At 38.5% G+C, this 72,089-nt stretch overlaps 1 protein-coding gene and 1 non-coding gene across 3 annotated transcripts; one reads left to right on the top strand and one right to left on the bottom strand.

Annotated features, from left to right (window-relative positions):
* Positions 1-18,581: 18,581 nt before the first annotated feature.
* Positions 18,582-18,688, top strand: LOC148804286 (small nucleolar RNA R71). The gene has a single exon (XR_016081523.1). It is a non-coding gene; the product is annotated as a small nucleolar RNA R71 (small nucleolar RNA).
* Positions 18,689-36,655: 17,967 nt separating this feature from the next.
* LOC104590840 (very-long-chain aldehyde decarbonylase GL1-4-like) lies at positions 36,656-44,884 on the bottom strand. Of its 2 annotated transcripts, none has more exons than XM_088895699.1 (10): positions 44,751-44,884; positions 44,398-44,621; positions 44,049-44,281; positions 39,839-40,058; positions 39,105-39,486; positions 38,861-38,972; positions 38,177-38,373; positions 37,809-37,907; positions 37,555-37,731; positions 36,656-37,465 (listed from the first exon to the last, which is right to left on the bottom strand). In XM_088895699.1, exons 1-10 carry the CDS (start codon positions 44,808-44,810, stop codon positions 37,298-37,300), a joined length of 1,872 nt encoding a protein of 623 aa, XP_088751825.1. In that variant the 5' UTR covers positions 44,811-44,884; the 3' UTR covers positions 36,656-37,297. The 2 variants fall into 2 exon arrangements, with proteins under 2 accessions (XP_088751825.1, XP_010247895.1); XM_010249593.2 differs by having other exon boundaries at positions 38,177-38,377; positions 38,865-38,972; positions 44,751-44,883.
* Positions 44,885-72,089: the final 27,205 nt, after the last annotated feature.

Below are 72,089 nucleotides of genomic sequence, written 5' to 3' on the forward strand. Positions count from 1 at the left end.
ACCTTCTTATCCTTATAAGATTACATTCAAAGTTTAGATCTAATAAGACTCTCTCTCCCTCTTGGGAGATTATATTCAAATTAGGACTCTAGACTCTTGCATCCGAGTTGGGCTTCTCTGCTACTTGGACTGCTTCCAGGTTCTTCTGCGAATTGGGCTTCAGTTGTTAAATGGGCCTGGCTACGAACATGCTCCGACTTTGGGCCCAGTTTCCTACTCGATACGGACTGAATCAGTCAAAACCCAAAACATAAAAGTTGTGGGCATTTCTTTCTTCTTTCTAATGCTTCTTGAAATGCCCAATTCGGAGTCCAGAATTGTGATTTAGGCCTAAATCACTGACTGTCGCCGAAACTGTGAAAAATCACCCGAATTGACCTGTTTCCTTCCAATTGCCTTTTTTATTGCCCTGAATCGAAGTACAAGAGTAATGAGTGCATTTAAGTGCTAAATTAGTGTAAAAGGATGAAATTAAGGGGACAAAATAAGGTTCTTCTAAGTCTCATCAACTTGCGTCGCACATTATCTCGAAAGGAACGTTCCAATCAGGAGGTTGGATAACTGGGGTAGAAGTCAACAGTTCCTTCAGCCTATCGAACGCCTTTTTACATGCCTCATCGAACTCAAAAGTCACTTCCTTTTGTAGCAACCTGCATAGGGGTAATGCTGTTTTGGAGAAGTCCTTGATGAATCTTCGATAAAAACCTGCATGGCCAAGAAAAGAACGAACTTCCCGCACGCTAGTGGGATAAGGTAAAGATCGAATAATATCAACTTTAGCTTTATCTACCTCAATTCCCTTAGATGAAACAACATGACCCAAAACTATACCTAGTTCAACCATAAAATGACATTTCTCAAAATTCAGCACAACGTTAGTTTCTATGCATCTTTGAAGGACAAGTGTAAGGTTATGCAAACAATTACCAAAGGAGTCTCCATAAACTGTGAAATCATCCATAAAGACTTCTATGATATTCTCAAATTAATATGAAAATATTCTAATCATACACCTTTGGAAAGTGGCTGGGGCGTTGCAAAGGCCAAAGGGCATTCGACGATATGCAAAAGTCCTGAATGGGCATGTGAAAGTCGTCTTTTCCTGATCCTCTGGAACAATTGCAATCTGAAAATAACCTGTATAGCCATCAAGAAAACAATAGTAAAAATGACCAGCTAACCTTTCAAGCATTTGATCAATAAAAGGCAAACGGAAATGGTCCTTGCGGGTTACAGCATTTAATTTTCTATAATCTATACAAACCCGCCACCCATTCTGAACACGGGTGGGAACTAATTCATCATTCTGATTATTCACAACAATTATTCCAGTCTTTTTAGGAACCACTTGAACTGGGCTAACCCAATTGCTGTCCGAAATGGGGTAAATCACTCATACTTCATGAAGTTTGAGGATCTCCTTCTTCACTACATCCATCATGGGTGGGTTCAACATTCTTTGTGGTTGACGGGAAGATTTTGCTCCCTCTTCAAGTAAGATACGATGCATGCATGTAGATGGGTTGATTCCTTGATATTCGCGATCGTCCATCCAATAGTCGTCTTATGCTCCTTAAGGACCAGCATAGGCCTTTCTTCTTGTGGTGCGCTAAGGCTACTGGAGATGATCACTATCAACGTCTCTCTGTCTCCAAGAAACACATACTTGAGGTGACTGGGGAGAGGCTTCAAATCTGGAATAGAGGCTTGCAAAACAGAGGGTAAAGGTCTCCTGTCAGAAATTAGTAACATAATACAAGGAACGTTACCTGAATGTTGTAACTCTAGAGAATCATTCAATGTTGCAACAGTTTCCTGCAAATCAGAACTCAAGGTTAACTCTGGGAAGAGGCTTCAAATCTGGAATAGGGGCCTGCAAAATAGAGGGTAAAGGTCTCCTGTCAGAAATTGGTAACGTAATACAAGGAATGTTACCTGAATGTTATAACTCCAGAGAATCATTCAATGCTGCAACAGTTTCCTGCAAATCAGAACTCAAGGTTAACTCCTCTTTCTCCAGATGCTTACTAATGAAAATTTCCAATCCATCTTTCCCATCAAGTTCAAAAACCTCTTGTGCTAGAGAATCAATCACATCAACAGAATAAATGGGATTATCATCACTAGGATATTTCATGGCATCATAAATATTAAACTTAACAATTTCACCATCAAATCCCATGGTAAGTGTGCCACTATGAACATCTATCTTAGTCTTGGATGTCTTTAAGAATGGTCTTCCTAGCAAAATAGGAGTGGTTTGATCACCATTATCCATATCAAGCACGTAGAAATCAGCAAGGAAAACCAAATTATTAACTTGCACAAGAAGATCCTCAACTACACCCTTAGGATAGGCATTAGATCTATTAGCCAATTGAATCACAACACCAGTTTTATTCAAAGGTCTAAGTTTCAAAGAAGCATATATAGAATATGGCATGACATTAATAGAAGCTCCTAAATCTAACATGGCCTTCTCAAATCTAGTGTTACCTATCATACAAGGGATAGTGAACATACCTGGATTTTTGCACTTTGCAAGGAGTTTTCTTTGAATAAATGCAGAAGCATTCTCCCCTACTCTCACCTTCTCACATCCTTTCAGTTTCTGTTTCCTCTTATTTGTACACAGTTCTTTCAGGAATTTAGCATAATGAGGTACTTGTTTAACAACATCTAAAAGTGGAATATTTACCTCACATCTATGAAAAGTCTCATATAAATCTTTAGTTTGCTCATATTTTCTAGATTTTGCTAAAGCCTGAGGAAAAGGAGGTACTGGTTTATAATCAGAAAGATGTGGAAACTTACGCTTAAGTACGTCATCATCATTGGCAATGATGTTTGTCTCATTTTCTTGCTTCGACGATGCAGGGGCTGCCCTTGCTGGAATCTCAACCTCTTTACCACTTCTCAAAATGATTGCACTTGCATTTTCTCTTAGATTCACTACCGTTTGAGAGGGTAATTTCCCCAAACTTTGCGCCTCTAACCGACTAATTGTGGTGGCCATCTAGCCCATCTAATTATCCAAACATTGGATACTGGCCCTCGCCTCTTGTTGAAATTGTTTCGTCTCCTGTTGAAATTGCAAAGTATTAGTGGCAAGAGATTTAACAATATCTTCTAAAGACATACCAGAATTAGAAGTTTGGCCCGATTGTTGTCTAGGGGGGTATGGCTGTTGATATTGCGGGAAACTTGGGCGGTTTTGTGGATTCCCATAGCTGAGATTGGGGTGATCCCTCCATCTTGGATTATATGTGCTCGAATAGGGATCATACTTCCTTTGCGGTTGCCCCGGGAAACCACCTGTTGCATTCACCTACTCAATGGGCTCCTCTTGAAGAGTTGGGCACATATCAGTTGGATGCCCTACTACCGAACAAATCCTACAAGCCTTCGTCGTTTGCATATTACCTACAGCCATTTGACGAACAAGAGAAGTTAGACTCGTAATTTGTTGTTTAAGGGAGAAAATATTTACCTCATTAACATGCTTTGATCGAGGGTCAAGCCTAGTGCCAAATTGTTGAGAATTGGCCACCATATTTGCAATCAAGTTTCTTGCGGCCTCGGGAGTTTTATACACCAAAGCTCCTCCACTAGCAGCATCAATCATGCTTCTATCAATGGGTTGAAGACCCTCATAGAAATATTGGATAAGTAGCTCCTCACTGATTTGATGATGGGGGTAGCTTGCACATAATTTCTTGAAACATTCCTAGTATTCATGTAGGGACTCTCCGTTATACTGCCTTACACCACAAATTTCTTTCTAATGTTGGCCACCCTTGAAGCTAGGAAGTACTCCAAAAATAACCTCTTCATCTCGTTCCATGTGGTAATACTCCCATAGGGTAGATAATAGAGCCAATCCTTAGCCGAATTCTTCAAAGAAAATGGAAAGGCTCTTAATTTAATTTGCTCCTCAATCACCCCCGTTGGTTTCATACTCGTGCATACCACATGAAGCTCCTTTAGATGCTTGTGAGGATCTTCACCTGCAAGACCATGAAAAGTGGGCAAGAGATGTATCAGTCCCGGTTTTAATTCAAAAGTAGCAGCAACATCTAAAGCAGGAAACGTTATGCATAAGGGTTGTTGATTCAAATCAGGGGCCACAAGCTCTTTTAAAGTTCGATTTCCAGCCATGACTTCCTCCTCTCTTAAATCAGAACCACTAATAGATAGGGAATCAAGAACTGGATCGTTCTCTTTAGAATTACTCCGAGCTTCCCTCCTTAACCTGCGCAAAGTTCCCTCTATTTCCGGATCGTACTGCAAATCACCTTGCTTAGAAAATCGAGTTACAGGCATAAATCAAGGAAACCCTAATAAACCATGAATGATAGATCATAAAAAAAATTCTAGAGTGATGAAAATGAATAAATAAAACAGAAAAATTCTACGCTAAAACGCAAACAATCAAAGGGATCTCTCTTTTTTTTAAAAAATTCAAGAACAAAATAAGGATCACAAGAAGCACAAAAATCCGCTAGAAAAACTCCCCGGCAATGGCGCCAAAATTTGGCGTGCTATCGTAAGCACCCAAAAATAAAACCTATACTCCTAAAAACACATGTAGTAGTGTGAGTAGGGATCGTTCCCACAAAGAGTATCTAGCCTAGTTTCGTGTTACGTGAACAATGATGGGGGGTTTTTGAGTATAACAAAAACCAGATTTAAAAAGAAAGAAAATCAAATGAGGAGCAATTCAAATTAAAGTGTCAAAATTAATCAAAAGAACAAATCTTGTTCTAAGTCAACATCCACCATCAGAATTTCACTACTGATCATCGATGCAAAAATATATCAGTTCACACATTGAATATTCACTGTAGGAATTATTTTCCTATCTCTCCTTAAATGCAGTTAATTAGAAAACAAGCGATCTACTTAACCCTTACTACTAAATAAGCTGAAACAAGCATTCAAGATTTAATCCAGTAGCAGCATTAAGAATTGGAGATCGATGAAGCTAAACAACACAAGAACAAGCGGTTGCATTTAATTTAATTGAGTGTTCTTCCTAAGATCAAACAATTTCTGACACAGCAAATCATTAAACCGTAGTTTCTTTTTAGATTAGCGGGATCAAACAATTACGGATCTAATATCTAACCCAGCAGTAGATTGCAACGAATAATAAACTAATAGGCCTCCTAGAGATTAGACGAAACAATCATGAACATAAGTATAGAAGAACATTTGATATTCAAAGCATAAATCAAATAGTAAAAATTAAATTAGATCTCACAGTTTTGCTGATTCTGAGGCTTTTGTTTCCTTTGGACCAAGTATCAGAATTTAGCCATGCATAATCATGATGAAAAGTCAAGGAAGAATTGGAAAAGAAGAGAGGAGGTGCAGCAGCCCATGTTTGATTGTTTTTTTTCTCTTCTTGTTTTCTTTTCTCTCTACTTCCCATTCCCCAAGAGAAGCCTCCAAAGTATCCGAAAATTTCTCTTTAGATAACAATCTCCAATTCTGACTTATCAAGAAAAATAATAAAAATAAGATAAAATAGAGTTCTAATGTAATTAGGAGGGTGGTAATTCCCGCATATGAAAACTTGTGGGCTAGACGAAACAATCATGAACATAAGTATAGAAGAACATTTGATATTCAAATCATAAACCAAATAGTAAAAATTAAATTAGATCTCACAGTTTTGCTGATTCTAAGGCTTTTGTTTCCTTTGGACCAAGTATTAGAATTTAGCCACGCATGATCATGATGAAAACTCAAGGAAGAATTGGAAAAGAAGAGAGGAGGTGCAGCAGCTCAAGTTTGATTGTTTTTTTTCTCTTCTTGTTTTCTTTTCTCTCTACTTCCCATTCCCCAAGAGAAGCCTCCAAAGTATCCTAAAATTTCTCTTTAGATAACAATCTCCAATTCTGACTTATCAAGAAAAATAATAAAAATAAGATAAAATAGAGTTTTAATGTAATTAGGAGGGTGGTAATTCCCGCATATGAAAACTTGTGGGCTAAGAAACGTTTCCAGCACGTCAACAATGCAGATGCAGTTACTTCGATCCCAATTTTGACCTCGATGCAGTCAGTATCGCTCAAAACTCAAAACACAAAAGTTGTAGATCTTTTCCTTGACGTTCCAAAGAATCTTGAATCATCTCAATGGGAGCTTGGATGAGAGAATTATGCCCAGATTACGAAGTGATTCCGAAACTGTCCAGAATTGCCCAATTAGCTCCGTTTTTCACTTAACGCCTCCATTTGTGCCCTAAATCAAAATATAAGAATAATGAGTCCATTTAGGCACTAAATAAGTATAAAAGACTAAACATTAAGGGGAGAAAATATGATATTTTGCATTCTCATCAATGGCGTAGCTTGGAATGAAACCGGTTCAACAATGTAGTTTTCAATAAAACTACGACCCAACAGATTGGATCGTACAAGGGAGGTGAGCACGAAATAATTCTGATATTTTATTGTAAAAAACAGAAATCAGAACTAATCAAGATCAGTCACAAAGGTGGAGAACAAATTAGGGTTTATAGGGCAGCAAGAGCAAAGAGAGAGAACTGAGAGCAGATGTGTAACTGGAGCAATTCGATCTCTCCTTAGTTATACCTTAAGGAGCATCACTCCTAATCGAATTAGGAGGTCCCTAATCCAAATATTTATTTGGATTTGGACTCTTTAAGTGGATAAGACATATCCTCTTATCCTAATGGATGCTTTATACCCTTATCTAAACCCATATTTGCCTAGGTCACATGATATTAATCATGGGCTTTAAGCCCATTAAGCAAGTGGCTCACGTCCTTAGGTACATGCTGGCCATTTAGGTTCAGTTTGTTAGACAATGTATGCCCTTAGCTCCAATCAGAATGATGTACATTATGACATTTAATGTAAATGAATAAAGTACAGATTTGATTCATGTTATTATGGTGTGTTTCTGTGTAATACCCTAAAACTGGACACATATGAGACTCGTGTTAGTTTAGAATCATCGCAGTCGTTGGATAGATTTGGGGAGATTTATCCTGCGAAGGCTGACACTGATCTGTCGCCAAGTTGGTTGGGGTTACTTGTCTCAGCTGCCACGGTGAGACCTGAGGTACATGCAGTATGGGTTTTCTTGAAACCCTAAACTGGACCAGAATTCCAGTATTGCCCTGGACCTTGGAGATAGATGGGTAAAACTGGAATGTTACACCTGACCCCTAGACTCGATTATGATACTACACTAGGTGTCGGATTGGGCTATCTTTGATATACCAATCAGTGATATCCTTTGAGGGGGTCAAAACCTGGATATGTTGGGACAGTCCGAGAATTCATCTGAGCGGGTGATCATAGTGACAGGATCAACCCCTTTGTTGGACAAAGTGAATGATCAGGGATGCACTCTCTTTGATGGTAACTAAAGCTACGGGCATCCGATTTCAACCGTTGAAATTTGTTTTGTAAAATATATTTATATAGAGATATACATATATATATATATATATATATATTATGGTTTCAAAATGTTTGCAAAAGGTTTTAATTCCCGAGATCCATGTGAGTAGAGAGTGCAGCATTGTACCTTGTAGTCGAGGGAGAGGTCCTCTCTTATCAGGCAGTGTTTGATCATTATGGACTGAGAGGTTAAGTGTAAGACCATTGAGGCTAATACCTGATGGGCTAATCTTGCATCTGCCCAGGGACCATTTAGTGTAAATGTTGGGCCCACTAAGAGCCCATGGTGATGGACTCAGGGGTTCACTATCTCGTACAGTGAATTCGGCCAGGCCTTGTAACAAAGGTTGGGCTGAACCCATGTGGCTGATGTGTAGATCAATGTTTGGGTCCCACGCCATACAAGGATATCCAACTGGGCAGCAGTTTGGAGGTTAAGTGAGCACATAGACTTAATAGGCCTAAAGCCCAATTCGAACTGGTTTAATGAGATTAATTAAAAAGGGGCGGTTCTGGGATTTAGATCAGCAAATAGGATAAGGGATTGTCCGTATCCACTCAAAGAGTCCAGATCCAAATAAAGATTTGGATCAGGAAACTCCTAATTATATTAAGAGGGATGATCTCTATCTGCAGATATGATAAGAGATTATCCTTATCTCTTTAAAGAGAGTCTAGATCCAAATACAATATTTGGATTAGAAACTCCTAATGGGATTAGGAGATGCTCTCTTTAAGGCTATAAATAGAGGAGTAGGGCGAACCTCCAGTTGATCCTTCAATCTACTGACTCAAGAGAGAAGATAGTATACAGTTGGACTGCCTCTATCTTCTGCTCTTGCTCTCTCCTGCTATTGCCGCCATAACCAGTTTGATCTCCACTCTAGGAGTGATCAAGAAAGGGTTCTTGATATCATCTTTTGGCAGGAAAGGTGATCTGAAGTCGTGCTCACTCGCCCTCCATTAGATTCTTGTTGAAGAATCAAGTTCTTGTTGAAAAGCCATCCTATTGATTCTGCTTCATCCTGCACCATGTCATCTTCGGTGGAAGCAGTCTTTGGATTCATCCTTGGGCATGAACACCTTCATTGGAGGTTACTATAACTTCGTATCAGGTTTAACCCTCCACTCCTTTTTGGTTTCAGATCTAGTCTGGATTAGGTTCAAGATTGATCCTTGAAAATGCAGTTTTCTAAAATAGGGAATGTGATTCCCACATGGGAGAGAGAAATTTTTTGAAATTTCACCCAACCTACCTGTAGGGTTCGTCCATCCATATGATGGATCTCTCATCCCTTCACAGTTTGTATGTCATGGGACCCTAACAATGACCTTACATAATTCCACTTGGGTTCGACCCAATCTCTGTGAAAAGGTCTGAACGAATTCACTATTAACTACAGTGAACCCCTAAGTCCATTAGTATGGGCTCTTAATGGGCCCATCATTTACAGTTAAATTATCCTTGAGTCTAGCCATCCTATGAAGGCCCAAAGATAATGGACTTAAGTAACATATAGCCCATTAGGTATACAACCCACCCTTAATGGTCTCTTACACTTAACCTCTTATCCCATAATAATCAAACACTACCCGATAAGGAAGGACCTCTCCCCTAGCTGCAAAGTGCAATGTTGCACTCTCTGCTCGGATGGGTCCCAGGAATTATAACATTTTACAAACCTTTTTCTTAAAATATAATATATATATTATCATATAAATATATTTTACAAAACAAATTTCAAACCCGGTTGAAATTGACTGCCGGCAGTTTTGGTTTCCATCAGAGAGAGTACAGTCCTGATCATTCACTTTGTTCGACAAAGGGGTTGATCTTGTTGAGGGATGAGAGATCCATCATATGGATGGCCAAATCCTGTAGGATGGTTGGGCAAAATTTCAAAAATTTCTCTCTCTCCCATCTGGGAATCGCATTCCCTATTTTAGAAAACTGCATTTTCAAGGATCAATCTTGAAACAAACCGGACCAGATCTGAAACCAAAAGGGAGGAGAGAGATATACCTGATATGGAGTAACAGTAACTCCCAATGAAGGAGTTCACGCTGAAGGAGAAATCCAAAAATTGCTTCCATTGAAGATGACACAGTGTGAGGTGAAGTAGGATTAGCAGGACGGCTCTTCAGCAAAAAACGAAGATGACACAATGTGTGTATTGCATCTTTCCCATGCTCTCTTATTTATAGCCTTAAAGAGACAACCTCCTAAACTAATTATGAGTTTCCTAATCCAAATCTTTATTTGGATTTGTGCTCTTTAAGTGATAAGGATAATCCCTTATCTTATCTGCAGTTAAATATCAACTTGATCCTAATAAATATCCCCCTATTTAATTAATCTAATTAACCCAGTTCGAATTGGGCTTTAGGCCCATTAAGTTTAAATGCTCACTTAACCACTTAACCTGCTGCCAGTTGGCTCTCCTTGTATGGCATGGGACCCAAACATTGATCTACACATCAGCCACATGGGTTCAACCCAGCCTTTGTTACAAGGCCTGGCCAAATTCATTGTAGGAAACAGTAAACCCCTGAGTCCATCACCAAGGGCTCTTAATGAGCCCATCATTTATACTAAATGGTCCTTGGGTCCAGCCACCTTATGAAAACCCAAGAACTATGGGCAGATGCAAGATTAGCCCATTAGGCATTACCCTCAATGGTCGTACACTTAACCTCTCAGCCCATAATGATCAAACACTGCCCGACAATAGAGAACCTCTCCCTCAGCTGCAAAGAACAGTGTTGCACTCTCTACTTACATGGATCCCAGGAATTAAAACCTTTGACAAACATTTTGAAACCATAATATATATGTATCTCTTTATATAAATATATTTTGCAAAACAAATTTCAACGGTTGAAATCAATTACTGGCAGTTTAGGTTTCCATCAGAGAGAGTGCACCCCCAATCATTCACTTTGTCTGACAAAGAAGCAGATCCTATCACTATGATCTCTCACTCAGGTGAATTCTCAGACTATCCCAACATACCTAGGTTTTGACCCCCTCTAAGGTTCTCATTGATTGGCATATCAATGACAACCTCATCCGTTACCTACTGCAGTATCATAATCGAGTCTAGGGGTCAGGTGTAATTTTCTAGTTTTGCCCACTCTTCCTTTTATAGCCTCAAAGAGAGCTCCTAATCTCATTAGGAGTTTCCTAATCCAAATCTGTAATTAGATAAGGAGTTCTCTTTAAGAGATAAGGATATGTTCTTATCTTATCTGTAGATTAGATCATCTCTCTCCTAATCTCATTAGAAGGTTTCTAGATCTAAATCTCATTCAGATCTAGACTCTCTGAGTGGATAGGGATAAGACCCTATCCTATCTGTTGATTTAATCCCAGATCCACCCCTTTATTTAACTAATCAAATTAGGCCAGTTTGAAATGGGCTTTAGGCCCAATAAGTCTAAGTGCTCAGTAGGCCTCCAAACTGCTACCCAGTTGGGCTTCTTTGTATGGCGTGGGACCCAAACATTGATCTACACATCAGCCACATGGGTTCGGCCCAGCCTCTGTTACAAGGCCTGGCCGAATTCACTAAAAATACAGTGAACCCTATGATGCCCATCACATGGGCTTCTAATGGGCCCAACACTTACACTAAGTGCTCCTTGGGCCAAGCTACCTTATAAAAACCCAGGGACTGTGGGCAGATGCAAGATTAACCCATCAGGCATTACCCTCAATGGTCTTACACTTAACCTCTCAGCCCATAATGATCAAACACTGCCCGACAAGAGAGGACCTCTCCTTCGGCTGCAAGGAACAGTGTTGCACTCTCTGCTCACATGGATCCCGAGAATTAAAACCTTCTGCAAACATTTTGAAACCATAATATATATATATTATTCGTTTATAAATATATTTTGCAAAAACAAATTTCAACTGTTGAAATCAGCTGCCGGCAGTCTTGGTTTCCATCAGAGAGAGTGCATCCCCAATCATTACCTTTGTCCGACAAAGGGGCTGATCCTGTCACTATGATCACCCACTTAGATGAATTCTCAGACTGTCCCAACATACCTAGGTTTTGACCCTCTCTAAGGATCTCACTGATTGGCATATCAATGATAGCCCAATCCGTCACCTAGTGCAGTATCATAATCGAGTCTAGGAGTCAGGTGTAATTTTCCAGTTTTGCCCACTAATCTCCAAGGTACAGGGCAATACTGGAAATCTGGTCTGGTTCAGGGTTTCAAGTAAACCTACACTGCATGTACCACGGGTCTCACCCTGGCAACTGAGACAGGCCACCCCAACACTTGGTGGCACATCAGTGTCAGCCTTAGCAGGATAAATCTCCCCAGACTTACCCAACGGCTGTGAACGTTCTAAACTAACCCGAGTCTCATATGTGTCTAGTTTAAGGGTATTACACAGAAACACACCACAAGAACATGATTCAAATATGTACTTTATTCATTTACAATAAATGTCATAATGTACATCATTTTGATTGGAGCTAAGGGCATACAACTGTCTAACAGCTCCCACTTGCACTTAGGTCCAATTTGGTATAAGCCGGATTCCCATACTTTCCATGTGTTTCTCAAACACTTTCTGTGTGAGTGGCTTAGTCAATGGGTCTGCTACATTTTCCACTGACGCTACCTTCTGGATCATGACGTCCCCTCTACCAACAATCTCACGCAGTACATGGTACTTCCTCTCGATGTGCTTCGACTTCGAGTGGGTTCGTGGTTCCTTAGCCTGAGCAATCGCTCCATTGTTGTCACACAATAACGGGATGAGTGATGTGCTGGATGGAACTACACCCAATTCGTGAATGAATTTTTTCATCCAAACAAATTCTTTGGCAGCTTCACTTGCGACAATGTATTCGGCTTCGGTAGTGGAATTTGTCGTAGACCCCTTTTTGCTGCTTTTCCAGCAAACAACACACGATCCTATTGTGAAAACACACCCAGATGTAGACTTTCTATCATTTGGATCTGACTGGAAGTCGGCATCAGTATACTCTTGGATCTGTAGTGAGCTACCATCGAATACCAGACAAAACTCTTTTGTCCTTCGAGGTACTTAAGTATATTTTTCACAGCAGTTAAGTGCTCCTACCCTAGGTTGGCCTAAAATCTGCTTACCACACTCACAACCTGAGCAATGTCAGGACAAGTGCATAGCATGGCATAAATGATGCTCCCTATGGCTGAGGCATAGGGAACGTCCTTCATGCCCTCAATATCCTCAGAAGTCTTGGGAGACATCTTCTTGGAGAGAGTGACTCCGTGCCTGAAAGGAACATTTCCTTTCTTGGAGTTCTCCATTCTGTATCTTTTGACTATCTTGTCAATGTAAGCAGATTGGGATAATCCTATTATCCTCTTTGGTCTATCTCTATAGAGTCGAAGACCCAGTATATAGGAGGCTTCTCCAAGATCTTTCATGGAGAATTGTTGTGAAAGCCATACTTTCACCATAGTGAACATTCCTACATCATTTCCAATGAATAGAATGTCATCTACATACAGAACCAAGAACGTAACCTTATCCCCACTGGGCTTCTTGTAAACATAGAGCTCATCCGGATTCTGCTCAAAGTCAAACTCTTTGACAGTAGAGTTAAACTGGATGTTCCAACTCCTAGAAGCTTGCTTAAGTCCATATATGGATCTATTTAATTTACATACCATGTGTTCCTAACCCGTAGCTATGAAACCATGCGGTTTCTACATATAGATATCTTCAGTAACATCTCCATTCAGGAATGCAGTTTTGACATCCATTTGCCAAATCTCGTAGTCATGGTATGCTGCTACAGCTAGCAGGATCCTTATGGATTTAAGCATGGCCACATGCGTAAAGGTTTTCACATATAGATATCTTCAGTAAGATCTCCATTCAGGAACACAATTTTGACATCAATTTGCCAAATCTTGTTGTCATGGTATGCTACTACAGCTAACAGGATTCTTATGGATTTAAGAATGGCCACATGCGAAAAGGTTTCCTCATAATCAATGCCCTCTTTTTGAGTATAACCTTTTGCCACCAGACGAGCCTTGTAGGTCTCAACCTTACCATTATGGCCCTTCTTCCTCTTATACATCCATTTGCAACCAATTGCTTTTACCCCGGAGGGCGGATCTACCAGAGTCCAGACTCCATTGGTCTCCATTGAGTCCATCTCAGCTCTCATGGCTTCTACCCACTTCAAGGAATCTATATCCAATATAGTTTCCGCATAAGTCACGGGATCCTCCTCATAAGTCATAGCTTCCACCAGGTAACTATCCTGGTCATAGCCAAAATGGACTAGAGGCCTGGATACCCGGGTAGATCTTCTAGGTTGGTCACTACTTGGAACTTGTGGAACACCTCCCACTACTCCTGAGATCTCCTCATCAAGAACAACTTCCTGACGATGATTGTTCAGGATGTAATCATCCTCCAATGTGCATTTCGACTGCAGAACACCTACTCACTTGGGTCATGATAGCTATAAATATAACCCTAGCAAGTGCACTAGTTATCAAGTAGTATAAAAATATCATTCCCATGGGGATTTAACAAAATAAGTATTAGAACCACAGTCTTCCCTAATTATGTGGACAATCAAAATTCAAATTTGAGCAAGAACTACTGAAAATAAAATCTAGAAAAAGAAAATAGAAGCAAGGGTGATCACTAACCGAATATGCAATGGATGAAATCGCTAGGGCTTTTGGTCCACCTAACCAATGTAATGAATATTAATGGATTCGATTAACCAAGATTACTTGTCATTCCCATAAACTAAAGTCTTTCCAATTTTATTTAATATTCTCTCTTGATATATACTAAAATTACGCCCATCAGGTAACCCTTCGATCTCTCGAGTAGAGCTCTCAAGATGGAAGTGCATTAAATCCAAGAAAAACCATTACATTCAGATGAATCATGTATATATATCTCTATATACCATTCAATTCACACTATGAACTATTCAGTCGATTATGTGAATTCCTCTCTCGATTCATTCACATAACCCAAATCAATTAAGAGGTGGCCAAGCTCTTAATTGCATTAAGCACAATAATTCATAGACTATATGGAAATCACAATCTTGGATAAATAATAAAGAAAAAAATATATTCATTAACCAGGTTAGGCTTTCCACAGCCCTAGCAAGAAACAAATCAGTTCATGATAAAAGAATTAAAGCAAACAAAGGGAAAGAAAGAACTCTTGAATTCGCCCATGGTCCTGAGATCTCCTCTTCTTGCCACCACCTTCTTCTTGAGGTTTCTTGAATTCTTGATCACCTTCCCCAAGTTTCTTGATTTGTTTTCTCCTTTCTTGATTGATTGCTCCTTTGCTTCTTGATTCAATCCAGAGATTGAGTGATGCCTAAAGCTGGTCCCCCCCCCCCCCTTTATATAGCTTAAAGGGGAGGGGGTGGTCTCCTACTTCCTCTTGAAGTTTATCTCGCAAGAATAGAAAGTCCTAATCTAATCCTACTCTTATCTCTTTATCTAGTGAAATCAATCCCTTTATCTTTCTAAGATTACATCAATAATTTAGATTTTAAAGGACTCTTCTCAGTTTCTTGTTCTTGGATTCGTATTAGACCTCCTCTGCGAATTGGGTTGCTGCCAGGCTTTTCTGCAAGTTGGGCTTCAGTTGCGGATTGGGCCTTCCTACGAAATTTTCCTGACTTCGGGCCCAGATTTGACTTCGATGCAGGCCGAATCTGCAAAAGCCCAAAACATAAAAGTTGTGGCTTTTTCACTTATCTTCTAAGCGGGTCTTGAATCAGCCCAATCGGAGTTTGGGTACGCATGTTATGCCCAAATTACTGAATGATGCCGAAACTGTGAAAAATCATCCGATTTGCCTTTCTTTGCTTCTGATGCATTCTTTCATGCCCTGAACTGAAATACAACAAATATGAGTCCAATTAAGTACTAATTCAGTATGAAATACAAAATATTTGGGGATAAAAATATGATAAATTCTACTCTCATCAAATACCCCCACACTTAAACTTTGCCCGTCCTCGGGCAAGACAAAACTCAAAACAAAATTAAAACAGGAGCCAACTAACTAAAAGATTGTTTTGGAGTTTTCTTAACAGGGTATTTATTCTCCCATATGCCTTGATCCAGTATCAATGGTCCTTCCATTCGTCCACTTCTTTTCCTCTTTAACTTGTCAAAGAATAATCTTAAATCGCCAATCCACATGTCCCCAAGGGAAATTGACAATCAAGAGAAACAAGCATCTCTTCGCATGAATAATTTAGGACTAGAGTAAGCCCTCTTTGTTTTCACAATCACATGCAGCAAGATTCAAAAATACCCTCTCACAAGTTTTTAGGACGAAATCAGGAATGTTATTACCATAAGCTTGCTTATGTATCACATCTCCACCACTTATCATGAGTTCAATGCATCAAAAGGTGAATTAGGGTTTGGGATCTAGGAATGAGTGCATTTTATTCTCCATCTCACCCTTTTTTTTATTGCTTTTAGTGTGAGTGCATTTTATGCTCCATCTCACACTTATTCAAGAAATAAAAGAATTCATTTTTTTTTTTGGATAAATCATGTTCCAATCCATGAACTCATTATCGTGGTTTCAACATGCCTAATAAGACAAGTTCTAAAATAATCAAACCATGTTTGTCTGTCAAAAACCAAATGCTCACAAGGGTCAACTCTGCATTGCATCTTGCCCGTTGATCATTCCCACTATTGAGGTACCTTCCATAGCCAAAAATTTCAGCTAGATTTGCTTGCATCCTTTCTTGTCTATCCCACCTAAGCACATGATTCAAGGTGGTTTACAATCATTCAAAAACAAGTCTCTAAGGAGCAGAAATTTCAAAAGGAAAGGTTAGCGAGTGACAATCGAAGCATGCTAGAGTCCAGAAAAAATTTATCAACCCCTTAATCCTCCTCCACACTTAAGATATACATTGTCCTCCATGTATGAAATATGCATAACAAGAACAAGGAGAGAAAGATTTAAGAGGACTTCCCTGAATGCCTCATTGAGATCCTGCAGATGTGAGATACGAAAAAAAAACACTCATAAGAGAGAGAAAAAAAAACTGAACAAAACAAATAACTAAACTTAATGGGTTGCCTCCCACAAGTGCTTTTTTTAAGTCATGAGCTTGACTTTCAACTTTCTTTCATGGCGGTTTCAAGGAGAGAATGGACCCATGGTGGATGGGTTGCTCTCCTTCAATATAATGCTTCAACCGCTGTCCATTTACCTTGAATGTACTCCCATCATCATTATGCAGTTCAATTGCTCCATGAGGGAATACCCTAGCCACTTCAAAGGGTCCCCTCCACCTGGTTTTTAATTTCCGATGTTTACCCCTCTCATCCTTCATGGGTGGGTTTAAACCTAGAATAGGGGCCTGCACAATAGATGGGAGGAGTTTTGTGTGAGATGGAGGTAAACTAATAAAAGATGCATTATGAGTTGCAATTTCAAATGAGTCTAGCTCAGAAGTCAAATTTCGCAGTTCTGATTTCAGTACAAACTTCTGCTCTGCTTGTTGCAATTAATTAGGACTATTGTTAAGTGCAACTTTCAGCATGTCTTCTGATTTAGATGTATCTACTTCAGCTGCCCAAACATCAATGCAATCAATTGCATATATTTCATGCTCAATTGTGTTGGGACATTTCATGGTTTTAAATACATTAAACACCACTTCTTCACCATTGATTCTAAGAGTAAGTAGACCTTCTTTCACATCAATTAAAGCATTACCCATAGCAAGATAGGGTCTCCCTAGAATTAACGGAATTGTCTTATCTTCCTCCATATCCAACACAATGAAATCAGCAGGAATGATGAAATTACCCACTTTGACTAAAACATCTTTTACTATTCCCCTAGGATATTTAATGCTTCAATCAACTAATTGCAGGATAATAGTTGTAGATGTTAGTTCATGCAATCCAAGTTTTTCAAAGATAGAATAAGGCATTAAATTTATACTAGCACCTAAATCACATAAAGCTTTTTCAAATTCAGTATTCCCTATGGTGCAAGGTATAGAAAAACTCCCTGGATCCTTAAGCTTTTGGGACAATTTCTTTTGAAGAATGGCTGAGCACTCTTCGTTTAACTTCACCATCTCACCATCCTCCCATTTCCTTTTTTTCAACATCACCTCCTTCAGGAATTTGGCATATTTCGACATCTGTGACAATACATCAAGAAGGGGGAGGTTAATATGTATTTTTTTAAAAACTTCTAAAAATTTCTTAAAACGTCTATCTAAGTTAGCCTTCAAAATTCTTCCAGGGTAGGGAATAGAGAGTTTAATTGCATCTAAATTCAGTTTAGGTGTACTTCCCTCATCCTCCTTTTGCAAATCGGCCACATCAGCTTTCTTATCATCTTTCTGGATTTCGCCAACTGTCTTCCCACTTCTTAAGGTTATGGCATTTACTTGGTCTCTGGGATTCTTCTCCATGTTGCTGGGTAGCCGTCCCTCTTTTCTTTCCGACAACAGATTTACAATCTGCCCCACTTGAACTTCCAAGTTTCTAATCGATGCTTCATGGATTTGGAATTTTGCTTCAGCAGTATTGATGAACTTAGAAATCATCTTCTCCAAATTATTCTTTTCTTCTTGTGGGGGTGGCTGTTTTTGGAATCCCATGGGTGCCTTTTGCTGATTATTGCTCCATGAAAAGTTTGGATGATTCCTCCACCCTAGGTTGTATGTATTTGAGTAGGGATTGAAATTCGGCATGCTAGCATGAGAGATAAAATTATCATTCTCATGGGAAATAAAAGGACTGCTTAATTGACAATCAGAATTTATATGTCCTATTTGACCACATAAATCGCATGAGATGCTAGATGATGTATTAATGGCTGCAATATTAAAAGTATCAAGTTTCTTATTCAGATTAGCAATTTGCGCAGATAAGGCTGCAAAGGAATCGATGTGGTGTACTCCCCTCTGATTGGTTCGGTCATTGCTCCATTGGTAGCTGTTCGACACCATCTCCTCTACTAGGTCATAAGCTTCCTCCGGTGTTTTTCTCATGATTGTGCCACCTGCAGCTACATCAATAATAGATCGATTAGAGGGAGTAATACCATTATAGAAAGTCTGAATTTGACGCCAAGTTGGTATCCCATGGTGAGGACACTTCTTAAGCATCTCCTTGAATCGTTCCCATGCTTCATACAAGGATTCCCTCTCAAATTGAGAAAAAGTAGTAATATCATTAATTAGCTTTGTTGTTTTAGAGGGTGGGAAATATTTAGCCAAAAATTTTTGGGTTAGATCATTCCAAGTGGTGATACTTCCTGCAGGGAGTGAGTTAAGCCAATCTTTAGCTCTATCACGCAATGAAAAAGGAAATAATCTAAGCCTAATAACATCATCACTAACTCCATTATGTTTAAATGTATCACATATTTCTAAGAAGTTAACAATGTGTGCATTAGGGTCATCACTTGGTAACCCACTAAATTGAATATTTGTCTGAATCATTTGAATTATTGCAGGCTTGATTTCAAAATTGTTGGCCTGAATTGTGGGCTTGCAAATGCTGGAAGTCGCCCCATCAATGGTTGGACAAGCATAGTCCAAGAGGGTGCGATTTCCTTCTGCCATCTCTCCTTCAATCTCTATTGCTGGTTCACCAATAACAACCTCTTCTCTCGTTTTACCTTTGTTGGCCCATTGCAACAAGCGAAGGGTCCTCTCAATTTCTGGATCGAATTCAGCTAGTCCCTCTTTCCTAGTGTGTGTCATGCACTAGTAAATCTGAACCAGCAAGAATTCGAACAAGTAAAATAAAATAATAACAAGAGAATAATAAAAAATAAAAATAAAAACATCAAGGTTAACAAGTTCTAATATTATTTTAGGATTAAATCCCCGGCAATGGTGCCAAAAACTTGATAGCTATAAATATAACCCTAGAAAGTGCACTAGTTATCAAGTAGTATAAAAATATCGTTGCCATGGGGATTTAACAAAATAATTATTAGAACCACAGTCTTCCCTAATTATGTGGACAATCAAAATTCAGATTTGAGTAAGAACTACTGAAAATAAAAACTAGAAAAAGAAAATAGAAGCAAGGGTGATCACTAACCAAATATGCAATGGATGAAATCGCTAGGGCTTTTGAACCACATAACCAATGTAATGAATATTAATGGATTCGATTAACCAAGATTACTTGTCATTCCCATAAAATGAGGTCTTTCCAAATTTATTTAATATTCTCTCTCGAGATATACTAAAACTACGCCCATCAGGTAACCCTTCAATCTCTCGAGTAGAGCTCTCAAAATGGAAGTGCCTTAAATCCAAGAAAAACCATTAAATTCAAATGAATCATGTATATATATCTCTATATACCATTCAATTCATACTATGAACTATTCAGTCGATTATGTGAATTCCTCTCTCGATTCATTCACATAACCCAAATCAATTAAGAGGTGGCCAAGCTCTTAATTGCATTAAGCACAATAATTCATAGACTATATGGAAATCACAATCTTGGATAAATCATAAAGATAAAAATATATTCATTAACCTGGTTAGGCTTTTCACAGCCCTAGCAAGAAATGAATCAGTTCATGATAAAAGAATTAAAGCAAACAAGGGGAAAGAAAGAACTCTTGAATTCGCCCATGGTGTTGAGATCTCCTCTTCTTGCCGCCACCTTCTTCTTGAGGTTCTTGAATTCTTGATCACCTTCCCCAAGTTTCTTGATTTGTTTTCTCCTTTCTTGATTGATTGCTCCTTTGCTTCTTGATTCAATCCAGAGAGTGATGCCTAAAGCTGGTCCCCCCCCCCCCTTTATATAGCTTAAAGGGGAGGGGGTGGTCTCCTACTTCTTCTTGAAGTTTATCTTGCAAGAATAGAAAGTCCTAGTCTAATCCTACTCTTATCTCTTTATCTAGTGAACTCAATCCCTTTATCTTTCTAAGATCACATCAAGAATTTAGATCTGGAAGGACTCTTCTCAGTTTCTTGTTCTTGGATTCGTATTAGACCTCATCTGTGAATTGGGCTGCTGCCAGGCTTTTCTGCAAGTTGGGCTTCAGCTGCGGATTGGGCCTTCCTACGAATTTTCCCTAACTTCGGGCTCGTATTTGACTTCGATGCAGGCCGAATCTACCAAATCCAAACACACGAAAGTTGTGTCATTTTCTCTTATCTTTCCATTGGGTCTTGAATCAGCCCAATCGGAGTTCGGGTACGCGAGTTAGGCCCAAATTACTAAACAATGCCGAAACTGTGAAAAGTCATCCGATTTGCCTTTCTTTGCTCCTGATGCATTCTTTCATGCCCTGAACCGAAATACAACAAATATGAGTCCAATTAAGTACTAATTTAGTATGAAAGATAGAATATTTGGGGATAAAAATATGATAAATTCTACTCTCATCAGGTCATAGAATAGGTAACCCACAGAGCCCTTGGGGTAGCCTACGAATAGGCAACGACTGGTCTTGGATTCCAATTTGTCCGCACTCGTTCTTTTAACGTTTGCTGGACAACCCCAAATCTTCAAGTGTCTGACACTTGGTTTTTCCTAGTCCAAAGTTCATATGGAGTGTTAGGAACCGATTTGGATGAAACCCGATTCAGCACGTATATCGTAGTCTCCAATGTGTGACCCCAAAAGGATGTGGGTAACTCTGAGTGTACGAGAAGTGACCAGATCATATCCAATAAGGTCCTATTCCTTCTCTCTGAAACACCATTAAGTTGTGGTGTAGCAGGAGGAGCCAATTGTGATACTATCCCATTGACCTTAATGTAGTCCCTAAATTCGTCAGAGAGATACTCGCTACCTCGATCCGATCAAAGGGTCTTAATGTCTCTCCCTAACTGCTTCTTGACCTCTTGTCTGAACTCCTTGAACTTTTCAAAGGATTCGGACTTGTGTCTTATTAGGTACACGTAACCATACCAAGAATAATCATCGGTGAATGTAATGAAATACACGTGCTAGTTACGAGTCCTAACACTCAGGGGACCACATATATCAGTATGTATAAGGTCAAGCATGCCCGTACATCTTTCAGGCTTACCATTAAATGGCCGTTTCGCCATCTTACCCTAAAGGCAAAGCTCACAAGTGGGAAATCTTCTACAGTTAGAAAATCCAAAGGACCATTCTTTACCAATCTTGTGCGATCAATATTGATATGGCCAAGTCGGTAATGCCACAGGCACGTGGGATTAAATGTATCACGGATTCTTTCCTTGGGGATATCATCCGACGTAGTTTTGGCTATGTTAGTTTCTAGAGAAGGATGTAGAACATAGAGACCGTTCTCAAGTTCTTCGTATGTGATGAATTTGTTATTTCTCTTAATAGTAATCGTATTACTAAAGAAGACAGAATATCCATCCGCACACAGTTTTGAAACAGAAATCAAATTTCTTCTCAAATTTTGTACATAAAGACAATTTTTCAGTACAATTGATCCTTCTCTAAAAATTAACTCTACGATTCCTATGGCCGCAGCTGCAACACTTGCAGAAGTCCCCAAGTAAAGAACCACTTCTCCATCACTCAGCCTTCTGCTTACCTTGAACCCCTGCAGTGAGTTACATGCATGAGTTGAAGCCCCAGAGTCAATACACCAAGACGCAGAAGTAACCAACATATTGGTTTCTATGACACAGGATTCAAAATTACCTTTCTTGGATTCCAGGTACTGAGGACAGTTCCTCTTCCAGTGGCTGGTCTTCTTGCAGAAGTGACATGCATCTGATGCTCTGTCCTTCTTCTACTTCTTGGGCTTAGTGGCTTTCTTCTGAGGCTTCTTTGCCTTCCTCTTTTTCTTGCCCGACTTGCTAGCATCAACAAGTATAGCAACAGGCTCATCCTTTTTAATCAGTTCTTCGGCCCTCTGTAACATATTGCTGAGTTCTTGAATGCTGACATTCAGCTTATTCATGTTGTAATTCATGATGAATGGATTAAAGGAAGGAGGCAAAGAATTAAGGATGGCGTCTATCTGGGTTGCAAGATCCAGCTCGGATCGAAGAGCCTCAATCTCATTGATGTAACCCATCATCCGAAGGCAATGGTCATGAACTTGTTGTCCCATGGACATCTCTGCGGTCATGAACTGTTTCAAGACCTTCTGTCGAGTAGAACGATTATGCTCTTCGTACATTGTCTTTAGACTGTCCAATATGTCCTTGGCAAGCTCGATCTGATTGAACTGCCTCTGTATCGGATTGTCCAGGAAGGTAATGAATTCTTAGACTGTCCCAACATACCCAGGTTTTGACCCCCTCTAAACATCTCACTGATTGGCATATCATGAAGGTTGGGCAAAATTTCAGAAATTTCCTCTCCCCTGTTTAGAAAATCTACAATTTCAATGATCAATCTTGAACCAAGAACCGAACCAGATCTGAACAGAACAGTAGGAGAGGGATATACCTGATACCGAGAAGCAGTATCTCCCAACGAAGGTGTTCACGCCCAAAGAAAGACTCCAAAGACTGCTCCTACTGAAGATGACACAGTGAATGGTGGAGAAGAATCAGCAGTGTTCGTCCAACGAACCGAACCCTTCACAAGAATTCACTAGAGGCAGTGAGCATGACTTCAGATCAGCCTTTCTCCAAAGGCTGATATCAAGACTCTTCTTGATCGCTCCCACAAACTAGAGATCGGACTGGCAGTATGGCCACAACTGGAGGAGAGCGCAATAGCAGAGGATGGCGAAGCTGTCTTCTCTCTTGGTGATCTGAGATCTGATCTCTGGATTCTTGGGGTGCTTAGGATGATCTGAATGGTTCGACCCCTCCTCCTTTAATAGCCTCGAAGAGAGCTCCTAATCTCATTAGGAATTTTCTAATCCAAATTTGTATTTGGATAAGGAGTCCTCTTTAAGTGATAAGGATAAGTCCTTATCTTATCTGCAAATAAGATCAGCTCTCTCCTAATCTCATTAGGAGGTTTCTAGATCTAAATCTCATTCAGATCTAGACTCTCTGATTGGATAGGGATAAGACCCTATCCTATCTACTGATTTAATCCCAGATCCGCCCCTTTATTTAACTAATCAAATTAGGCCAGTCCAAAATGGGCTTTAGGCCCAATAAGTCTAAGTGCTCAGTAGGCCTCCAAACTGCTGTCAAATTGGGCTTCTTTGTATGGCGTGGGACCCAAACATTGATCTACACATCAGCCACATGGGTTCGGCCCAACCTCTGTTACAAGGCTTGGCCGAATTCATTGAAAAGACAGTGAACCCCCTGAAGCCCATCACATGGGCTCCTAATGGGCCCAACACTTACACTAAGTGCTCCCTCGGCCAAGCCACCTTATAAAAACCCAGGGACTGTGAGCAAATGCAAGATTAACCCATCAGGCATTACCCTCAATGGTCTTACACTTAACATCTCAGCCCATAATGATCAAACACTGCCCGACAAGAGAGGACCTCTCCCTCGGCTACAAGGAACAGTGTTGCACTCTCTGCTCACATGGATCCCGGGAATTAAAAATCTGGTCTGGTTCAGGGTTTCAAGTAAACCTACATTGCATGTACCTCGGGTCTCACCCTGACAGCTGAGACAGGTCACTCCTACACTTGGCGGCACATCAGTGTCAGCCTTAGCAGGATAAATCTCCCGAGACTTACCCAATGACTGTGAACATTCTAAACTAACACGAGTCTCGTATGTGTCCAGTTTAAGGGTATTACACAGAAACACACCACAAGAACATGAATCAAATATGTACTTTATTCATTTACAATAAATGTCATAATGTACATCATTCTGTTTGGAGCTAAGGGCATACAACTATCTAACATATCAAAGACAGCCTGATCTGACACCTAGTGCAGTACCATAATAGAGTCTAGGGTCAGGTGTAACATTCCAGTTTTGCCCATCTATCTCCAACGTCAAGGGCAATACTGAAATTTTGGTCCAGTTCAGGGCTTCAAGAATGCCCACACTGAATGTACCTCAGGTCACACCCTGATAGCTGTGACAAGCCACACCAACCAAATTGGCGGTACATCAGTGTCAGCCTTGGCAGGATAAATCTCCCCAGGTCTATCCAATGGCTGTGAAGATTCTAAACTAATATGAGTCTCATAAGTGTCCAGTTTAAGGGTATTACTCAGAAACACACCACAATGACATGAATCAATTATGTAGTTTATTCATTTACAATAAATGTTAAAAGGTACATCAATCTGATTCGAGCTAAGGGCATAATTGTCTAACAACTCCCACTTGCACTTAGGTCCAATCGGGTATAAGCCAGAGTCCCATACTTTCCACGTGTTTCTCAAACACTTTCTGTGTCAGTGGCTTAGTTAATGGGCCAGCTACATTTTCCACTAATGCTACCTTCTGAATCAGGACGTCCCATCTTCCAACTATCTCTCGCAGTACATGGTACTTCCTCTCGATATGCTTCGACTTCGAGTGGGCTCGTGGCTCCTTAGCCTGAGCAATGGCTCCAGTGTTGTCACACAACATGAACGAATGGTAGGATCCATCTAATGGATGCCAAAAGGTTGCAGAATGGGTGGGCGAATTTCAAAAATTTTCCTACCTTCTCCCAACTGGGAATCATATTCCCTAAATTTAGAATACTATATTCAAGGATCTTACTTGAACCATAATCGAACTAGATCTGAACCAAAAAACAAAAGGGAGGAATATACCTGATCCGGAGAAGTAGTATCTCCCAAAGTTGGTGTTCACGCCCAAAGAAGAAACCAAGATCCGCTCCTACTGAAGATGACACAGCTGTGGATGGAACGGAACCAGCAGGGTGCATCCTACACACTGGATCCTTCGCAAGAATCCTCTAGAAAGTCTGAACACTGAATCTTTCTTAGTCTTTTTCACAAGGTCCAGGGCAATACTGGAAATCTGGTCTGGTTCAAGGATTCAAATAATCCCATACTGCATGTGCCTTGGTTCTTACCCTGGTGGCCGAGACAGGACATCCCAACACTTGGTGGCACACTAGTATCAGCCTTGGCAGGATAAATCTCCCTAGACTTATCCAATGGCTGTGAACATTTAACACTAACACGAGTCTCTATAATTGTCCAGTTTTAGGGTCTTACACAGAATTATACCAAACAACATGAATCAATCATGCACTTTATTTATTTACACTAAATGTCAAAAGTACATCAAATTGGATTGAAGCTAAGGGCATACAAAATTGTCTAACAGCTCCCACTTGCACTTAGGTCCAATCTGGTACAAGCCGGAGTCCCATAGTTTCCATGTGTTTCTCAAACACCTTCTGTGTCAGTGGCTTAGTCAATGGGTCTGCCACATTATCCGCTGATGCTACCTTCTGAATTAGGACGTCCCCTCTACCAACAATCTCCCGCAGTATGTGGTACTTCCTCTCGATGTGCTTTGACTTCGAGTTAGCCCGAGGCTCTTTAGCCTGGGCGATCGCTCCATTGTTGTCACACAACAACGGAATGGGTGATGTGCTGGACGGAATCACTCCCAATTCGTGTATGAATTTCTTCATCCACACGGCTTCCTTGGCAGCTTCACTTGCGGCAATGTACTTGGCCTCAGTTGTGGAATCTGCAGTGGACCCCTGTTTGCTGGAAAAGCAGCAAACACCAGACGTACTGTTTGCTGCTTTTCCAGCAAACAGCACACGATCCTATCGTGAAAACATACCCAGACGTAGACTTTCTATCATCTAGATCCGACTGGAAATCGGCATCAGTATACCCTAGAACTTGTAGTGAACTACCATCGAACACCAGACAAAACTCTTTTGTCCTTCGAAGGTATTTGAGTATGTTCTTCACAGCAGTCCAATGCTCCTACCCTGGGTTGGCTTGGAATCTATTTACCACACTCATCGCCTGAGCAATGTCTGGGCGAGTGCACAGCATGGCATACATGATGCTCCCTATGGCTGAGGCATAGGGAACGTCTCTCATGCCCTCAATCTCCTCAGAAGTCTTGGGAGACATCTTCTTGGGGAGAGTGACTCTGTGCCTGAAAAGAACGTTTCCTTTCTTGGAGTTCTCCATGATGTATCTTTTGACAATTTTGTCAATATAAGCAGCCTGGGATAATCCAATTATCTATTTCGATCTATCTCTATAGAGTCGAAGACTCAGTATATATGAAGCTTCTCCAAGATCTTTCATGGAGAACTGTTGTGATAGCCATACCTTGACCGAAGTCAACATTCCTACATCATTTCCAATGAGTAGGATATCATCCACATACAACATTAAAAGGGTGATCTTATCCCCACTGGACTTCCTGTAAACACAGGGCTCATCCGGATTCTGCTCAAAGTCAAACATTTTGACTGTTGAATCAAAATGGATGTTCCAACTCCTAGAAGCCTGCTTAAGTCCATATATGGATCTATTAAGTTTACATACCATGTGTTCCTGACCAGCAGCAATGAAGCCTTGCGGTTGCTGCATGTAGATATCTTCACTAAGATCTCCATTCAGGAACGCGGTTTTGACATCCATTTCCCAAATCTCGTTGTGATGGTATGTTGCTACAGCTAGGAGGATCCTAATGGATTTGAGCATGGCCACGGGCAAAAATGTTTCCTCATAATCGATGCCTTCTTTCTGAGTATACCCTTTCGCCACCAAACGAGCTTTGTAGGTCTCGATCCTGCGATCGGGGCCCTTCTTCCTCTTGTAGATCCATTTGCAACCAATTGCTTTTACCCTGGAGGGCAAATCTACTAGAGTCCAGACTCCATTGGTCTCCATCGAGTCCATCTCAGCTCTCATGGCCTCCACCCACTTCTGGGAATCTATGTCTAACATAGCTTCCACGTAAGTTACGGGATCCTCCTCACTAGTCAAGGATTCCACCAGGTAACTATCCTGGTCATAACCATATCGGACTGGTGGTCTAGATACCCGAGTGGATCTTCTAGGTTGGTCACTACCTGGAACTTGTAGGACATCTCCCACTGCTCCTGAGCTCTCTTCATCAAGAACTATTTCCTGACGATGGGTGTCCAGGATATATTCGGTTTCTAAGAATTGGCCATTTCGACTGCAGAACACTTTCTGCTCACTTGGGTCATAGAATAGATAACCCACCGAATCTTTTGGGTAGCCTATAAATAGCCAACGGCTGGTTTTGGACTCCAACTTGTTCGCACTTGTTCTTTTAACGTGTGCAGGACAACTCCAAATCTTGAAGTGTCTTACACTTGGCTTCCTTCCAGTCCATAGTTCATATGGAGTCTTCGGAATCGATTTGGTTAGAACCCGATTCAGTATGTAGATAGCAGTCTCTAATGCATATCCCCAAAAGGATGTGGGTAATTCTAAATGTACGAGAAGTGACCTGACCATGTCCAACAAGGTCCTATTCCTCCTCTCTGAAACACCGTTGAGTTGAGGTGTGGCAGGAGGAGCTAATTGTGACACTATCCCATTGGCCTCCAAGTAGTCCCTGAATTCGTCAGAGAGATACTCGCCACATCGATCTGATCGAAGGGCATTAATTTCTCTCCCTAACTGTTTCTCGACTTCCTGTCTGAACTCTTTGAACTTTTCAAAGGATTCAGACTTGTGTCTCATTAGGTACACGTAACCATATCGTGAAAAATCATTTGTAAAGGTGATGAAATACACGTGTTGATTTCATGTCCAAACACTTAGGGGACCACATACATCAGTATGTATTAGGTCAAGAGTGCCTACAGATCTTTCAGGCTTACCGTCAAATGGCTACTTAGTCATCTTACCTTAAAGGCAAGGCTCAGAAGTGGGAAGATTTTCTACGGTTAGAAAATCCAAAGAACCATCCTTTACCAGCCTTGTGATTCGGTCAACACCGATATGGCCAAATCGGTAATGGCAAAGGCACGTGGGATTTATTGTATCATGATTCATTTTCTTGGGATTTTCGAACGACGTAGTTTTGGTTAAGTTAGTTTCCAGAGAAGGATGTAGAACATAGAGACCGTTCTCCAGTTCCCCGCATGCGATGAATTTGTTATTCCATTTAATAGTAATCATATTACTAAAATAAAGAGTATATCCATCAGCACACAGTTTAGAAACAGAAATTAAATTTCTTCTCAAGTTCTATACATAAAGACAATCTTTAAGTACAAGCACTTCTTCTCTAAAAACTAATTCTACGGTTCCTATTGTCGCAGCTGCAACACTTGCAGTCATTCCCAAGAATAGTGTCACTTCGCCTTCACTCAATCTTCTGCTAACTTTGAACCCCTGCAGTGAGTTACATGCATGAGTTGAAGCCCTGGAGTCAACACACCAGGACACAGAAGTAACTAACATATTAGTTTCTATGACACAAGTTTCGACGTTACCTTTCTTAGATTCCAGGTAGGCAGGACAGTTCCTCTTCCAGTGGCCGGTTTGCTTGCAGAAGTGACAGACATCAGATGCCTTGTTCTTCTTCTGCTTCTTAGGCATGGTAGCTTTCTTCTAGGGCTTCTTTGCCTTTCTCTTTTTCTTGCCCAATTTGTTAGTTTTAGCAAGCATAACCACAGGCTCATCCTTCTTGAGTAGATCCTCGGCCCTCTGCAACATATTGCCGAGTTCTTGGACGCTAACATTCAGCTTGTTCATGTTGTAGTTCATTGTGAACGCATTGAAGGAAGAGGGCAAAGAATTCAGGATGGCATCCACTTGCGTGCCAAGATCTAGCCTGGATCCAAGAGCTTCGAGTTCGTTAATGTAACCCATCATCCGAAGACAATGGTCATGAACTTTCTGCCCTTTGGACATCTATGCAATCATGAACAGTTTCAGGACCTTCTGTCGAGTAGAACGGTTCTGCTCTTCATACATTGTCTTTAGACTGTCCAATATATCCTTGGCTAGTTCGATCTGATCGAACTGCCTCTGTATTGAGTTGTCTAGTGAGGCAATGACAAAGCAGCGGGCTAGGGAGTTCTTATCCTCCCAATCTTGGTAATCCCTCCTGCGGGCCTCAGAAGCCCTATCACCCAGACGCTCCGGGGCAGGATTTTTCACCACCTTATCTAACTTTTCAGAAGTTAGGACCAGCATAAGATTTCTATACCAGTCGGCATAGTTTGGGCCCTTAAGCTTGTTATCTTCTAAAAGCTTTGCGAATTGACCGTTTGCCATTTTCTCAAAAAATAGCAAAATCGTTAGTCCACAACCTTAGTTTGATTCATGTTACCTACATAGATATGGCTTTTAATCTATGTTCCATTCCCATTTGTTCATCTCTGAGATTTCCCTCCTTTCTCAGTGACGGAGATGACGAAAAATGTCTCTGGAAACGTGGGAAATCACATGGGGTGTGTGAAGCCAACCGTTTCAGGTAAACCTTTCTGTCCAGTGAGTGCACACCCATCATATTCAGGTTACGCCAAGGTACCGTGAGAGAGTTCCCATTTTCTGGTGAAGCCCCTCCCACATCGGTCTATGATGCCCCTATCATCTTATGAAACACTCTAACAGATCCAATAGCAAATGGATAGCCCAATTTTATGGTGCATTTCCTCATTACTAAAGGACCCATCATTGTGCTAATGACGGAAGGCCTTTAGAGAGTCCATCATATGGATCTCCCAATCACATGCATTCATATTTGCTGGAGGGAACAAAATTATGCCCTAGTTCTAATTTTAGGTCAAACCAAAGTGGCTCCCACTGACTTTCATAAAGTCAGATTTCTGGTGGGCCTTAATCGGTTAGGGGTTTTGTACGTATCCCTTTTCAGGGTTGTAGGGCCCACCAAGCAAGGAGGGGTCATCCAATGACCTTAAGGGACACCATGGCAATGATCTGCATTCAGCCATGGTGTGCGCAAGAGCCACTAACGAGTCATCATGGGCCAAGTGCTTATGGCCCACGGTCGCAGCACATCAAACATCCAAACATCACATGTAAAGGAAAAATTGATCCAATCAGTTAACTGCTGTAAAGCCCATTTAACAGCCCATTTAAAATTCATAACATTAACAATTAATGTCGACTAGGTATATGGGCTGAATCACAGTTAGCAGTTCGGCCCATACAACTTTTCTCACAATAGTGGGCTTTTGCAGTTTTAACCATTTAAAACTGGGCTTTATAGGTGGGTCGAATTAATCCCTATAATTGAACATCAGATTTGGAACAGCAAGTGTGAGAAAGATGGACTGAAAAATAGTCCCCTTCGAACCCTAGATTCGGTCCAAACAGTTTTGGTCCAATCTAGTCCGAAATGGTCCGAAACTGATTTTCAATTCAAGAATTAATTCATGAAAGATCTGAAATTAATAATCTTGATTTTAAGCAATCAAAAATCAACTATGGACTGTTCGCACCACCTGCAAAATAGAGGTTAATCACTAAGGTTGCAGTTTCACAAACTGCAAATCGCAAAAAGCGATTTCTCCATCTGCAAATCTCCAGCACCACCATCTTCTTCCTTCTTCTTCAATCAAAAAAATAAAAAAATAACAGAAATCTTATTTCTATTAACTAATTACATTCTTGATCAAATCCTATACATTCAATCTAGAAAATAAAAAAAAATTATTTACAAACCGAATTGAATAAAATAAATGAAAAAGGGTGCACAGACCATCTGCGCCAAATCTGCACTGCGATCTCTAGGTTCGAACAGTCCATTAAATCAAAATAAATAAAGAACAGTTCTAAATAAAATTTGGATTTAACAGAAATTAATTTCAGATCAATCGCCCTTAACAATAAACAATTTCTTGAAATAAAGAAAACAATCTGCGCAAATCTTGGCAGAACATCTTCTGTCCATCTGTGCAGGTTCAGATCTGATTTTCTTTTGGTTCAAGATTCGAACCTGTCGCTCTGATACCACTAAAAGAATGGTAGGATCCATCTAATGGATGCCAAGAAGGTTGCGGAATGGGTGGGCGAATTTCAAAAATTTTCCTACCTTCTCCCAACTGAGAATCGCATTCCCTAAATTTAGAATACAATATTCAAGGATCCTACTTGAACCATAATCGAACCAGATCTCAACCAAAAGGAAAAAAAAGGGAGGATTATACCTAATCCGGAGAAACAATATCTCCCAAAGTTGGTGTTCACGCCCAAAGAAGACACCAAGATCCGCTCCTACTGAAGATGACATAGTTGTGGGTGGAACGGAACCAGCAGGGTGCGTCCTACACACTGGATCCTTCTTAAGAACCCTCTGGAAACTCTGAACAATGAATCTTTTTCAGTCTTTCCTACAAGACTGATGTCAAGAACTGATTTCTTGACTTCCTTTTGCTGCAAAGATCTACGAGCATGCTTGACCTGATACATTCTGATGTATGTGGCCCCATGAATGTTAGGACATGGAACCAATACAGTTATTTTGTAACTTTCACCGATGACTATTCTCGGTATGGTTACGTGTACTTAATGAGACATAAGTTCGAATCGTTTGAAAAGTTCAAGGAGTTCAAACAAGTCGAGAAACAGTTGAGGAGATAGATCAAACCCTTCGATCAAATCGAGGAGGTGAATATCTCTCTGATGAATTCAGAGACTACCTTAAGGATAATGGGATTATATCCCAGTTGTCTCCTCTTGCTACACCACAATTAAATAGTGTGTCGGAGAGGAGAAACCAAACTCTATTAGATATGGTCCGATAACTCCTCGTACATTTAGAACTACCTATATCCTTTTGGGGACACACATTAGAGACTCTTATATACGTGTTGAATCGGATTCCAATCAAATCCGTTCCTAAGACTCCCTATGAGCTATGGACCGGTAAGAAACCAAGTGTAAGGCACTTGAAGATTTGGGGTTGTCAAACACATGTTAAAAGAACAAGTGCAAACAAATTGGAATCCAAGAACAACCATTGCTTATTTGTAGGCTACCTCAAAGGCTCTATAGGATACGTCTTTTACGACCTAAGAGAACAAAAAGTGTTTTGTAGTCACAATGCCTATTTCTTGGAAGAAGATTACATCTTGAACGATCATTGTCAAAAAATTGTTCTTGATGAGGAGAGCTCAGGAGTAGTGGGAAATGTCCTATCGGTTCCAGATAATACCCAACTGAGAAGACCTGTCTGGATATCTAGGCCTCTAGTTCTCTATGGCTATAATCAAGAAAGTTACTTGATGGAAGCCACGATCAGTGAAGAAGATCCCATGACTTATGTGGAAGATATGTTGGGCATAAATTCCTTGAAGTGGGTTGATGCCATGAAAGTCGTGATGGACTCAATGAAAACTAATGGAGTTTGGACTCTCATAGATCCGTCCCCTGGAGTGAAAGCAATTGGTTGCAAATGGATCTACAAGAGGATGAAGGGCCTTGATGGAAAGGTTGAGACCTATAAAGGTCACCTTGTAGTGAAAGGGTACACTTAAAAAGAGGGAGTCAATTATGAGGAAACCTTTTCGCCAGTGGCCATGCTTAAATCCATATGGATCCTGCTAGCTGTAGCAGCACACTATGATTACGAGATTTGGCATATGGATGTCAAAACCACGTTCTCGAATGGAGATCTTACTGGAGATATCTATATGCAGTAGTCACAAGGCTTTGTTGCTGCTGGTCAGGAACACATGGTGTGTAAACTTAATAGATCCATTTATGGACTTAAGCAAGTTTCAAGAAGTTGGAACATCCGATTTGATTCTACGGTCAAACAATTTGACTTTGAGAAGAATCCAGATGAGCCCTATGTTTATAGGAAATTAGTAAGAGATAAGGTTACGTTCCTCGTTTTGTATGTAGACAACATTCTACTCATTGGGAATGATGTAGGAATGTTGAATACGGTGAAGGTATGGCTTTCACAACAATTCTCCATGAAAGATCTTGAAGAGGCCTCCTACATCTTTGGACTTCGACTCTATAGAGATAGATCGAAGAGGATAATAGGATTCTCTCAATCTACTTACATTGACAAGATTGTCAACAAATACAACATGGAGAACTCCGAGAAGGGATTTGTCCTTTTCAGACATGGAGTCACTCTTTCCAAGGGTATGTCTTCCAAGACTCCGGAGGAGATTGAGGGCATGAGAGAGGTTCCCTATGCCTTAGCCATAAGGAGTATCATGTATGCCAAGTTGTGTACTCAACCAAACATTGCTCAGGCTATGAGTGTAGTAAATAGATACTAGTCTAACATAGGACAGGGGCATTGAACTGTTGTAAAGAACATACTCAAATACCTTCAGAGGACAAAAAAGTTGTCTTATCTTCGATGGTAGTTCCCTACAGATCGTCAGGTATACTGATGCCGACTTCCAATCAAATCCAGATGATAGAAAGTCTACATCTGGTTACATCATCATGATAGGGTCCTGTGCAGTTAGTTGGAAAAGTAACAAACAAGGGTCCACAGCAGATTCCACGACCGAGGCTGAGTACATTGCCGCAAGTAAAGCTGCCAAGGAAGCAGTGTGGATGAATAAGTTCATTCACGAATTAGGAGTTGTTTCATCCAACACATCACCCATTCCACTATTGTATGACAATACTGGAGCCATTGCTCAGGTTAAGGAGCCAAGAGCCCACTCGAAGTCAAAGCACATCGAGAGGAAGTATCATGTACTTCGGGAGATTGTTGGTAGAGGGGACGTCCAGATTCAGAAGGTAGCATCAACAGAGAATGTGGCAGACCCATTGACTAAGCCACTTACACAAAGTGTTTGAGAAACACGTGGACAGTATGGGACTTTGGCTTGTACTCAATTGGACCTAAGTGCAAGTGGGAGCTTCTTAGATAGTGTATGCCCTTAGCTTTAATTAGATTGATATACTGATGCATTTATTGTAAATGAATAAAAGTACATAATAGATTTGTGCTATAATTGGTGTGTTTTTATGTAATTACCCTTAAACTGGACACTTATGAGACTTGTGTTAGTTTAGAATGTTCTCAGCCGCTGGATAGACTTAGGGAAGTTTATCCTACCAAGGCTAACACTAGTGTGCTGCCAAGAAGGTTGGGACAACCTGTCTTAGTTGCCAGGGTTGGATCTGAAGCACATGTAGTGTGTGTTTGTTTGAAACACTGAACCCTGACCAATTTCTAATTATGCCCTGAACCTTGGAGACTAGTGGGCAAAACTGGAAAGTTACACATAACCCCTAGACTCGATTATGGTACTGCACTGGGTGCCGGATTGGGTTGTCTTTGATATGCCAATCAGTGAGATCCTTTAGGGGTCAAAACCTAAGTATGTTGGGGCAGTCTGAGAATTCACTCGAGTGGGTGATCATATTGACAGGATCAGCTCCTTTGTCAAACAAAGTGAATGATCAGGATTGCACTCTCTCTAATGAAAACCAAAACTATCAACAGTCGATTTCAAACTTGTTTAAGATTTTTTTTGCAAAATATATTTATATGATATATAAAGGGTGTTTAGATCCTGGGACCCATCCGAGCAAAGAGTGCAACACTACACCTTGCAGCCAGGGGAGAGATCCTTCCCTGTTGGGCAGTGTTTGATCATTATGGGCTGAGAGGTTAAGTGTAAGAAACCATTTAGGGTTGTTTTACCTGATGGGCTATATCTCACTTAAGTCCATTGTCCTTGGGCCTTCTGAAGGGATGAGAGATCCATCATATGCATGGCTGAACCCTATAGGAAGGTTGGGCGAAATTTCAAAAATTTCTCTCTCCCATGTGGGAATTGCATTCCCTATTTTAGAAAACTGCATTTTCAAGGATCAATCTTGAAACCAAACTAGACTAGATCTGAAACCAAAAGGGAGTAGAGGGATATACCTGATACAGAGTAATAGTAAACCCCCAATGAAGGTGTTCACACCCAAGGAGAAGACCAAAGACTGCTTCCACCGAAGATGACACGGTGTGACATGAAGCAGAATCAGCAGGACGGCTCTTCAGCAAGAACCAAATTCTTTAACAAGAATATGATGGAGGGCTAGTGAGCACGACTTCAGATTGCCTCTTCTAGCAAGAAGCAATATCAAGAATGATTCTTGATCACTCCCATAGGTGGAGATCGAACTAGGTAGGGGCGGCAAGAACAGGAAGAAAAGAGCAGAAGACAGGAGCAGTCAAATTGTCTGTTGTCTTCTCCCTTTTGGTTTCAGATCTGGTCTGGTTCAGTGCAAGAACAATCCTTGAAAAATGCAGTTTTTATAAAACTGGGAATACGATTCTTGGAAGGGTAAAAGAAAATTTTTGAAATTTTTCCCAACCCTCTAACATGGTTCAACCATCCATATGATAGATTTCCCTTTCCTTCAAAGTCACATTGCCACACATTGACAAAGATGGTGCATTAGATGCTTGTTAGTCATTGTTCATTTTGCTAATAGATGTAGTTATGTCTGAATGTCATACCTTGTACTAATGCTAGGAATTGATTTGGCATTCATATTCTATTTATCTGGACTATTAACTCATTGCAGGGGACAATGATAACTTGTCATATTTTATGTAAAAGAGTTACTCCATTTACTCACCAAAGCTGCGCACAGAATCATGAATGGAGTATACTACTATGCTTAGTGATTAGGCATATACTTCTAAATGAGCTGACGTATTCATTTTGGAACTGAATTTTTGATAGGTTGAATTTTATCTTTTGTAAAATTCAGTTTCTCTCAAACCAGTTTAGAGGTCAACACTCTGACACAATTTGATTTGATCTTTTATTTTATTGGTTTTCTTCATGACTTTACACTATGAAACATAGCAAATTACAGAAAAATGTCCTCTAGATGTGCAAGACTACCTCAAGACCTTTTATGCTTTCTAATATCATTGATATTGCTTTTGAATACCTGACTTTTATCTGTTTCTTTCCCATCCATTGCATGATTTAATCTGTAACTTTTCTTCTGGCTGTTGGATGAAAGTAGTTCTAATAGATGTAGTTATAGCTGGATGTCATACCTTGTACCAATGCTAGGAATTTGGCTCAGATTTAGTCATCTTGATCTGTAGATCAAGAATATGGCTCAAAACTTCACCCTAGTGATTTATGACTCCAAAGTCCAAATGCACCTGGGTTCCTTCCAATAGAACTTCTGCCAAATTTGAGTTTGATAAAATGGATGGATGGAAACCCCCATTGTAAAGGATGTTATGGGCCCGGGCGTAGGATCGCGTCACGGGTCGGTCCACGGGGAAAAGCTCTTGTTTTCCCTTGTTCCTCCCCTTCCTAGCCGTACCTATCTTGGCATCCTAGAGGGTGATTTGTCCAAGAGATCACCGAACTCTCCTTTTGCTCTCTTTCTTGACTGGAAATTTGATATCCTTATTCAATAATTTCAGCTCCTTAAATAGGAGATTACAAGAGGTAAGAGTCCTCCTTGTAGGAAGACTCCTTGATAACTAAACTGCTTACAGATAAGATAGATAAGACTCTTAGATAAGACTCCTAGATAAGACTAACTAAATTGCTTACAGATAAGATAGATAAGACTCCTAGATAAGACTCCCTACTCAAGAAGGATAAAAACTCCCTAAGATAAATCAGACTCAATACTAATCCTTATTGGAACAGATAAGATAAGAGTAAGAAAGCAGATAAGATAAAGATAAGGTAAGATGAACTGTGGCTAACTAGATAATCTGATGAGGGTCCCACGTTACTGCTGCTGCCGGCGGCGGTACTTCTTCCCCACGAATGCGTCCATAACAAAGGAGGTATGCCTAATCAATGGCATTGACAAAAGGAAGAAAGTTTCAAGAACAAAACACTACCATGAGAGTAAAAGGCTCAGAAGCTCCTTTTTTTTCTTAAACACACCATCCCATGGAAAATTGTTATAACCAAATAGTAACATGTTGTAGTACTTAATGTCAACATCAAATTGGTGAAAGCCCAACTCCTTTATTATGATCGATGTTATTCTGAGCAACAAGGAACCCTCAATAGCAGTCTTGAGGTAGAGGAAGGAATCCATGATGCAGAGCTGCACGCCAAACCTTCTCTACATCAAGAATTGTGTCTCCGCATTCATGTGCATCCAATCCCTCCAGAGCATGCACAATTCCTCCTATTCTCCATGCACTCATCACCCTTCTCGGCAGCCAATTCTGTGAGAACCATTCATTTATATATATGTCAAGACAGAAGAAATTAATGGTTATTCTGTCAAAAGTAAAGCAAGAGAAGGAGCACAAACCTCACAAGAATGCACGTTCACAAAAGCTTTGGGGATGGCCATGGCTGGTGTGTTGTAGTAAACACAGTCCTTCCGCACCTTCTTGAGTGGAAGTTGAGACAATGGAATGAAGTATGTCCCTTCAACTGCTTTCTGCTGTTCTTTATCTGTCATTGTTTCATTATCCACCAACCATACCTACAATGACTCCATAAATTATCATTAATTTCCAAATGCATCTGCTAAGCTTCTCATCAACAGTAAACTTTCTTTACCTTCTGTTTATAGCTACTTGAGAGGATCAACAAACTTGACAACTCTGCAGGGAGTTGCAATTTAAGCTTCTCAAAATCGTCCTTGCTTGCTACAGCTACCTGTTCCATTTTAGCAATGTGAGAGGACGGAAAAACCATATATGATGTCTAAGCCTATATTTTACCTACTTGGTGAAGATTTAATATTGGACTAACTTCCTATTTATAGCTAGCTAGTTAAATTTCATTAGCTGCCCAAATTAAACCTCACATTGTAATGCCAGTTTATTGGAATCAATTAATCTTTAATTTTTTCAAGAGCTGAAATCACTTGATTTCACATTCAAAATTAATCAAATGCTAGCATCAATTAGAAGGAAAGAATGTACCTGGATTCCTCTTCGGCATAAAAGCAAGGAAATGGCTGAAACTACTTTAGAAAGTTTCCCCCTTATAAGTACTTGCTGTGTTCCCTTTGGAATGCTATTAAGTACAATAGCAACCACTAAGCTACTACCATCCACAAGCTTGATCTTGAGTTTTGGATGTCTCTGAACATAGAGTTCGCCATTTCGATTCAATTCCTCTCCCTGTCAATTACGAAATTATATTAGTGGTGAGAGAGATGTTGGAAAATAATACAACTGTTAATTCCTTTCTGTTCAATGAGTAGAAGAAAACCCATACATCCCACTTGAACAAATGAAGGAGAAAAAGCAGAAACAAAACAACCAACAGACCCATTACCCAACTTAGTGTTTGTTGCTGCTATCTTAATTACCTGACTCTATTATATCAATAGCAATAAATTTACTTAATCAATGCAGCAAATTTAAGGGGCCGTTGAATAACGGCTGAAGTGGCTGAACAGAATAGTTTTCTTGTACCCCATTTATACAAAAGAAAAGTAGTGTAGGATATCTGGAATTAATCCTGGGAAATTAATCAAGCCTAAATTTGAAATAAACAATGGTTTTTTATTTTTATTTTTATTTTTTTGTAGAAGAAAAGAAATGATGAGAAAATTTCCTAGCTGTAATAACAAAACAATAGAAAGCACAACTATTAGCTACTTGCCTGGTTTAGAAGACCTAAACTCATCACCTTTACTCCCGCCTCATTAGCCTCTAGTATGGCTTTCTCAATCAAAGTATTAATTGCATTTCTTTTCCAGGATAACAAATACTGTAATAACAAAATTTGGAATTAATTATTTTTCTTACTTTTAAAAGATGAAGAAGTGTTCATAATCATCATTTTTTTCATAAAAAGAGTTAAAAAAAAAAAAAGTGAAGAATATATACATTAATTTCTTACTTGGTAACTGTATCTTGGTATAGCCCATGTTTGCATTTTGAGTTCCCTGAACATATTCCTCTCCACAGTAAAGGTGGAATCGAAGATCCAAGTCAACAGCATGGACCCATATGTCACTGGCCACAACATCCAGATATACCATTTTGAAGTTGAAGCGTAGGGGTAAGAAGCCAATGAAGCAAATCCTGGCCGTAGATAGTAGATGGATTCTAGTGTAGGCAGATGTGTCAGATGGACTATGTCTGGGGTCTCTTTCTTTCCTTTCACAGAGGCTTCATATAGTGTATCCGTGGTGTCATCCACGGTACCGTACATGTAATCGTAAATAGGCATGAAGAGAGAGTAATTGGTCCGGAATTTGGTGTGATGAAGAGAATGAAACCTGTTGCATAAGTTTTCAATATGCTGCATGCTTTTCTATATGCATCTATTAGCATTTTAAAATCAAAATTACAATATATACAGGAATCTAGAGTTTAAAATCGGATTCTGATTTCAACTATTTGGTTGAGTAGAACCAAATCTCATTTGGTTTCTGGTGGAATGACATTCTCCCATTTTGAGGGTATGGCCATTCCCTTCTCTAATCGGAATAAAATCCTATTTTAACTGATTTCAATTCGCATTATGATTTTTGTTTGAACCAAAGAGACTATAAGAATAGATTATTTTGATTCCAATTGTCAACCAAACGAATCCTTATAACCAAAATGCACTTTATGAAATTGACTTACGATGGAGTATAGACGAGGTACTTGAGAGGGGGGAATATATTAAAGAGCCACTTGGGGAATATCTCGAAATTGCAATGCCCCACATAGTTCATTATGTCAATATAAGTTGCGTATCCTACAGCTGCTGCAAATGAAAGAGTCCCTGTGGCTAACGCGGCTGAGGTCGGAATACAAAAGAGAATGAAATAAACGATAATTTCTGCGAATGGATGAATCACGGCTGCCACATACAATAAAACAAAAGGAAGTTAATCATGTAATTACATTTTGAGTAATACTACTGTATGGGCATGGTTATGCATGTGTACAAGTGAAAGATGTAATTTTAATTTTTATATTAATTACCTGCATCAAAAACAAAGCAACTATTTTCTTTATAATAGTATACATGGATTAATAGATTAATACTCTCCATGTAGCAGGTTAGAATCTCCCGTACTTCTATTCAATCTTTGTCCCATTACATGAATATGTTCATATATATAGATAATTAGATAGATAGATAGATAGATAGAGAGAGAGTGAGAATAGTAATACAACATAATAAAGTAAAATATTAATAAATCAAATAATATAAATAGGTTCAGCTTAAAAAAATCAAACATAAATCAAGAAAAATAAAAATATTAATTTAAAAATCCATTAAGCTTTCACTTAAAACTAATAAATATTAAAAACATTTCAATTACAGTTAAAAATCAAACTTAATAAACACAAATAAAAATAGGAAATTTAAATACAAAAAATATTAATTGATAGTTTTAATAATATTATAGTTTAAACATGGGTTTGATTTATTCCAAATAGAACCCGTGTTTTAGCGTTGTATTTTGTTTTGTTTATTCTTTTCATTTTATTAGATAACTATAAATTTCATAAATTACAATGATATTATATAAAAAATAAATTACAAAAATTAAATCTATGATATAAAATATTTTAGACTAACAAATATGAAAATTTTTCTACTTTTCCGTATTAAAAAATTAAATTTAAAATATAAAATATTAATATATTTATTAAACCAAAGCCAATCTGAAATACTAGAAAACCGACCAACTCGGGTTGAGTCTGATTGGATTGTTTATTAAAAAGTTAAAATATAAAACAATTATATACTCTTATGTATTTCTATTGTTTAACTTTCGCTTAACAAAGCACGGGTCCCCGTCATCGTGCCTCTCTTTGCTCCATTATCCCCATTCTCTTTGACTTTCTCTCCTCTCCCCTTCCCTTAAGCCATGTCACCCAACTACCTAAAATGCATCCCCCCAATCTATATCCACTCTCCTTCGTTTAAAATATTAATATTAATTAATAAATAGTTAAATACAATTAATATTTAATCCCACCCATATTCAATGAGTATTAAATAGTGCTATTACCAAAATTTAATAAATACGGTTAGTAAATTACCAAAAATTAATAAATATTGTTATTAATTAACTCATTAACAACATTTTATAGAAATTGAAAACTCTTTAACTAATTTTTATAAAATTGAGAATTATATTTAACAATTATCAAAAAGTATAAAATTTTAGTTCTTTTTATTTATTATAATTAATAATCAAATACAAATGGGAGAACAAAATATTATAATGTTAGATAATGAAATTATTAATTAATTTATATTGAAAATAAAAGATAAATTAGTGTAATTTTGTTAGTAAACTGCCAAATAAAAAAGTATATTTAATAACAATTTAAAAAAATTTCAATAAATCCCCATAGTTACAAAAGAGTAATAAATTTTTCAAAAAATTTCATAAAACTACATTTTCATAAAATAACATTTTTGAAATTAAAAGATATGAAGTATTTGAAAGTTTATTTAAAATACATTAAATAATTATTGAAAATTATTACAATATTTTGGAAATTGTAGGAAAATTTATTACATTTGGTAGATTTTGGAAAACCATTGAAAAATTATGTAATTTTCATTGCAAATTATTGAAATTATTAAAGATAAATGACTATGGGAAATGGAAAACTATAATTTGAACAAATAATTACACAAATTATTAAGATAAATTAGTATAATATTGGTAAAAGGAAATTATTGGTTAGTTTATATTAGAAATTATAAGATAAATTAGTATAATTTTGTAAGTAAACCATTTAAAAAGAAAATAAATTATTTAATAAAAATTTAAATAAATTTGAATAAATTTTCAAAATTACACAAGTATAATAAAATTTCCAAAATTTTCATAAAATTATATTTTTGAATATTAAAGACAACTTAGTGTACTTTTAGAAATTTACCATGTGGTTGATACTCAATATATCCATTTGATTATTTTTATCATCAAATTGAATATTGGGTTGACAGGGGCAGTGTTTTCAAAACTGGATCAAACCAGATGGTTAGACTAGAAAAATTGGGAACCAGACATCATTTCACCTCAAAACTGTTTTTTGTCCAAAAACTGTTTATTTGGTTAGCGAACCACTGACCTGGGTGGTCGAACCGTCAACCCAGATAACAGTTTTTGGCCTTTTTTTGTTTTTCTAATAGTTTTTGTTAGAGCGGGTCATCCGTTCAGACCGAATAGTCAAACCATTCAACCCCAGAATAGTTCCCTATTCAGTCCAATTTTAAAAACCTTGGACGTGGAGTGGGTGCCTCTCCTTGATCTTGGCTTGGTGTGCGGCATGCCTTGGCCCAAGGCCTGACCCATGGACTAGCCCGACCCACAGCACGGCATGGGCCTGTGCGGGCTTGAGCCATGGGCTATGCCGAACCGACCCGCAAATTATCCTAGAGGAGGGAGGCACGACCCAGGATGCCTCGTGGGCCAGCACAACATAACTCGCACTTTGTGCGGGCCACATGTAGTTTGTGTCGTGCCAACCCAGCACGACCCAATTTACACCTCTACTTGAACCCGCCCAATATTGGGGGCGGGGCAAGGAAATTTGAGGACTCTCCATCCTTGATGAGGAGTGGGGTGCCTTGCCCCTGAACTCGCTCGACATTGAGGAACGGTTACCTTGTCCTGAACCTGCATGACACTGAGGACGAGGCGGGGTTGGGGTAGAGTGTCTTGACTATGGGGCAAGGAAAAGGATGGGGTGCCCTGCCCTGAACCCACCCCGTTGTCATTACTATATAATTGTTAATTATTAGTGGAATTAATAAAAATGTTAGCTTTTATAATTATTTTTATTTATTTAAAATTAATCAAAATTTTATTTAAAAATAATAAAATTTAAAAATACAAATTTTTAAAATTACTACAAATTATTAATAAAACTAAATTTATTAAAAATTATTTGTTCATATTCAATTAACAATAATTATTTTTTATAAATCAACATTAAATGAAAAACAAAATTATTAAATCTTTCAAATTTTCCCGTACATCACACGGGTCCCTACTATATACTAAAAACAAATTTAAAATAGGTACGGATGTAACACCCATATTGTAGTAAATGGAATCTTTGGGCAATCTCGGCTTGTGAGAAACTGAATCTCTGTGTGAGGTTCTAAACTTCTAATGATTAAATCACACATGCAAAGTTTCCTTTGTTTAAATCTCGTTTATCACTTGATAGATAAAAAGAAGGATTTATTCAACAGATAAACCGCTGGATAGATCGATGGAACTCAAGTATCATAAAATGTGTGAAGGGCTTAACCCCGTGGAACTCAACACAATGATGCCATATATATAAGACAAAAATAAAAAATAATGAGGGTTTAGCCTTGTTTTAATTATAATTGATTAAGCATTAATATATTTACAATGATGCCATTATATAAGATAAAAAGTAATAATGACACTTAAAAATATGTTTAACTATTAAACATACATTAATTCAACTCTTAATTACAATTATATATGCCATTAATTATATAAAACAAAAAACAAGGATGTTCGATCTAGTAATTAAATCCGTGAAAACTAATTAAGAGTAGGTTTAAGTAAATCCGGCCGTGAGACTATATACAGGAGTGCTATAGTAAATGATTCATTTTTTTTTTAAAAGAAAAAATAATTGTTCATTAAACGAAAATAAAAGAAAAGCTTAATCAATTAGCCATCTCCCTACTGGAAAAAAGAAGGCAACTCTCAAAAACCTGAACCAACTAGAGCTGAGAAATGCATGTTAATGCATGTATAACATATATGTGATATGTGAAGCGTATATATATATTGCACATGCATGTATGACAGATGTAGTTATTAGTTATTACATGTTATAGGCTCTGTGACAATGGAGGAATGATGATGGGAATGGTAGCCCGTGTAAAGGATGTGATGGTGCAATGCTCTATGAAACCAGTAGTAGAGGAACTCCACAGGACCCACATGAACGAGTGCTGCAATAAGTATGCCATCCCATCTAAACATTGGCATTCTGGAAGCCCCAGGCAACAGAGTAATTGCAAGGTAGTATATAATACCATTGAAAATGATATTGTCATCCCTGCCACCATTAATTAGTTTCCTCATCAAACAACTAGCTAGCTGATATGTTAAGTCAAGAGAAAACAGAATTAATTAATTAATAATGGGAATGAAGTGAAGATATATACTACTAACCAGTTTCTTTCTCTGTCCACTTGTTCAAATTCGATTCCTTTATCGACTATCCTGTGTTTGCTCTTCGCAGTCATGTAACGAGCTAAGCTTATCCATATCTGGGCATGGATCACCCTCGAGAGCAAATATGGCAACATAAGAAAGTAGGCCAAATCCCTCTCTTTTTCATCCTTGGTCACAAATTGATAAGTGCTGTGAACAATCCACGGCGCCAAAACCACATACTGGACAAAACAGTAATTTGAAGCATGCATAAGTAGAAAGAACTCATCCCTCATCACCATGCAAGAATCCATGCATATATAAAATGGAAATGTAATTAAAGGGACAGAATGAAGTTAATTCATACATACTTTGAAGTTTCCTAGCTTTTCCCATGGATATTTTGTTAGGGGACCTGGGCTTAAAGCCATCTGCTCTTCTTTAGCCTTTTGAGTTGAAGAATACTGAAGAGCAGGTTAGGGATTTATATATAGTACATGATCGAGAGAAGTGAGTTCACATGCATGCATCTGCCAAGTACATGCACATGCTACTGACGATGATGACCCAAGCAAAATTAAAGCACACAATAATAATATTGCATGCATTAATGATTTCTTTCCAAAAGATGTACAATACACAGGCACTTATTTAATAAGATGTCATTTGGTTGATCAACATCCGTTGCACCGATGTCAGGGTCACTGCTCTCTCTCTCTCTCTTTTCCCTTCTTTAGACCTATGTGACCCAATCGATCCACTTGCTCACCTTGACCAGCTCCACCTCCTCGACCTCAGATCCATAGGAACAGACTCAACGGTAGCATTCTCCCCTTGACCTCTCTCACAACAATCTGCAAAGGCTCCATCATTGATAGCACAGAGTATACCTCGCCTTTCCTTCTTAGAACACGGTAATTTTTCTATTTTTAAAAGTTACAAAAGATTAAGGCGAATGCCCTTACTTGACCTCGTGGACGGGATGAAGATGAATGAACACAGTGACGATTCTTAGTTTAAAAATTTTCAGTTAAGATATCTCATTTCGCTGGCGAGATGAGAATGCCTTATTTGACTGTGTTCATCTTAAATTCTGTTAAGCCCTTATTTGCTACCGAAGAATGCCGTTAAGATGATTGGGCTTAACGGAGTATCTCATTTCCATTAAAAATAAGGGCTTTCGTTGGCCAAATACAAAGGAGGAAGACGAATGCCCTTATTAGATATTTTTCAAAAAAAGATATCTCATTCCAGCTATTATATAAAAAATATTATTTTTATTGATATTAAGGGCAACTTAATGTCTAGAAACTCACATTCTCTCTCATTGAATCCTACATTTATATTTTTGTTTATCATTATTAAATTCCATTAATAAATTCATACACAATAGTTATTAATAGGATGAAATTTTATATTTTTAAAATAAACATAGAAATGAAATCATATTTTTCATCTAGGTGGTGGATAATTAGTTCAACCATTTGTGTCAAATGGATAATTCCATGATGTCATAAATAAATATTACAAATTTAGAAATATAAAAAATACTTTTGTTTATCATCATTAAATTCCACTAATAAATCCATACACAATAATTATTAATAGAATGAAATTTTATATTTTTAAAATAAACCTATAAATGAAATTATATTTTCCATCTAGGTCATGGGTAAGTACTTCAAGCATTTGGGTCAAATGGATAATTTCATGATGTCATAAATAAATATTACAAATTTAGAAATATAAAAAATGCAAAATATATAGAAAAAATTTTGAAAAAAACTGGACATATTTCTATTATTATATATTTGTTATATTAAAAAATAACTATAATAAAATAGACATAATTTTATTAATGATGGACATCAAATATACAACTTAAAACTGATAGGAAATTAAACCATCTTCCTATCTAGTGAGTGGGTTAGTGGTTCAACCTTTTAGGTCAAATAGGTTAACCCATGATGTATAATTAAAAAAAAAATTTAAAATAGAATAGTATAAAAAAATATGAAACAATTTTGGGCACATCTATAATATTATATACTAATAATATAAACAAAAATAACTATGATAAATAATAATTATTTTATCAATAATATAAATGAAATGCAAAATTTAAAAACACTTTGAAAATGAAACCATTTCCATATCTATATGGTAGGTAGGTTAATGATCTAACATTCTGGGTCAAATGGGTCAATCTATGATGTCATAACTAAGTAACGAATATTAAATACATACATACATATATATATATATATATATATATATATATCAAAGAAAAATATAAGCTTTGTATAAAGAATTTTGATACAATCCTATTGTTATATATTCACCATATTAAACAAAAGTAAATGTGAAAATAAGAGTTACTTTTATTGATGATGAAAATGGAATACATGATTTAAAATCAATTGAAAAAGCAAAATGGTTTTTCAATCCAAGTGGTGGGTTAGTGGTTAAACTATCCATGTCAAATGGATGCTATTATTAAATAATAAAATACATAAAATTCTAGAAAATTTAGAAATTTGTCGATAATTTTGGGTACATTCAATAATATTATATATTCATCATATAAAAAATTGTGATTAATGAGAATTATTTTCATTAATGATACAAAAGGGATAAAAATTAGAATAAAAAAAATAAAGAGCATTAATATCTAACACATGACCCAACTAACCTTGTCAACTGGTTCAATAATTTAATTAGCTAGGTCATCGTTAGACCTGTTCATGGGCCGGGCCGGGCCGGGCTCAGGCCGGGCTTTCATTTGTCACTAATGAAAATATACCAGGCCTGAGCCTGAGCCTGGCCCTGGTAAAAAGCCCGAAACCCGAGCCCGAGCCCGAAGCCCGACCTAATTGAAAAAAAAAACAAATTTCCCTATTCAAATTAGAATTAAAAATGCAGATAGTATTTTTTTTTTCTATTTAAATGAACAATGAGCCTCCAAGATGGTATTTTTCCCTTTCTTTTATATTTTAAAATACAATTTATATTTTTAAATCAAAAAATTTATTCAAATGGACATAATCACATAGCTGATTTTAAGTTTAATATTAGGTCGGGCTGGGCCGGGCTCGGGCCAGGCTATTTTGACAAAACCCGAGCCCGGCTCAAATTTATTGCGGGCCGGGCTTTTTGGCCTGACTTTAAGCCCACGGGCCTATAAGCATGTTCAAGCCCATCCAGGGGTCGGGCTGGGCCAGGCCGGCCCATCAGGCCACACGGCCCATGAACAGGTCTACGCAAGTGGTTTGGTAGGGATGCAAACAGATCATATCATATTTGAATTAGGGTATATTCAAATCTGATCTAATCCAACCAAATCTCATAAGTTTGATTTGAATTTGAATCCAATCAAGATGCCAAATATTCAAATATGATACGATCTAATTTAATTTTTTATAAAAGTAATAAATTATTAAAAGAAAAAGAAAAATATAACAGTTGAAATGAAAAAACAAAAAATATAAGTATTTTTTAAACTATTTCCATCATATAAAAAGTTTACAAAAATGCAATATAAATAACATATTTATAAATAAATAATAAATAACATATATATTATATATATATATACTATATATATATAAATAATTGATTTGACCACAATATTAAAAATCAATGTTCAAACAATATATTGTAATTGCATTTCCTCTTGGTAAATAAGTAATTTTATTATCTCATAAATTAAATAATAAAAATAAAAATATAGAATTTTTTATAAATTTTATAAAAAAAATTGAACATACATTAATATTATATATTCTTCATATTAAACAAAAATATGTTTGAAAAATGAGAATTGTTATTAGTAAAGATAGAAATTGATAAAATACAAAGAAAAAATGAATTAATGTCTTAATCATAGTACATTTTCCTGTTAAATAGGTTAACGGTTCAACCAATAAGGTCCTATGGTTGCTGATTATTATCATCAGCATCATTTGATACTGCTACATGCAAAAATAAATTTTAAAATAAGATTTACTTTTATTGATGATGAAAATGCAATACATGATTTAAAATCAACAAAAAAAGTGGTTTTTCCATCCAATTGGTGGGTTAGTGGTTCAACTATCCATGTCAAATGGATCAATACATGATGTTATTATTAATTAATAAAATACATGAAATTCTAAAAATATAGAAATTTGTAGATAATTTTGGGTACATTTTATAATATTATATATTCATCATATAAAAAAAGTGTGATTAATGAGATTTATTTTCATTAATGATAGAAATGGGAGAAAAATTAGGATAAAAAAAATATAAAGCATTAATGTCTAACACATGACCCCACTAACCATGTGAATTGGTCCAATGATTTAATTAACTAGGTTATTCTCAGCAAGTGGTTTGGTAGGGATGCAAACAGATTAGATCGGATTTAAATCAGGGTAAATTCAAATTCAATTCGATCCAAAGATCTGATCAGATCTCATAAATATTGGTTCGAATCTAAATCCGATCAAGATGTTGGATAGCCAAATCTGATACGATCCGATTTAATTTAAAAAAATAATAAATTATTAAAAGGAAAAGAAAATATAATAGTTGAAATAAAGAAAAACAAAAATATAAGTACTTTTTTAACTATTTTCATCATATAAGAAGTTTAGAAAAATTCAATATAAATAACATATTTATAAATAAATAATAAATGACATATATATTATATATAAATAATATATATATATATAATTGATTTGACCACAATATTAAAAACTAATATTCAAACAATATATTGGAATTGCATTTTCTCTTGGTAAATAAGTAATTTGATTACCTCATAAATTAAATAATAATTAATAATAAATAAACATATAGAATTTTTTATTTTATAAAAAAAAATTAACATACATTAATATTATATATTCTTCATATTAAACAAAAATATGTTTAAAAATTAAGAATTATTATTAGTAAAGATAGAAATGGTTAAAATACAAAGAAAAAATGAATTAACGTTTTAATCATAATCCATTTTCTTGGTTAAATAGATTATTGGTTCAACCACTAAAGTTATTTATGTACATTTTTACTAGTTTTGTTAAAAGTATCAATTTCAAACTTATAATTCCTTTATTTCTCTGAAAACTTCCACTGTATGTTCCTCTAGTTTTAGCAGAGGTGTTTACTTATCGTTTAGCAAATCCAAAAACTGTTCGAACAACACTATTACCTCTGATATGGAGAACAAAGCTTTAGTGCTTCCAGTCGATATAAAATTTGTATTGAGATCCAATAAACATTGGCTTTTGACGAAGATCCCTCGTGAGAACCGAAGCCTGTAACTATCATTATTGGATTTTGGATTCGGGAAGGTACTACAAATTTTAATCCTTTATATGTTATATGCTTTCTTTTATTTCACTAATTTATTTGCGATTAAAGTAGCAAGAGATAAATGTCTGTCTTGTTTATTGAAATTCAGTTTTGATATGGAAGCATTGGAATTTAACTCAAAATAGAATAAAAAATGGCATATAAGCTCTTGGGAAAGATGGCTTATATCTTCTATGAAGATAGGATGATATGTGAAATTGGATCATAAAAGTGTGGTCGTCTTAATGCAACTAATGAGAAAATCAACAAACTGTTTAGTAGTGAAAAGTAATTGGATATTATACCTTTAAACATAATAGCCTTGGTAATTTTATCTGATGGAGTGCTGAGTGTAGGACAAGAAATTTGTTTAGAAAGTCAAATCACAAATGTATGTGGTTGGCACTCGACCAAATTGTAGACTTAAAGCTGCCATGGTTTCTAGTTTCTATAAAAGAAGTGTTTACGGGGCTCTGCACTCTGCAAATTGAATTTGGGAGTTGAGAGAGTTAAAGAGCATTAATTTTGGGGGTTTCATGGGGACCCAAAGCTGGCAAGGTGTCGTGTGTCAGATCTGCCGGATATCCAAGCTACATTCATCACAGTCGATGTCAGATCAACAAGCAAAGTCAAGCATCTTATCTTATCTTATTTTATCTTATATGGTTTTATCAAATGGCAGGTTCTTAATTAAAAAAATAAAAAAGTGGCAGTTCAACCGTTTGGAATGATGGTTTATTCTAATAACAAAAATTACAGGCAAAAAATTGAGTGTGCGAAATCCATTAATCAATATCATACGTGGTAGATAATTCGAGCGTGTAACTGATACCATGGTTTTTTAAAACGAAACGGTCAGGAGACCATTTTTCGGTTAAGCTGTTCAACCTTCCGAGTTGAATGGTTCGACCAGTTCAACCCATGACATCATAAAAAATTAAAAATACAAAATATATTTATAAATAATAAAAAATAGAATAAAATTAAATAAAAAACGAAAAAATACAAAAAATAAAGCTATCTAAATAAAAAATAATACGGTACCAAACACATAGAAAATATAAAAATAAATACAAAAAAAATCTAAAAAATACAAAAAAAAACACAAAAAAATTCAAAAAATACAGAAACATAAAACAGAAAATTACAAAAAACACAGAAAATTGCAAAAAAAATTCAGAAACAAAAACAAAAAAGTGTAGAAAAATACAAAAAATTGCAGAAAAATACAGAAACAAGAACAGAAAAATAAAACAAAAAAGTGCAGATAAATACAGAAAATACAAAAAAGTGCAAAAATAATATAGAAAAAAAAAAACAGAAAAAAGAACTGTCTTTTCCAATAGACTTCTACATCTACATCCTACTAAACCCCAACCACCCCTACCTTCTTCTCGCATCTGGCATCCCTCCCATCACACCCAGTGAAACAGCTGACTTTTGTTAAAAGGTGGACTCCTCTGCTTCAAATTCAGCCCCTTGATACTCTTGATACCCATTCCATAGGCATTCCTCCTTCAAATTCAGCCCCATTTTGTCTGCCAGAGCATGTTAACTTTTCTCTTGATCCTGATGACTTGCAAGTCTTCAAGCACTCCAGAATACTAGATCTGATCTTGCATCCTTCCCGATCATGACCTAACCTGCTGCAAATGAAGCAAAAACAGGGCAGTTGATCATGTATGATGACAACTTCCATCATCACCCCATTAATAAACCTAAAAGGCACAGATTGGATAAGCAGATCCAGCACGCTGATCTCCACTTTCACCCTAGTGAACTTGGACTACTTTTTTTATCAATGACACAAACTTGGACCACTTCTTAGTTTCTTCCAAGGTTAGCGGAAATGGTTTACCAATTCTTGCAGTGATATTCAGGACAACCAGCACCATTAGGTACTCTAAAGGCAGACCATAAATGTGGAACCAGAACATGCTCAATCAAGCTTGTACGAGTCAGCAATCTTGTTCAGAACACACTGCTGAAGGATGATGAGATCCTGCTCATAGAACTAGGGCCCCTTCTTCCAAATAGCATCAAAAGAAACTTTTATCTGGAAATTGAATTAAGTAGGATCTGGCCATAAACTTGGAAACTAAAATTCCAGAGAACTCATTCCAAGAATTAGTGTCGCTTAGACAATATCAGATAGCACCCTCACCACCGTCAACCAAAATCCATCCAGAATCTTGACAGATCTCTGACATGCTCAAAGAGACAGATCTCTGTCGAGTGCCGGTAATGGTGGCGTCAGAATGGACTCGCCGCCGGTGGGCTCGGGCTTGGTCGCAGTCAAGTTTCCGCTGCAAGTGCTGCTCCAACTTGCAGAATCGCCAAGTCGGCCGGACAAACTTATCGCCCGCCGATGCAAACTTGGTCGCAGGCAACCTCGTCGTCCGCCGCTGCAAGTGCTGGCCGCCGCAAGGCCCGCAACTCTTACTACTGCTTGCAAGTGCTGCCCACTTCCTGCAAGCTCGCCATCGCCGGTCGCCGTTGGTAGGTGTGTCGCCGTCGGACGCCGGAGGTGCTGACTGCCGCAGGGTGTGAGGGTTGAGAGGAGGGAACTCGGCAAGGGTTAGAACGTTCTAACCCTAAAGCTAAAGGGACTAAACATTGAACTGGGTTGGGTCTTTGGGGATATAGAAGGTATTTTATTTTTTGTTTTTTTTTATTTAAAACATTGAAAATAAAAACAGTAACCCGCGAACCGCTGCCCCAGGTCAAACGGTTTAGCGGTCTGACCACCCATGCCAGCGGTTTTCTGGACCTTTTCAATGGTTTTTGAAAATTTCCAATTTTTAGTAAAATCGGACATACGGGTTGACCGATTACCGATTTTTTCGGTTCGACCGTTTGGTCTGATTCTATTTTAAAAACCATAACTGATACGATCCGAAAACATTCTGAACACCGATATTTGGGTCGACGGTTCGATCGATGTACATGCACATGCTAATGACGATGATGACCCAAGCAAAATTAAAGCACATAATAATAATATTGCATGCATTAATGATTTCTTTCCATAAGATGTACAATACACAGGCACGCATTTAATAAGGTGCCATTTGGTTGATCAATACGCTCTTGGTAATACTACTTATGATGGTTACCTGTCAATATGTAGTTTATTATAATGTGAGTAGTAATTTACGATTAATCATAATATGTTCCTTTTATTAATTTAAGCCTAATTTACAATGTTTATTTTGCAAAGCCATTTTTTTGTAGCCAATGCACATTTTACTTATTTTTTTCTGGTATTAATGCAAAACACCTCAATAGGGGTCTTCAATCTTTTAAGTGAACAATATAACATCACATCAAACCTTTTAAAGAATAATAATAGCGGAATTCGAAACTGCTCCACCACTGGGGCAATTCATCTAATGCACCAACTGGGCTACCTGTCACACTACTGCAGAGATATCCAATTAGAGGCGATTGTATAGAAGCTTTTGTAAAAAGTTCCTTGAATGCACTATTATTGGGGCATTTAATAAATGCCGCTTTATGGGCTATGGCTTTTATTTTAGCAGAAAAAAAAAATTAGGACGACTCCTAGCCGGCTAGCTCCATACAGACCAAGAGAGGAAATTTTGATTTTTCCTTCTCTGTGATCCGTTTCCCAATTCACCGAAAATTTTCTTTAATGGATTCAAGAAAGAACACTTGAGCAAAGAAGAAATTTCAAAAGAACAAAAATAGCTCTAGTGGATCTAAAGAACGACAATAGTTCTGTTATTACAGGTTAGGGTTTTGAGCTTTGTATCCATCTATACTACTTATAAAATTGCGAATGAGGAGGTATTGACTTCTAGAATTTTTGTTTATACCCCTCCTCTTGAATTTAGTTCATCTCCATTGAAAGGGCAGAAAATATAATTAAAAGAATATCATTAAGTACATTCAATTACCTCTCATTAAACCTTACATTTAAGTCATTAAATAAAAGGTTTCTAGCCGTTAAGGGCAACTTTTTGCCCTTAATATTAATAAAAATAATGTTTTTTATATAATAACCGTTGAAAAATATCAAATAAGGGCATTCATCTTCTGTATTTGGCCGGCGAATGCCCTTCTTTTTAAGGGAAATGAGATACCCCATTCATCTTAACAGAATTCTTCAGTAGCAAATAAGGGATTAACGGAAAATTTAAGATGAACACGGTCAAATAAGGGCATTCTCATCTCTTCGGCGAAATGAGATATCTTAACGGAAATCCTTTCGAGTAAAAAAGGATTGTTCGGCGGCAATCCTTTGCTCTGAAGTTGTAGTGGTCACCGCCGATATGATTGTTCAATAAATGTTTCCGAAGACCACTTTCCGATAGTTTGAAATCACCGCCGACAATTAACTGAGCATTCTCTTCGGTCAGTGGTTACAAGGTATTCTCTAATACAATTTCTTAATGAAAGAAAGTAATATCAGTCTTTTACCGTCGCCGGAGAAGATACTAAACATTTGTCGTTGCCGAAGAATACAATAAGCCTTTGCCGTCGTCAGAGAAAGAAGGTAAAAACTTGCTTTTTTAACTATAAATTTTTGCCCCATTGACTTATTATATGATTATGATTTCTTTGTTGGGTTAATGGGATTTTTTGTTCATTCGATGGACAAGATCGAGATGATTTCTTTGTGGGTCATCGGATTCCTACACCTTTGTTTGAACCCACTAAATGAAGGGATGAGAGATCCATTGTATGGACGCCCAAATCTTGCGGAATGAAGGGGCGAATTTCAAAAAAATTTTCTCTCCCTTCAACTGGGAATCACATTCCCTATTTAGAAAATCATATTTTCAAGGATCAATCTTGAACCATAAATTGAACCAGATCTGAACCAAAAAGAGTAGGAGAGGGTTATACCTGATACGGAGAAACAATATCTCCCAACGAAGGTGTTCACACCCAAGGAAGGATCCAAAGACTGCTCCCACTGAAGATGGCGCAGTGCAGGATGGAGCAGAATCAGCAGTATTCTTCTCCAAGAATTCTGTCCTTCGCAAGAAACAGCAGGATGGCACGTGAGCACAGCTTCCTATCAATTCTTTCTCAAAGAACTGATGTCAAGATTGAATCTTGACTTCTCCCACAACTAGAGATCGAACTGGATGTCTGGCGGCTGCAGGAAGGAGGCGGCAAGAAAGATCTTTGCAGGGATTGCAGAAATCTTTCTTCTGTGATTTCAGCTCTAAAGAGGATGTGAGTATGTCTCTACTAAAGGCTGCCGCCCCCTCCTTATTTGTAAAAAAGAATCAGCTAATCCAATTAGGAGTTGCAGATCCAAATCTTATTTGGATCAAAACATCTCTTTAGGTGATAAGGATAAACCCTTATCTTATCTGCAGATTGGATCAACCTTCTCCTAATCTTATTAGGAGGTTTCCAGATCCAAATCATATTTAGATCTAGACTCTCTAAGTGGATAGGGTTAAGTCCCTATCCTATCTGCTGATCCATCTCAGAATTCGCCCATATTTAACTTATTAAATAAGTCCAGTTCGAAATGGACTTCAGGCCCATTAAGCTTATGTGCTCACTTAACCTTCCTAACTGCTGCCCAGTTGGGCTTCCTTGTATGGCGTGGGAGCCAAGCATTGATCTACACATCAGCCACATGGGTTCAGCCCAACCTTTGTCACAAGGCCTGGCCGAATACACTGCTATGGACAGTGCACCCCCTGAAACCCATCAAATGGGCTCTATGGGCCCAACACTTACCCTAAGTGGTCCCCGGGCCAAGCCACCTTGTAACACCCAGGGACTGTGGGTAGATGCAAGATTAGCTCATCAGGTATTATCCTCAATGGTCTTACACTTAACCTCTCAGCCCATAATGATCAAACACTGCCCGACAAGAGATGACCTCTCCCTCGGCTACAAGGAACAGTGTTGCACTCTCTGCTTGTATGGATCACAGGAATTAAAACCTTTTGCAAACATTTTAGAAACCATAATATATATATTTTTATATCTCATATAAAATATATTTTGCAAAACAAATCTCAACGATTGAAATCGGCTGCCGACAATCTTGGTTTCCATCAGTAAGAGTGCATCCCCGATCATTACCTTTGTTCGACAAAGGGGTTGATCCTGTCACTATGATCACCCACTCAGATGAATTCTCAGACTGTCCCAACATACCCAGGTTTTGACCCTCGCTAAAAATCTCACTGATTGGTACATCAAAGACAGCCCAATCCGACACCTAGTGCATTATCATAATCGAGTCTAGGGGTCGGGTGTAACTTTCCAGTTTTGCCCATTAATCTCCAAGGTCCAGGGCAACACTGGAAATCTGGTCCAGTTCAAAGATTCAATTAATCCTACACTATGTATGCCTAGGGTCTCACCCTGGCAGCTGAGACAGGCCACCCCAACCGACTTGGTGGCACCACAGTGTCAGCCTTATCAGGATAGGTCTCCCCAGACCGACCCACTGGCTGTGAACATTTTAAACTAACACGAGTCTCATTAGGTGTCCAATTTAAAGGTATTTCATAAAAACATACCAAGGGAACATGAATCAAATATGCACTTTTATTCATTTACAATAAACTCATAAAGTACATCATTCTGATTGAAGCTAAGGGCATACGAAACTGTCTAACACTAAAACCTAGATCAGGATGATTGAAATAAACTTTTGTGCAATTCACTTTGGTTTTCTAGTATAATTAATTTTCATTAATGGAGGAAAAATATCCTCAAATTTTCATCAAAATGGTGGAGTTCGAAGAGAGGGAAGAAGAAAGGATAGAAAACCAAAAACCAGATAACCAAAAGAAAAAGAGAACTTATAAACAATAAAATACATGGTATGTAAACTTAATAGATCCATATATGGACTTAAGCAGGCTTCTAAGAGTTGGAACTAGGTTAAATCCTAAGAGCTTGTTTAGGATTGCTTATTAATAAGGGAAGCAATCAAAGAGCTTGTTTTGGTTGTCGAATAATAAGAGTAGAGGCTGGCTGTTAGAGCTTGTTAATAGCTATAACCAATTTATTCATAAACATATGAATCTATCTTTGCATCAAGGATCAATGCTACGAATCAAAGCTAAACTTATCCCTTCAATCGAAAGTTTTCTCCCATCGATTTAATCTTTGGTTTCTGTTATTTTCTACTATTTTCTCATTTTCCTTAGCTTTACAACCCCCCTTAATCCATCTACTTGGAAATAAATCCACCCAATCCCTGTGGAGAATAACCTTGCTCATCACTATCTGCAAATTATTAACCCAGAGCAAGAATGTTTATCTTTGGTTGGGTTCAGCACCCATCAAATTTTGGCGCCGTTGCCGGGGATTGGTGTCCTAAGTAGATTTATTTCCTTTTTCTTGGTTTATGCCTCATTCTTCTCATGTAGGTGAGTTCAAATACGATCCCGAGATTGAAAACATGGCGGCCAACTCTCAACAGTTCGGCTATAGGCTCAACCCTCCAGCAAACCATGATAATGAGATAACATGCAAACGGTGAAAGCTTGCGGGATTTGTTCATCTACGGGACATCCAACCGACATGTGCCCTACACTTCAAGATGAACCCTATGAACAAGCCAATGCTGTTGGAGGCTTCCCATAGAAGAGATACGATCCCTACTCAAATACTTACAATGCAGAATGGAGGGATCATCCTAACCTTACCTACGGAGCCAAGCCCTTTGGCTTCCACCAACAATATCAGTCTAGACCACCGGCTCCACAATATTCATCGTCTAACCCAGGTATGTCTCTAGATGAAATTGTTAAAGAACTTGCAACTGGCACTCAACAATTTCAACAGGAGACAAGGACAAGCATCCGAAACTTGGAGAATCAAGTCAGCCAATTGGCAACTGCTATGAGTCGAATGGAATCTCAAGTATCAGGAAGGCTACCCTCCCAGACCATGGTCGACCCTAAGCAAAATGCTAGTGCAATCACTTTAAGAAGCGGAAGGGAGTTGAATAGGCCTAGCAAGGAAGTGCCTAAGAATACAATTGAAGAAGAAATAGAAAAGGAAGCATCTCCACCCCAAACTCAAGATGCAAGCAGTGAACAACCCCAAGCCATAGTGATAACTCCACCATTTCCTAGCCGCTTTGAAAAATCCAAGAAGGAGGAGCAAGAGAAGGAGGAAGTTTTTGAACTTGGTGGGAAGGAGGGATTTGGAATTTCCATTACTAAGCATCCTGAGAAAGAGGAGTCAACCTTGAGTCCTAAATTGCAGGAAACCGTTGCAGCATTGAATGGTTTTCCAGAACTACTACAGTCAGGTAATGCTCCTTATATTATATTACCGATTTCTAATAGGAAACTTTTACCCTCTGTTTTGCAGGCTCCTATTCCAAATTTGAACCCACCAATGATGGATGAAAGGGGAAGACATCGGAAGTTGCAACTACAAAAGTTAGAGGATCCGGTTTATGATAGGGAAGTTTGTTTTTTCTTTTTCTTCTTGTTTTTTCATCTATAGTTTAGTTATTTCCCTTTTTCTTTACATTTCAACAATGCACAGATTAAGTGGGGGGGGGGGGGGGGGGGGGAAGTATAGGATCTGATAAGTAGTATTTTTTTCCGTTAAAAAAAAAACTCAACTCTTTTGAAATCAATTGAAACAATATTCTAGGAAAATTTTTGTGGACTTAGTAATGGGGTGAAAGTAAGAAGTACACAACCTATCTAAAGTCATCTCCTTTAAACTAGTCCTAAATTCAGGTTTAAGTAAATGGGGCAAACATTGCTACAATTGGTAGGATGGAGCATAAAATGCACCTACTGGTTAAGTAATTCGATGGTAGGATGGAGCATAAAATGCACCTACTAGCCAAGTCATCTGATAGTAGGACGGAGCATAAAATGCACCTACTAGCTAGAAATTCAAACAGTAGGATGGAGCATAAAATGCACCTACTGACCAAGTAATCCAATAGTGAGATGGAGCATAAAATGCACTCACTCCTTTAGAAGAAGAACAAAGAAAACAAAAATAGAGAGAAGAGAAAGATGTTTTCCCTTAGTTTACTACTTGGTTTGTAGTGGCAAAAATTGGATTGACTGATGAATGAGTTATGCATAACTTGGTTGTGCTCATTTAAAGGTTCGCAACAACTAACCTAGAATATTTGTGGATAAAGATGAAGGAGAGTTGAGTTAAAAAAAAAAAAAAATTGTAGGATAGCTAGTTTATTCTTGTTCTTTTTTTTACTTGAATTTTGACTTGCCCGAGGACGGGCAAAGTTTTAAGTGTGGGGGGATTTGATGAGAATAAAATTTGTCATATATTTATCTCTCAATATTCAGTATTCTACACTTAATTGGTACCTAATTGGACTCATTACTCTTGTATTTCGATTCAGGGCAAGCAAGAAGGCGATTGGAAGAAAACAAGGCTAATCAGATGATTTTGCACAGTTTCGGCATTGATCAGTGGTCTGGGCATAACTCTCAATTCCAGACTCCGATTTGGACAATTCAAGAAGCACTGGAAAGATAAGGAAAAAACCCACAACTTTTATGTTTTGGGTTTTGGCAGAATCAGTCCGCATCGAAGACGAATTCGGGACCAAAGTCAGAGTAATTTCGTAGCAAAGCCCATTTCATAAGCTGAAGCCCATTTCGCAGAAGAGTCTTGAAACAAGCCCGAATTGTTAAAGAAGCCCAGTTCGAATTCAAAATCCAAGAGTCCCATTAGAATAGAAGTTGAATGTAATCCCAATAAAATAGTTTTATCAGATTTAAATTCTCAAATTGTAATCCTAGAAACATAAGAGATAAGAGTTAGATAGGATAAGTTCAAATTAGATTAGGACTTTCCAGTTTGAGGATAATCTCCTTAAGGGAGTTGGAGAGCAGCCCTCTCCCCAAACCTATATAAAGGGGGGCAGATCAGCACTCAAGGCATCAATTCCTCCAAGAGAGTTTCAGTCTTCAGAGAGGGAAATCAGCAACCAAGGAGGAAGAAGCAAGAGTTCGCCCCCCTTTCTCATCTAGAAGCTGCGTTTTCATCATGAAGTGTCTGTAAGTTTTTATTTCTGGTTGAAGGGTTAGGGAAGCCTTGATTCTGTAATATTGTGAGATCTAATTGATTTTTATTTTAGTTCATTGTTTATGGGTATTCATATGTTTTCTGCTAATTAACTGTGAGGATTATTTTTGTTGATTAAGCAAGAAGGGCCCCTTGCTCATTCAATGGAAATAATCTATGGCCGATTGAACCTCCAGTTTTGTATATGATTGGTAGGTTCGATCATGGTGCAACTAACATAAATTGATTGTAAAAAAGTTTTCGATCTATGTTAGGAAAATATATGATCTGGTTTAAACGATCCGATCTTGTGAGATCGCTGACCAAAATTAGGTCTCTCCCCTCTTAATGCTATTAATAGGTTAAATCCTAAGAACTTGTTTAGGACTGCCTATTAATAAGGGAAGCAATCAAAGAGCTTGTTTTGGTTGTCGAATAATAAGAGTAGAGGCTGGCTGTTAGAGCTTGTTAATAGCTATAACCAATTTATTCATAAACATATGAATCTATCTTTGCATCAAGGATCAATGCTACGAATCAAAGCTAAACTTATCCCTTCAATTGAAAGTTTTCTCCCATCGATTTAATCTTTGGTTTCTGTTATTTTCTGCTATTTTCTCATTTTCCTTAGCTTTACAACCCCCCTTAATCCATCTATTTGGAAATAAATCCACCCAATTCCTATGGAGAACGACCTTGCTCATCACTATCTACAAATTATTAACCCAGAGCAAGAATGTTTATCTTTGGTTGGGTTCGGCACCCACCACATGATGAGCATATTTTCTGATTTTATTGAAAAATGCATTGAAGTGTTCATGGATGATTTTACGGTTTATGGTGATTCGTTTGATGACTGCTTAAATAGTTTAAGTAAAATTCTGAATAGGTGTGTGGAAACAAATCTTGTCTTAAACTATGAAAAATGTCATTTTATGGTGAAGGAGGGTATTGTGTTGGGACATGTAGTTTCAGCCAGAGGAATAGAAGTCGACATGGCAAAAATTGATTTGATTATGAGTTTACCTTACCCTACAAATGTTAGGGAGGTTCGTTCTTTTCTTGGACATGCAGGCTTTTATCGCAGGTTCATCAAAGATTTTTCAAAAATTGCCCTGCCATTGTCCAGTTTGCTACAAAAAGATGTGCCTTTCGATTTTGATGATGAGTGCAAGGAAGCATTTAACAAGCTTAAAAATTTATTAACCATTGCACCCATCATTCAACCACCCGATTGGAACGTGCCCTTTGAGATCATGACTGATGCAAGCAATTATGCAGTAGGGGTTGTTCTAGGGCAACGAATAAATGGGAAGAGCCATGTCATTCACTATGCTTCCAAAACGTTGAATGCTGCACAGAGCAATTACACAACCACTGAAAAAGAGCTATTAGCTATTGTGTTTTCTTTAGACAAATTTAGGTCATATTTGCTTGGCTCTAAAGTGATTGTTTTTTCTAACCATGCAGCTTTGAGATACCTACTAGCAAAGAAGGAATCAAAACCGAGGCTGATAAGGTGGATACTCTTGCTCCAAGAGTTCGATCTAGAAATCAAAGATCGAAGGGGAGCTGAAAATTCGGTGGCTGATCACCTAAGTAGGTTGGTGAAAGATGAGGACTCCTCTCCCATCTGTAAGTTGTTTCCTGATGAGCAGTTGTTCCACATGAGAGGTATGATTCCATGATATGCTGACATTATGAATTACTTGGTCACTGGAATTTTGCCTAATGCCCTTAGCAGATCCATAAAGAATAAAATCAGGTATGAGGCAAAATATTATGTATGGGACGAACCCTACCTATGGAAATTTTGTTCTGACCAAATGATTAGGAGATGTGTCCCTAAGGAGGAGCAGATGTCGATTCTAAGGCTTTGTCATAATTATGCTTGTGGGGGCCATTTTGGGCCAAAGAGGACTACTCGAAAAGTCTTGGATAGTGGGCTGTATTGGGCCACCCTATCTCGTAGGAATGAGATGCCCCAAAGCCCCATTCTTATATGTGAAATATTTGATGTTTGGGGCATTGATTTCATGGGACCCTTTCCCCCCTCTTGTGGTTTTTCTTACATACTTTTGGCAGTTGATTATGTCTCAAAATGGGTGAAAGCCAAAGCCACCAAAACAGATGATTCTAAATGTGTTGTAGGGTTTATAAAGTCTAACATCTTCAGTAGGTTTGGCATTCCTCGAGCCATCATAAGCGATCACGGGACCCATTTTTGCAATAGAACAGTTGAAGCCTTGTTGAGAAGATATGGGGTGCATCACCGAATTGCCACTGCTTATCATCCCCAAACTAACGGGCAAGCTGAAATTTCCAATAGAGAGGTAAAGTCCATCTTGGAAAAGACGGTGAATCCAGGAAGGAAGGATACGTCTAGATGATGCTCTCTGGGCATATCGGACAGCTTACAAGACCTCAATAGGTATGTCCCCTTACAGGTTAATTTTTGGCAAATCTTGCCACTTGCCGGTGGAAATTGAACATAGGGCCTATTGGGCAATCAAGCAATGCAACATGAATATGGAAGAAGCAGGGAAGGAAAGGAAGCTCCAGTTGCAAGATATGGAAGAGTTGAGGTTAGAGGCATACGAGAATTCAAGAATCTACAAAGAAAATACCAAATCGTTCCATGACAATGCACTCTTAAGAAAATAATTTAAAATTGGACAAAATGTCTTATTGTATAACTCTCGACTTCAACTCATGCCAGGTAAGCTACATTCCAAGTGGATGGGTCCATTTACTGTGTAATGTTTTTCCCTATGGTGCAGTAAAGATCAAAAGTCTCGACACAGGTAAGATCTTCAAGGTGAATGGACATCGATTGAAGTTGTTCCACGAGGATGCAAATGTCCCCTCTACGGTATTCATTGGATTAAAGGAGCAAAAGGAGGACGTCGAGCATAACGATATTAAACAATTGTGCTTCTGGGAGGCAACCCATTATGTTTAGTTAATTTTGTTATTTTGTTTGGTTTTGATTTTGTGTTTAGCAGGAACCTCAAAAAGCGAACACGGAGGTACCCCCAAATCCTTCTACTTTATGCATAATCACATACATTGGGGACAATGTATAACTTAAGTGTGGGGGGGGGGGATTAGGAAAATCTGATGGAAATTTGGGATACCTTACCTTCTTGAAATTTCTGCTCCCTGGAAGCTTATCCTTGAATGATTTCAACTTATCAAGAATCATGTGCTTAGGCTGAATAGATAAGATAGGATGCAAGCATGACTAACTGAATCTTTCTTGGCTGAATATGGTACCTCATGATTTTAATCGATCAATAGGCAAGATGCATAATTGATTTTTACATAATTATCTGTCAAACATGAGTTGATTATTCTAGAACTTGCTGTGTTAGGCATATTGAGACCACGATCAATGAATTCATGGATCAGGCGGCGAAACCCTATGATTTTTGTGCAAAAAAAAAATGAATCGTGACTAATGTGAGATGGAGCATAAAATGCACTCACATCTAGAAACAAAAGCAATGTGAGATGGAGCATAAAATGCACTCACATCTTGAAAAGAAGGCAAGGGTGAGATGGAGCATAAAATGCACTCACCCTAGAACCCCAACCCCATTCTCACCTTCAGATCCTAGGATTCAAACTAAGTGGTGGAGATGTGATACATAGCAAGCTTATGGCAATAAGCACACCTTGCTTTGGCTTAAGAAACAAAGAAAGGTAAGTGAATCTGGCTGTATTGGTTTGTTAAAAGCAATGAGTACCCGTTCAGCCAGGGAGTTTCAGCCGGGAAGGTTTGTCTCCTTGACTGTCAATTTAACCTGGGACCATGAGGAAGGGTGATTTGTGATCACTCTTGGATGAGAAGAAGGGGAGAAAGAGATGGAAGAGGGAAGGTTACAAAGTCTGAACTAAAGCATGCAATGAACCAGGCCTCATGTAGAGAAAAAGAAATATTGAAAATCAGTAGTTGGTTTCTTTTGTGTTATTTGAGTTTTTGCCTTGCCCGAGGACGGGCAAAGTTTAAATGTGGGGGATTTGAGGAGACTGAAAAGAACCCTATTTTTGTCCCCTAATTTTCATCTTTTTACATTATTTTAACACTTAAATGCACTCATAACTCTTGTATTTCGATTCAGGGCAATAAGAAGGCAATTGGAAGAAAACAGGGCAAATCGGGTGATTTTGCACAATTTCGGTGATAGTCAGTAATCTGGGCCTAACTCTCAATTCCGGATTCCGAATTGGACAATTCAAGAAGCATTAGAAAGATGAAAGGAAGGCCCACAACTTTTATGTTTTGGGTTTTGACAGAGTCGGCCCGAATCGAGTACGAAAATGAGCCCGAAGTCGGAGCAAGTTCGCAGCCAGACCCATTTCACAACTTAAGCCCAACTCGCAGAAGCACTTTGAAACAGCCCAAGTTTTAAAGCAGCCCAACTCGAATTCAAGAGTCAAGAGTCCAAATCTCGAATGTAATCTCCAAAGAGAGAGTCTTATCAGATCTAAAGTCTTGAATGTAATCCTAGAGAGATAAGAAGATTGAGATTAGATCATTAGATAAGAGATAGGATAGGATTAGTTCAAAGAAGATCAAGACTCCCTAAAGATAAGATGATCTCCTAGGAGTTGGAAAACAGCCCTCTCCTTTGGCTATATAAAGAGGGAGCGAACCAGCTCTAGCATCACTCACTCTCAGATCCAAGAGATCATCAAGCAACTCAAGAAACTCAAGAGAGCAGTTCGGCCATGGAGAAGCAGAGCATGGAGGTTTCGCAGATCATGAGCAGCTAAGCTTCTTTTTCTGGTTCAAGGGGGAGGTTCGATTGTGTCATTGTGAGGTTCTGTAGTTAAGTTATTTTCTTTCTTTTTCATTCTAGTATTCATTGATTCTTGTGCATATCTTTATTGGATGTTGATGCTAATTAGTTTGATAAACTGAATTAATGTTGATTTTCCTACTGCTATCCATGATTTCGATGATCCGTAATTGTCATGAATAATGGTACAAGTAGCAATTAGGTTGATATCTTTTTGGGTCAATTGTTCGTGACAACCCTTGACCAATGTTTTAACATGGTTCAACCTAAAGGAATCGATGGAACAAGATTCAGTAATTCCAACTATCTCAATTATTGTTATTTTGGTTTAACTGTTTTCACAAATCTTAATGCTATCACTGTTTAATATGGACGCTATCATACCCAGTTAAGTGGTGCTAAGTGTTGATCGAATGCTGGGTTTGGTCAACTAAATTAGGAAAACACAAGGTTTATTATGGCTATCCTAATAAATCTAAGGTTAAATGCTTGAATTGCAAGAATGCTGAAATGTACCGAGGACCGATGGCCAATCGATTCAACCCGTACCCTTGAACCAGAATTCAGTAAGACTGATTTTCTCTTGTTTAAGTTGCTATTTCTTTTCTTTTCTTTTAATTTCAGTATTTAAATTCTCTCACTCAATTACATTACCCATTCGGCTAAGAGATTATTGATTTGCTCCATGTGGGATTCGACCTAGAACCACTTTTACTGCAAAGATTTTATTGTGGGACTAGTATTAATGTTGAGGGCTTTGACAAACCCGTCAATCCTTCTCAGAATTCGCCCATATTTAACTTATTAAATTAGTCCAGTTCGAAGTGGGCTTAAGGCCCATTAAGGTTATGTGCTCACTTAGCCTTCCTAACTGCTGCCCAGTTGGGCTTCCTTGTATGGCGTGGGACCCAAGCATTGATCTACACATCAGCCACATGGGTTTGGCCCAGCCTTTGTTACCAGGCCTGGCCGAATGCACTGTTATGGACAGTGCACCCCCTGAAACCCATCAAATGGGCTCTATGGGCCCAACACTTACCCTAAGTGGTCCCTGTGTTAAGCCACCTTGTAACACCCAGGGACTGTGGTCAGATGCAAGATTAGCCCATCAGGTATTATCCTCAATGGTGTTACACTTAACCTCTCAGCCCATAATGATCAAACACTGCCCAACAAGAGATGATCTCTCCCTCGGCTGCAAGGAACAGTGTTGCACTCTTTGCTTGTATGGATCCCAGGAATTAAAACCTTTTGCAAACATTTTAGAAACCATAATATATATATTTTTTATATCTCATATAAAATATATTTTGCAAAACAAATCTCAACATTTAAAATCGGCTGCTGGCAGTCTTGGTATCCATCAGTGAGAGTGCATCCCCGATCATTACCATTGTCTGACAAAGGGGCTGATCCTGTCACTATGATCACCCACTCAGATGAATTCTCAGACTGTCCCAACATACCCAGGTTTTGACCCCCGCTAAGGATCTCACTGATTGGTACATCAAAGACAGCCCAATCTGACACGTAGTGCAGTATCATAATCGAGTCTAGGGGTCAGGTGTAACTTTCCAGTTTTGCCCATTAATCTCCAAGGTCCAGGGCAATACTAGAAATCTGGTATGATCACCCACTTAGATGAATTCTCAGACTGTCCCAACATACCCAGGTTTTGACCCCCGCTAAGGATCTCACTGATTGGTACATCAAAGATAGCCCAATCTGACACGTAGTGCAGTATCATAATCGAGTCTAGGGGTCGGGTGTAACTTTCCAGTTTTGCCCATTAATCTCCAAGGTCTAGGGCAATACTGGAAATCTGGTCCAGTTCAAAGATTCAATTAATCCTACACTGTATGCGCCTAGGGTCTCACCTTGGTAGCTGAGATAGGCCACCCCAACTGACTTGGTGGCACAATAGTGTCAACCTTATCAGGATAGGTCTCCCTAGACCGACCCACTGGCTGTGAACATTCTAAACTAACACGAGTCTCATTAAGTGTCCAGTTTAAGGGTATTACACAGAAACATACCAAGGGAACATGAATCAAATATGCACTTTTATTCATTTACAATAAACTCATAAAGTACATCATTCTAACTGAAGCTAAGGGCATACAAAACTGTCTAACAACTCCCACTTGCACTTAGGTCCAATCAGGTACAAGCTGGAGTCCCATGCTTTCCACGTGTTTCCCAAACACTTTCTGTGATACTGGCTTTGTCAAGGGGTCTGCTACATTTTCCGCTGACGCTACCTTCTAAATCAAGACATCCCCTCTACCAACAATCTCCCGCAGTACGTGGTACTTCCTCTCGATGTGCTTCGACTTCGAGTGGGCTCGTGGCTCCTTAGCCTAAGCAATGGTTCCATTGTTGTCACACAACAACGGGATGGGTGATGTGCCGGACGGAATTATTCCCAACTCGTGAATGAACTTCTTCATCCACACGGCTTCTTTGGCAGCCTCACTTGCGGCAATGTACTCGGCCTCGGTTGTGGAGTCTGCAGTGGACCCCTGTTTGCTGCTACTCCAGCAAACAGCACACGATCCTATCGTGAAAATATATCCAGATGTAGACTTTTCTATCATCTGGATCTGACTGGAAATCGGCATCTGTATACCCTTGGATCTGTAGTGAGCTACCGTCGAATACTAGACAAAACTCTTTTGTCCTTCGAAGGTACTTAAGTATGTTTTTCACAGCAGTCCAGTGCTCCTGCCCTAGGTTGGCCTGAAATCTTCTTACTACACTCTCTGCCTGAGCGATGTCAGGACGAGTGCACAGTATGGCATACATGATGCTCCCAATGGCAAAGGCATAGGGAACATCTTTCATGCCATCAATCTACTCAGAAGTCTTGGGAGACATCTTCTTGGAGATAGTAATTCCGTGCCTGAAAGGAACATTTCATTTCTTGGAGTTTTCCATGCTATATCTTTTGACTATTTTGTCAATGTAAGCAGATTGGGATAATCCTATTATCCACTTCGATCTATCTCTATAGAGTCGAAGACCCAGTATATATGAGGCTTCTCCAAGATCTTTCATGGAGAATTGCTGTGAAAGCCATACTTTCACCGTAGTTAACATTCCTACATCATTCCCAATGAGTAGAATGTCATCTACATACAGAACCAAGAAGGTAACCTTATCTCCACTGTACTTCCTGTAGACACAGGGTTCATCCGGATTCTACTTGAAGTCAAACGATTTGACAGCAGAGTCAAAACGGATGTTCCAACTTCTAGAATCTTGCTTAAGTCCATAAATGGATCTATTAAGTTTACATACCATGTTTTCCTGACCTGTAGCAATGAAACTTTGCAGCTACTACATATAGATATCTTCAGTAAGATCTCCATTCAAGAATGCAGTTTTGACATCCATCTACCAAATCTAATAATCATGGTATACTGCTACAGCTAGCAGGATCCTAATGGATTTAAGCATGGCCATAGGCGAAAAAGTTTCCTCGTAATCGATGCCCTCTTTCTGAGTGTACCCTTTCGCCACCAGACGAGCTTTGAAGGTCTCAACCCGACCATCGGGGCCCTTCTTCTTCTTGTAAATCCATTTGCAACCGATTGCTTTTACCCCGGAGGGCGGATCTACTAGAGTCCAGACTCCACTGGTCTCCATTGAGTCCATCTCTGCTCTCATGGCCTCTACCCACTTCTGGGAATCTATGTCCAACATAGCTTCTGCGTAAGTCACGAGATCCTTCTCACTAGTCAAGGTTTCCACCAGGTAACTATCCTGGTCATAATCATAATGGACTGGTGGCCTGGATACCTGAGTGGATCTTCTAGGTTGGTCACTACCTGGAACTTGTGGGACATCTCCCACTACTCTTGAGCTCTCCTCATCAAGAACAACTTTTTGACGACGGGTGTCCAGGATGTAATCGGTTTCCAAGAATTGTGCATTTCAACTGCAGAACACTTTCTGCTCACTTGGGTCATAGAATAGGTAACCTACAGAGCCTTTTGGGTAGCCTAGAAATAGGCAACGACTGGTCTTGGATTCCAACTTGTCTGCACTTGTTCTTTTAACATGTGCTGGACAACCCCAAAATCTTCAACTGTCTGACACTTGGTTTCTTTCCGGTCCAAAGTTCATATGGAGTGCTCGGAACCGATTTGGTTGGAACCCGATTTAGTACGTAAATCGTAGTCTCTAATGCGTAACCCCAAAAGGATGTGGGTAACTCTGAGTGTATGAGAAGCGACCGGACCATATCCAATAAGGTCCTATTCCTCCTCTCTGAAACACCGTTAAGTTGTGGTGTAGCAGGAGGAGCTAATTGTGATACTATCCCATTGTCCTTTAAGTAGTCCCTGAATTTGTCAGAGAGATACTCGCCACCTCGATCTGATCGAAGGGCTTTAGTTTCTCTCCCTAACTGTTTCTCGACCTCTTGTCTAAACTCTTTAAACTTTTCAAAGGATTCAAACTTGTGTCTCAAGGTACACATAACCATATCATGAAAAATCATCGGTAAAGGTGATGAAATACATGTGTTGATTCCGTGTCCTAACACTCAGGGGACCACATACATCAGTATGTATAAGGTCAAGTGTGCCTGTACATCTTTCAGGCTTACCGTTAAATGGCCATTTCGCCATCTTGCCTACAGTTAGAAAATCCAAAGGACCATCCTTTACCAACCTTGTGATTCGGTCAACACCGGTGTGGCCAAGTCGGTAATGCCACAGACACATGGGATTAACTGTATCACAGGCTCTTTTCTTGGGGATTTCAGCTAACGTAGTTTTGGTTATGTTAGTTTCTAGAGAAGGATGTAGAACATAGAGACCGTTATCTAGTTCCCCGTATGCAATGAATCTATTATTTTTTTAATAGTAATCGTATTACTAAAGAAGGCAGAATAACCATCTGCACACAGTTTTGAGACAGAAATCAAATTTCTTCTTAAATTTTGTACATAAAGACAATCTTTCAGTACAATAGTTCATTCTCTAAAAAGTAACTCCACGGTTCCTATGGCCGTGGTTGCAACAGTTGCAGTAGTCCCCATGTAGAGCGTGACTTATTCTTCACTCAGCCTTCTGCTTACCTTGAACCCCTGCAGTGAGTTACACGCATGAGTTGAAGCCCCAGAGTCAATACACCAGGACACAAAAGCTACCAATAGATTGGTTTCTATAACACAAGATTCGAAATTACCTTTCTTGGATTCCAGGTAGGCAGGACAGTTCCTTTTCCAGTGGTCGGTCTTCTTGCAGAAGTGACAGGCATCCGATGCCTTGTCCTTCCTCTTCTTCTAGGGCTTTCTCTTTGCTTTCCTTTCCTTTTCTTGCCCGATTTGCCAGTTTCAACAAGCATGGCAATGGGCTCATCCTTTTTAATCAATTCTTCGGCCCTCTGCAACATATTGTTGAGTTCCTGCAAGCTGACGTTCAGCTTGTTCATGTTGTAATTCATGATGAATGGATTAAAGGATGGAGGCAGAGAATTGAGAATAGCATCTATCTGTGTTACCAGATCCAGCCCGGACCCAAGAGCCTCCAGTTCGTTGATATAACCCATCATCCAAAGACAATAGTCGTGAACTTGTTGGCCCTTGGACATTTGCATGGTCATGAACTGTTTCAAGACCTTCTGCCGAATAGAAGGATTCTGCTCATTGTACATTGTCTTGAGACTATCCAATACGTCCTTAGCAAGTTCGAACTGCCTCTGAATTGGGTTGTCCAAGGAGGCAATGATATAGCAGCGGGCAAGGGAGTTTTTCTCCTCCCATTCTTGGTATTCTCTTCTCCGGGCCTCAGAAGTCCTATCTCCCGGACGATCCGGGGCAGGATTCTTGGCTACCTTATCCAATTTCTCAGAGGTTAAGACCAACATAAGGTTCCTGTACCAGTCGGCATAGTTTGGGCCCTTCAACTTGTTGTCATCAAGCAACTTTGCAAATTGTCCGTTTGCCATTTTTTGATAAAAGAGCAAACATTAGTCCACAACCTAATTTGATTCATGTTCATTACATAGATATGGATTTTAATCTACGTTCCATTTCCATTTATTCATCTCTGAGATTTCCCTCCTTTCTCAGTGATGGAGACTACGGGTTGCCTCTGGAAATTTGGAAAATCACATAGGGTGCATGGAGCCAACTGCTTTAGTTGCATAACCCCACCACCTTTCTGTGAAGGATCATATACACTCATCATATGAGTTTTCCCTTTGGCCTCTATCAGACAAGGTTCAGACCAATTTTCAGGTAAACCTTTCTATCCAGTGAGCGCTTACCCATCATATTCGTGAACGCCAAGGTACCGTGAGGTATATGGGCCGAATTAGGGTTGATGGGTTCGGCCCATATAGCTTTATCCGCAAAGGGGCTTTTAGTAGTTTTAACCATTTAAAACTGGGCCTTTACAGGTTGGGCTGAATTAACCATTTAATTAACTATCAATCCTTAGGCCCATTAGTGGGAAAAATTAGGGCTGACTTTCAGCCTTGATCGAACCCTAGATTCGGTCCAAACAATTTGAACCAATCTTGGTTCAAATGGGTCTAGGGTTTGATCTTTAATTAAATATTTAATTCAAGAAAATAATTTGAAATTAAATACTGATAATAGAAAAGCAATAATCAGTCAAACAGGGTTATTCACACAATCCATCCTACAAAACAAAGGTTAGATCACAGTTTGCAGTTTCATAAACTGTAAATCGCAGATTGCGATTCTCCCATCTGCGAAATCTCCTTCCTTGCGCCGCCATCTTCGATCCAAAATAAAATAAATAGAAATCTTAATTTCTATTAATAATTACATCTGATCGAATACCTATACATTCAGTCTAAAAAATAAAAAAAAAATTATTTTACAGACCAAATAAACCATAATCTGCAAAATCGCAGGTTCCCTACGCAAATCAAGACTTTGATCTCCTCTTGTACAAACAGCCCATAAATCAAGAAAATCATAAAGAACAATTCTAAATAATAATCAGATTTTTATAAAATTTAATTTAAGATTATTCGCCCATAATTTTGGGAACAAATTTCCCAAAACCCATAGTTGCGCAAATTGGGTAGAACGCCTTCTGCCCATTTGCGCAAGTTCAAATCTGAAACAAATTGGTTCAAGATTTGAACCTGTGCTCTGATACCACTGAAGAGATGAGAGATCCATCATATGGACACCCAACCTTGTGGAATAAGGTGGGCGAATTTCAAAAAAAATTTCTCTCCCTTTCAATTGGGAATCGAATTCCCCATTTAGAAAATCATATTTTCAATGATCAATCTTGAACCATAAACTGAACTAGATCTGAACCAAAAAGAGTAGGAGAGGATTATACCTGATATGGAGAAGTAATATCTCCCAATGGAAGTGTTCACGCCCAAGGAAGGATCCAAAGACTGCTCCCACTGAAGATGGCACAGTGTAGGATGGAGCAGAATTAGCAGTGTTCTTCTTCAAGAACCTAATCCTTCGCAAGAAACAACAGGATGGCACGTGAGCACAACTTCCTATCAATCCTTTCTCAAAGAACTGATGTC

The sequence above is a fragment of the Nelumbo nucifera genome, chromosome 1 (assembly GCF_055504915.1).
Source record: "Nelumbo nucifera cultivar China Antique chromosome 1, China Antique-T2T, whole genome shotgun sequence".
NCBI lineage: Eukaryota > Viridiplantae > Streptophyta > Magnoliopsida > Proteales > Nelumbonaceae > Nelumbo > Nelumbo nucifera.

Excerpts from the sequence above, each read along its gene's own strand:
- LOC104590840 (XM_088895699.1), bottom strand. The coding sequence starts at position 44,810 with ATGGCTTTAAGCCCAGGTCCCCTAACAAAATATCCATGGGAAAAGCTA. Across the intron at positions 39,487-39,838 it reads TACCTCGTCTATACTCCATC|GTTTCATTCTCTTCATCACA; the intron begins GTAAGTCAATTT and ends CTTATGCAACAG. Across the intron at positions 37,466-37,554 it reads TGAACGTGCATTCTTGTGAG|AATTGGCTGCCGAGAAGGGT; the intron begins GTTTGTGCTCCT and ends TGGTTCTCACAG.